The following is a 72,089-nucleotide window of genomic DNA, read 5'->3' on the forward strand; positions in this document are numbered from 1 at the left end:
CGCGTACACAATCAGGAGATGATTGTACATGGAGAGTATGACAACAGGGACCCACCAGGGTCACTTGATCGGGTTCAGTTAACAGCCAGATCGATCGATCGCTCGGGTTCACTAACGCGTAGCCTGCAGTACAATTGCTTAGGTTCAGTAGGCGAACGCCTCGCTCGGGTCAGTTAGAGCCCAATGCCTCGTTTCCACGCACGTACATGTACGAGAGAAATACGCATCGCTCGGCCCCCGACCACCCACCGTAACCGGGAACTCCCCGATATTTTCCTCGCCCTCGCTTCTACCATGGGGTTTTCCGTCATGGACGGCCCAAAGAATGTCATGCAGCTGCGTCTCCGGCCCGCCCATGACGAAAAGCCCATTTTTTGTCATAGAAGTAGGAGCCCACCACATCTATGATGATACCAGGTTTTGTCACAATTATCGTCATAGAAGTGTCATAAGCATGACAGAAATTCTTTTCGTCCGGCCCAAAATGTCACGGATGTGTCCTTTTTTGTAGTGCCAGATTCAAACATGGTGGCAAGAAACCAATCTAGCACATGAGCAAACTAAGAGCGAATGAAAAGACGAACGGAAGAAGGGCGGATAAAAAGGCAAATATTTTTGTGATTTTCTGAAAACATTTTAGAAGTGGGGGAGAGGAAAACGAGAGGCAAATGGCAAATAATGTAATGCAAGAGATGGGTACTTGGTAGGCTTGATGTAGAACCTTCCTGACAACAGCGCCAGAAATTCTTCCTCCTACTTCTTGAGCTGTCGTTGATTTTTCCCTTGAAGAGGAAAGGGTGATGCAGCAAAGCAGAGATAAGTATTTCCCTCACTTAAGAACCAAGGTATCAATCCGGTAGGAGGCACAATCAAGTCTCCAATCTATGCACCTGCACAAACTAACAAACAATTAAACTCAACGTGAAAAAGGGGTTGTCAATCCCTTCACGGTCTCGAACAAGAGTGAGATCTAATAGAGATAGGTATAAAGATAAATAAAAAGCCAAACTAAAGTAAATATAAATAAATTGTTGCAAGGTATTTTGGGGTTTTTTGGTTTATAGATCTGAAAATATATGATGGAAAATAGACCCGGGGGCCATAGGTTTCACTAGAGGCTTCTCTCTTGGAAGAAAACATACGAGGGTAAACAAATTACTGTCGAGCAATTGATAGAAAAGCGCAAAGTTATGATGATATCCAAGGCAATGATTATGAATATAGGCATCACGTCCGTGTCAAGTAGACCGACACCTTCCTGCATCTAGTGCTATTACTCCACACATCGACCGCTATCCAGCATGCATCTAGAGTATTAAGTTCATAAGAACGAAGTAACGCCTTAAGTAAGATGACATGATGTAGAGGGATAAACTCAAGCAACATGATGAAAACCCCATCTTTTTACCCTTGATGGCAACAATGCAACATGTGCCTCGCTACCCCTACTATGTCAGTGGGTGAGGACATCGCAAGATTGAACCCAAAAATAAGCACCTCTCCCATTGCAAGAAATTACAATCTAGTTGGCCAAACCAAACCGATAATTCAAAGAGAAATACAAAGACATTTAATCATGCATAAAAGAGTTCAGAAAAGACTCAAATAATATTCATAGATAATCTGATCATAAATCCACAATTCATCGGATTTCGACAAACACACCGCAAAATAATATTACATCGGATAGAACTCCAAGAACATCGAGGATAACATTGTATTGAAGATCAAAGAGAGAGAGAAGAAGCCATCTAGCTAGCTACTAGCTATGGACCCGTAGGTTTATGGTAAACTACTCACGCTTCATCAAAAGGGCAATAGAGTTGATGTATATGCCCTCTGTGATCGAATCCCCCTCCGGCAGGATGCCGAGAAAAGGCCCCAAGATGGGATCTCACGGGAACAGAGGCTTGTGGCGGTAGAAAAGTATTTTGGTGGATGCTTCTGGTGGTTTGGGAATATTTGGGAATTTACAGTGGAAGAATTAGGGTTGGAGGAGTCCCGAGTGGCCCACAAGCCCTCAGGGCGCCCCCTAGGGCGCTCCTGGCAGGCTTGTGGCCTCCTCAGCCATATCTTCTGACCCCCTATTCAAGCTCCATGGATGTCTTCTGGCCCAAGAAAAATCATTGTAAATTTTTATTCTTTTTGGACTTCGTTTGATATTCCTTTTCTATAAAACTCAAAAACAAGGAAAAACAGAAACTGGCACTGGGCTATAGGTTAATAGGTTAGTCCCAAAAATAATATAAAATAGCATATTAATGCATATAAAACATCCAAAACAGATAATATAATAGCCTGGAACAATAAAATATATAGATACGTTGGAGACGTATCAAGTACCTGCTCGCTGAACACCTAATTGACAAGTGACAACCTGATAAATGAGGAGGAGCAGTGGGAAGGTAGTGTGAATTTTGCCGGGATTGGAGCTTGTTGGGCTTGGATCTTGGTGAGTTCTCCCCAGCAAGGATCTTGCCAGGTCCTTGAGCCGTATCTTCAGTATTTCTGATCTCTAGCTTCAGAGATCTTCTTTGTATTCTTATAATCTGGTCTTGAGATTTGAATTTAGTTATCCTCCGGCCAGCCTTGCCGCCAGGAAGGCTGCCAGTGCCTGTGCATAAGTCTGGGGTATTAAAGATCCAGTTCTTAATATACCGACAACCCCCGGGCCTGGGACACACATGCATGCGAGACGTCATTGGGCTAGGCCCAAACAATGCACATGCACGCCTGGCACAGAATAACTTCCATAATCTGTCATAATCTTCTCCTTTACTGCGTCTCCCACCATACGTACTACATGCAAGGTGTGGGATTGGTGAAACTGTGCAGTCGCTGAAGTAGTGCGCCTGTCCGCCCAGTGGGAACCAGGGTACCACGGCCCATCCGCCTCCGGCCCAGGAGGCGACACTAGGGCCGACCCACGAGGGATGGCCCTGCCTTGGTCGCTCCAGAGGGAGCCGCCTCATGAGGGGCTAGCCTCGCGAGGTGTTGGGGATATTACTACTGGGTGTAAACCGGCCAAGAGAGGCCGAGTTATCCCCATAATGAGTTATTATATTGGAAGCCCATGAAGACAAGAAAGTGTGGCGCTTTACGAAGGCCCAGGGCCCAAAGGCGGTTTAGGGCTTGTAGACATAAACCGCAATACGACATGTAAACTTGTGTTGTAAGATAGGAAAGAGTAGAAACCGAGCCGGACACATTTACGAGCCGGCCTCGGGATTCTGTAAACCAACGGGCGTCAACCTATGTATATAAAGGGACGACCCGGTGGCGGTTTAGGAAAAAAACAACAACTCGAGAGCCAGGCATAGCAGATTCGCTCCCTGGTCATCGAAACCCTAGCAATTCCACAGCAACTGGATTAGGCCTTTACCTTCACCGCAAGGGGCCGAACCAGTATAAACTTCTTGCATCCTTTGTCTGCTTTAACCCCTTTAAGCTAACCCATCGCGATGGCTCCACGACTAAGTCCTTTCACTAGGACATCTGCTGTGACAAAATCACGACAGTTGGCGCCCATCGTGGGGCCATTGCACGATGGTTTCGAGTTTTTAGAGGGCAGCTTTGAAGGGCTCAAGGGATACGCTGTGGGCCGGATGACTAAGAGTCATCGCGGCAAGCTCTACATCGACGACGCAGGCTGGGGCCCCGAGGCCGGCTCAATTGAGTACGGGTACCGGGTCCCCTTAGGCGGCATTCACGTTTTCATTGGCAAGATCGATAAACCGGGCCCTGAGCCGGACATCTGCACCGACATCGTCGAAACGGCTCAGCGTGCGAGACCCGCCCGGGTTCAGCATGCCATGAATCGTGCCTACGTGGGAGTCATCCACGAAGCAGAATCTGAGGTTAGATCGGCATCTGGTGGTGAGACCGTCGTTTACTCTGATGACGAGTCATCGACCGAAGAGACCGAGTCATTGTACCAGTTTCAAGATGGCCGAATTGGGGGCTATTCTGATGGTGACAGTATTCCGGACCCCTTCGGTCCGCCAAGCCGGGTTGCGATATTCATGGCCGGTACACAGCCAGTGCACCACTCTTCGACCACAGCGGCGATGGTTTTCGGATCAGTAGCGGCGACAGCAGCTGGGGCAGGAGGCCCTATGCGACCGCCGGCTCAGGTTTTATTTGACGCTTTGGCAAAAGCTACTGGCGGAAGTTAACCCGGCGAACCAGGATGAGTATAACACGGAGATCACGAGGGTGAAGGATCAGATAACTAAGGCCAAAGCGGACCTGGCAGCTGAGGATACCAGGATGGCTGCAGAACGGGTCGAGTTGGAGGCACAGGCTTACCGGCTTATGTTGGATCGGAGCGCGTCAAACGATGTCATGAGGAGAAGGTACCGGTCTCACCTGCTTCCGATTTATGAGGCTAGGAATCTCTTTGACACCCTAGGAGCAGGAACCAGTAATCCGCCAGTGGTAAACCGGGGGGAGGCACCTGGAACGGGGGCGCCGGTTCAGCCACGTCCAATAGATCCGCCTCGTCAGAACAACGTCCTGTCACAGCACGTCCCAACTCCACCGGGTCATTACTCTAACCCGTTGGATAACATTGTTGCTGCCGCTTCGCGATTGGCAGCTCTCCCGATCGAAGGCGAGCCCCCAGTAGCGGTCGAGACACGACGGGCTAGTGAGCTCCTTCAGACAGCCTTGACTCAGCAACAGGCTTATTCATACAGCCGTGAAAGGATTCATTCTACTCCCCGCCCGAGCCGGAGTTACAGCAGGCATATGGATGAACCGGCCGTGTCCAGCCGCGCGTGGAATCGTAATCCGCCTCGTGGCCATAACCCGGCAGGTGGCGGTGGTGATGCTCAGGACGTGGTGGATCGTGCTAGGCACGTCGAGAGGCCGAGTTAGCAACGCAGCATGCGGCCCGCCAGCTTACTCCGGTTCGTCCAACAACTTTGGTGGAACCAAGGGTTACCTCCAGTTCTTTGCGGGTGTCGTGTCTCGTCCCGGCGCTATGCAATGTACGGCTGCCCAAGGATTTCAAGGGCCCATGGAAAGTGCCGAAGTACACTGCCGATTTATCCCCCGAGTCATGGGTCGAAATTTATGAGATGCCAATGGAGATGCTAGACGTGGATGATGCGGCGTGTGCTAAATACTTCACCATGATGTTGGAAGGGACAGCTCGCACCTGGTTGAAAAACTTACCATCTAACTCCATTGGGTCATGGGCCGAGTTAAGGGCCCGGTTCATTCAGAATTTCAAAGACACGTGCAAATAGCCCATGTCAATTGTGGACTTAGCTGCCTGTGTCCAAGAGAAAGGGGAGTCAACAACCCATTGGGTGCGCCGGGTTTCGGAGATTTTGCATTCATCAGACCGCATCAACGCTGATACAGCAGTTTTAATGTTGGAAGGCAATTGCCGGTTTGCACCTCTGAAGTTGAAGTTGGGACGGCTCAAACGTCATTGCAATGACATGGGAACGCTTATGGCAGCTCTGGTGAAGTATGCCGACTCTGATAGTACCAAGGACCCCGAGTCTGATGATGACAAGACAGGGAAGGGAAAGAAGAGCGGCAGCACCAAAGGGCAGCAGCATAACCCGACGGGTCATGGAAACAGCGGTAAGCGTAAAGCGGATAACAGTTTAGATTTTGTGGCTAATACCAACACGGAGGATAATGGCCAGCGTCATAAGGGTAAGCCGCCCCCTCGTGGTGGAGGATTAGGTCCCAATCCTAAGCGCCTGTCTCACCTGTTAAACCAGCCTTGCCCAAAGCACGGGTCGTGGGATAAGCCGGGCACGCACCTCTTGAAGGACTGTTATATTATGCGGGAGTTCAAAAATTCAGATTTTTTCGGTATGATCATGGACCGGGCGGCGGTTCAGGCCCCGGATCTCATGGGCCAGGTTACGGTGGAGGCAGTTCCGGTTCAGGATTTCACGGTAATCAAAGCGGACATGGCAATCTAGGCAATCAGGGCGACCAAGGTGGTTATAATCATCAGGGGAGTCAGCAGCAACAGCAGCAGTTGGGTTACCAGAGCAACCCGAAGCAGTTGAATAGTGGGCAGTACCATGTCTTCACCACAAGCCTGTGCAAGCGTGATCAGAAGCTTCATAAAAGGGCAGTGAACTCCATTGAACCGGCGGTGCCCCGTTACTTGCGCTGGTCTGAACAGCCCATTGTGTGGAGTCGAGAGGATCATCCACCTCAGGTTGATAATCCGGGTCATCTAGCATTGGTGGTGGCACCTCAGGTTGGAGGATATAAGTTCACCAAGGTACTCATGGATGGAGGGAGTAGTATCAATATCCTTTATTATGAAACCTTCCGTCGCATGGGGTTAACAAATAAAAATCTTAAACTGTCAAACACCGTTTTTCATGGTGTGGTGCCTGGTAAATAGGCGTATCCAGTTGGTAAGATAGCTCTGGAGGTTTCTTTTGGAGATGAGCATGACTCGAGATCAGAAACACTGACTTTCGAAGTGGTGAAGATCAAGAGCCCATATCATGCCCTGTTTGGACGGCCGGCTTATGCCAAGTTCATGCCAAGACCCTGTTATGTTTATCTGCAGCTCAAGATGCCGAGCCATAAGGGGGTCATCATAGTACATGGGAGCCGCAAGATCGCTTTAGAATGTGAAGAAGGTGATGCGGCATATGCTGAGTCGGTTTGTGCGACAGAGGAGTTAAAGTTCTACAAAGACAATGTTGATCCGGTGGATATGACTTCTTTGAAGAAACCAACTACAGAGCATGATCCGGCCTTGAAATTTAAATCGGCTGATGAGACTAAGCTGGTTGATTTTGTTCCTGGCGATTCATCCCAGTAGTTTAGCATCAGCGCTAACTTGGATCCAAAATAGGAAAGCGCGCTCATCGAGTTCATCCATGAGAACCGGGACATCTTTGCATGGAAACCCTCCGACATGCCAGGTGTACCAAGGGAACTCGCTGAGCACACTCTTAATGTTGATCCCAAGTTTAAACCGGTCAAGCAGTTTCTCCGCCGCTTCAATGAAGAAAGGCGCAAGCCTATTAGTGAGGAGGTAGCCAGGCTCTTAGCGGCTGGGTTTATCGTCAAAGTATTTCATCCTGAGTGGTTGGCTAATCGGTGCTGGTACTTAAGAAGAACGGCACTTGGCGTATGTGTGTGGATTACACAGATTTGAACAAGGCTTGTCCAGCAGATCCTTTTGCTCTCCCTCGTATTGATCAGATCATTGATGCTACGGCGGGTTGTGAGCGTTTGAGCTTTCTGGATGCATACTCTGGTTACCATCAGATCAAAATGGCAGTTAAGGACCAGGAGAAGACAACTTTTATAACTCCATTTGGAGCCTTCTGCTATGTGTCTATGCCTTTTGGGCTGAAGAGTGCCCAGGCGACTTATCAGCGATGTGTGCAGAATTGTCTTCATAATCAGATCGGCCGCAATGTTCATGCTTATGTGGATGATATTGTGGTGAAATCCGGAAAGGAGGAGACATTGATAGATGACTTGAAGGAGACCTTTGATAACCCCCGGGTTTATAAAATGATGCTTAATCCGGCCAAGTGTGTTTTTGTTGTACCGACAGGCAAACTCTTGGGCTTTCTGGTGTCTAACAGGGGCATTGAAGCTAACCCGGAGAAAATCAAGGCTATAACTTCTTTGGCTAAACCGAAGTGTATCAATGATGTTCAATGCCTCGCAAGCCGGATTGCAGCCTTGAGCCGGTTTATCAGTCACCTTTGGGAGAAGGCCATCCTTTTATATCAGATGCTGAAGAAGACGGATGACTTCGTCTCGAGTGACGCCGCCAATGAAGTGTTTGAAGACTTGAAGCGGCAGCTGGCCGAGCCGTTGGTCCTTGCTGCTCCAGTTGATAAAGAGCCCTTGTTGTTATATGTGGTTGCTAATGCCCAGGCTATTAGCGTGGCTATTGTGGTGGAGCGCAAGGAGGCCAGAAAGGAGTATCCGGTTCAACGGCCGGTTTATTATATCAGTGAGGTACTTATTGAGTCCAAGCAGAGGTACCTGCATTGGCAGAAGCTGGTGTATGGAGTTTTCATGGCGAGCCGGAAGCTTAAGCAATATTTCCAGGGTCATCCCATCACTGTGGTCAGTTCTGCTCCTTTGGGGGATATAATCCAGAACAGGGAAGCAACTGGCCGGGTTGCCAAGTGGGCCATTGAGCTTGGACCTCATGGGTTAAAATATATGCCTCGGACGGCAATCAAGTCCCAAGCGTTGGTGGATTTCATCAATGAATGGACAGAGTTGCAGGCGCTAGAAGAGAAGCTGGATCATACTTATTGGACTATCCATTTTGATGGGTCCAGGCAATTGGAGGGCTCGGGGGCTGGAGTCGTGTTAACTTCCCCACGAGGTGATAAGTTTTGTTATGTTCTCCGTTTAATGTTCCCTTGCACTAACAATGCAGCTGAATATGAGGCTTTACTCCCCGTTCTTTGAATGGCTAAGGAGATGAATTTAAGCCAGGTTAAGTGCTTCGGTGACTCGGACCTGGTGGCTCAACAAGTGTCAGGTACTTGTGATTCCAAGGTCCCGCTCATGGTGGCATATCATCGAGAGGTGGATATCGTTGCTGGTCAGTTCAAAGGTTATCAGGTTGATCATGTGGACTGGGGGAAGAACGAAGCGGCGGACGCTTTAAGTCATTTAGCTTCCCAACGTAAACCGATTCCACCCAACGTCTTTCTGGATGTATTACATAATCCGTCGGTCAAGCTCCCCACAGAAGAGGATTTGGCTGTTCCTGATCCGGAGGCTCAGTTGGTGGCGGCTCTTCATGTCATCCCAGATTGGACGGTCCCATATTTGGCGTATATGAACCGGGGCGAGTTACCGGAAGATGAAACTTTGGCCAGGCAGATAATCCGGCGGTCCAAATCCATGACTATTGTCAATGGGGAGTTACATCATTGCAGTGTGACAGGGGCGTTTCAGCGTTGCGTATCTCCTGAAGAAGGCCGTGAGATTCTGCGTGAGATCCACGAAGGAGATTGCGGTCACCACGCCGGTTCAAAGTCTCTGGTAGCCAAGGCTTTTCGTCAAGGTTTCTATTGGCTAACAGCTCAGGAAATGAAAGAAAAGGTCGAGCTTAAGCCGATTCCATTGCGGAAAGAAAAGAGGCTCTCCCATTCCCACCTGATACGTCAAAAGTAATTGACTAATAAGGGGAACCAACCAGTCGAATTCGATGCTGAGGACTTGGTAAAAAAGTGTGACGGCTGTCAAAAATTCTCACGGCGTGCTCATGTACCGGCACAAGAATTGAGGATGATTCCAATCACTTGGCCGTTTGCGACTTGGGGGCTGGATATGGTTGGGCCCTTTAAGAGATCTAAGGATAAGAAGACCCACCTTCTGGTGGCAGTTGATAAGTTCACTAAATGGGTAGAGGCAGAGCCAGTTAGTAAGTGTAACGCAGCTACGGCGGTTCAATTCATCAAGAAGGTGATTTTCCGGTTTGGCTTTCCACACAGCATTATAACTGATAATGGCACTAATTTGTCCAAGGGTGCTATGAAAGAATTTTGTCACGAGAGCACATTCGGCTTGACGTGTCATCAGTGGCCCACCCCCAATCTAATGGTTAAGCAGAGAGAGCCAATCAAGAGATTTTGAGAGGCATCAAGCCCCGGCTTATGGTCCCCCCTGCAGAGGACGCCGGGTTGTTGGGTGGAAGAGTTGCCTTCCGTGTTATGGAGCATTAATACCACCCCAACAGATCTACGGGTTACACGCCTTTTTTCATGGTTTACGGAGCAGAGGCGGTTCTCCCTAGTGACATCCGTCATGACTCGCCTCGTGTGGCGGCCTATGTCGAAACTGACAGTGAGAAGGCACGACAGGAAGCGCTTGACCTGTTAGATGAGGAGCGTGACATTGCAGCAGTTCGTTCGATGATTTACCAGCAAGATCTGCATCACTATCATAGCCGCAGGGTTAGAACCAGAACTTTTCAAGAAGGCGATCTGGTGCTCCGACTCATCCAGGATCAGACTGATATGCACATGTTATCCCCGCCTTGGGAAGGACCCTTTGTGGTCAGCAAGAATCTGCATAACGGGTCATACTACCTTATAGATGTTCGAGAGCATAAAGACTCACGTAAATCGGAGGAGGAGACCCACCGGCCGTGGGATATCGCTCATCTTCGGCCTTACTATACTTGAGCCATAGGCTCTGCTTATGTACATAGTTATGACAATGTATATATTATGATCAATATAATAAACCGGAGCCTCAGCTAAAGCGGGGTATCTGTTGTTTTTCTTACATCATGTGTGGTTGCATGGGGGCTTCTGTTTATAAAGCGGCGTCCGGTTTACCCCTTGATTCAGCTTATAAAGCCATATACAAAAATCACTTGGGGGCTTGGTCGTACTCGAACCACAACTACACCTCTTGATCGACTCAAGGCCAAAAGAAAATCACTTGGGGGCTTGGTCGTATTCGAACCATAGCTACACCTCTTAATCGGCTCAAGGCCAAAAGAAAATTACTTAGGGGCCAAAGAGAGTGTTGCGAAAGCACAACTCAAACATAGGCACCCACTGAGCACATTTCAAAATATTGCTTGGGGACTCTTTGCTTCACAAAGAACAAAGAGTCTACACTTATAATAGGCTATCAAGCCACGGCTTGGAAGCCAGGTGTATTCACCTTAAACCCCGGGTTATCCTGCCTCTTTAAGTAAGCCACTCCGTCCAGGTAAACCTGGTATGACCTGCCGAACGTTTGATAAGTCAATCTCATAGACCCTGAACTTGTCAAAGTTAAAACGACGATTGGTTAATGATTGAGGTCCATCTTAAAAGGCTTTGTGAAATGGTTTAACTCAGTGGCCTGGCAGCCCATGAAAAGCCTCGATTTGGGGCCTGGCAGCCCGTGAAAAGCCTCGCATATTCTTTTTTGCTTTATTTGTCAAGTTTTTTCTTTTTTGATGAGGTTTATAATATTTTATGATAGACCGACGTTTATTGACCCGGCTTGGCTTTCAACTAAAAGTTGTCAGTACATGATCAGTTATAATCCGGCGTTTATTAACCCGGTCTGTTTTTGACTATAAGTCGCCAGTGTTATATATGGATAATCCGGTGTTTATTACAACCCGGTACGGTTTTATCATAAACCGGTATAATATGGAAGGAGTTATCAGTACTCAAGATTGGGGTTATCACCCTTACTGCAAAAGTTGGTCAACCAACGATGTGATTCAATGTCACAGGTATCATTTATTTTCATATTTGATTATCTTTTTACAGCCTTGGTTATAAACCCTGGCTATATATTTGGTCATCATGACCCGTCCTATGGTAAACCGCCAGGACACTTTCAACTTCTTGTGTGCAGGAACAGCTTGAATAAATCGCTATGGATTATGAACATCATCTATCTTAAACATGGCGGATTAACAAGTGCCAGACAAAATAAATATGCACGATGGCATAGCAGACAGTGTTTGAACTAGCCTATTACAAGGCACTTTGATGCCCAAAAGGATAATTGTTCTCAGCAAGTATTGCAGTATGCAGAAGGCTAAACCGGCCTCCAAATCATGACTCGTCACCAGGCTGACTTGACGGCTGCGGATCATCTTGCGCCGGTTCATCCTCCTCATCTCTACCCAGTGGCTGGAAATCAATGGTTGCCCAATCAATCCTAGTTAGGGCTTGGAATATAGCTTTGTCGCTTATAAGGGTGGACGGTTCAATATCAGGGGCATAGGTGTGCTTACGGATTGGCGGGATGAGATTTTGAGCCTCAGGAGTTGGTGCAGCAACTCGTTTGTTGTTAACGTCATAACTCGCCTGATAGTATGAAAGGTTAGCTTCTTCAGCCAATTGGCAAGCCAGTGGACGCATCTCCCTGGTTATGACTCGGAGGCATCATTGTCAAACTCTGATCCGTCCTCCCTTAAGCTCGGATAGCCTTTACCCACATCCACCGGATCAAGATCAGGCACCCATGCTTTAGCCCGGGTTAGCGCGGTCAGAGCACCTGCCCTGGCAGCCGATCTTTGTAATTCTTCAACCCGGGCAGGTAGCATTGACAACCTTTCTAAAGTTTCTTTGATTAAGGTTGGGGGCGGCTTGTTTTGAGAAGCAGTGCATATGACCCATTGCGTGCCGGTATATAACTGCTCTATAGGAGTATAGGCAGCCTTCAGCTTCTTCTGTATGTCAGAGCCCAGATGACTAATTCGAGTTCCTGCATCATTGCGAACATCAGTAAACCGGCAATGTATGGGATGATATGTTGAAAACTTAAAGCAAGGATATTTACCAAATACAGCAGCAGTCATGGCATGTATTTGCCGCTTCACACCAGTCAACTCGTTTACCACCGGTTTAAGAGCTGCTTCTGCATCCTCGGCTCTTTTTTGCAATGCGTATTTTTCTATGTCCCAATCTGCCCGCTCCTTGTTGAAGCCCTCCTTCAGTTTTTCCATGGCGGCTAAGGCACTGGTCAGCTCATCTTTGGCTTTGGAGGTTTCTGCTTGCTGGGACTTGATGTTTTCTTGCAGATCAGTGGTTTGAGTTTCCTTTTTGCTCAGCTCAGCCTATAAGAGGCAGACATATCATGAGTTGACAGTACATATTTGAAGTACCAGGCACATAACAAGTTATGCACCTGATACTTGGGGGCTAATGCCTATTTGCTCGAAATTTCTACAAGTCCCAAGCGCAATACAAGTATTACTCTTGGCACTTGGGGGCTAATGTATGTTTGCTCAAAGTAACATTATGGGTATTCTTCTAAAGTCCCGGTGCATCTTCATAAGTTAAACCGGCCCTTGGGGACTACACCGGCGAAAGTTACAATATTACAATTCTAAAGTACCGGTTCATCTTAAAAAGATAACCCGGTCCTTGGAGGCTAAGCATGCAAAGTTGAGATATTACAAAGTCCTGGTTTAGATGGATATCATAAACCGGCACTTGGGGGCTACTGGAGTTGATATTTGGAATTGGACATAAGAGAGAAGTGGTTATGCAGTTACCTCATATCGCTCCTTCATCAGATTCACTAAACCGGCTTCGAAGTTGCGGCTTGTGTACAGACGGTTTAAAAAACCAGAATGGATGTCTTGGGCGTTGAGGTGGGCATAGCTTGACAAATCTGTGTTCCATTTGCCTTTGCCTATAGCAGAAAGCTCGTCCTTGGCACTATGTTTCGATAAAGCAACAGGATTGCCAGGAGCGGTGTGGCCGAAGCCAGTAATCATAATGTCATCTTCTTTGTCATCAGCAACCTTCACTAGAGTTGACGGTTTGTCAGCAGCCTTAGCTGGACTTGCCAGTTTATTATCAGTTCGGGTCGGGCTTGTCGGAGTATCAGCATGGCCTGTGGCGTCAACTTCTACTTGTTCAGCTAAAAAGTCATGGTCTTGAGGTGGCGGATCATCAAGCATAGCGTCAGCATTTGTCTCTACCAGATCTGGAGTCTTTTCCGGTTCAATAGTGACATTGTCATCAGACGGTTTATTTAGCCGAGCCTTCTTGCTGGGTCTAGGCTTGGCACTGAGAAGAACAAACATAAAGGTCAATACACCAGGTGAACATAAGGTATTAAGGGTAAATTTAAAGTATAACTCACCCAGGAATAGTCTTGAGGGTTGGAAATTGCGTGGCCATTGACTCGCCAGAAGATGAGTGAGGTGTGCCCTGATAATTTGAATCAGACGGATTAAGAGGCTGTCGAAAACAACCCGCCTTGGGGCATGAAGTATCAGGAATATAAGAGACCTCTGATCGGTGTTTCCGGACTAGAGTATTCGGTAAACCGGCGGAGGTAACTACCTGGCCGCTGTGCTAGGTTGTGCGGCGAGCTTCGTGTTGCTGCGTCTTCAAATGAAAGTTTGGGTCCAAGTGAGATAGGGGGTGAGAAAATTTTACTTTCCGGTTTGCTCGACGGATTTTCTGTGTTGGCTGAGGATCTGAACCGGAGGAAAGAATAATTACCTCTACATCATCAGCTTGGCTGCCTTCAGCGTCGTCCTGATAATAGTCATTATCAATGAGGTGTATGAAAAAAGAACCAAGGGAGTCAAGTTCTACCTCTGAGTCCGAAATGTCCAGGTCATCATCAGCATTTGGTTCAGAAGACTCAGTGGTACGCTTCTTGGCAGGTTTTTTAGTAACCTTGGTCATGGGGCGAGGTGTCTTGGCCGGTTTATCTTGTGGCTTCTTCTTCGAGAATGGATCATCACCCTGTCAAAGATGGACAAAATTTTGAGAGTACTTAAAAGGATTAAACTAAAAACAAAAGTTATATGATCCTTACAGCTGGCGGTTTGTTGGAAGTGTAGAAAGGACTTAATGCGGTCTGGCTACAAATAGCCTCCGATTCATTCAGTATTTTCTTGACAGACTCGGTAACTTCAGCTTCTGTTAACTGTATGTCAACATGTCGTTGAGGATCTTTCAAACTCCCTGTGTATTCACACATTAAACCAGGGCGCCGGCTTAAAGGCAGAATGCTCCAGGATATCCAGCAGCGAACAAAGTCAACACCTGTTAAACCGTTCGCCGTAAAGGCTCTGAGTTTTGAGAGTTGTGGTGCATAGTTGGACCATTCCTTTGCAGTCAGCCTCTGAGGAAACGGGTGAGTGTTGCTAAGCCGGTGAGGACGACAACCCGGCAGAGGATTTTCATCAGTTGGAGATGTATCCCGGCAATAAAACCAAGTCTGATTCCAATCCTTGGGGTGACTATGAAGCTTGGCGTGAGGGAAGTTGACATCTTTCCTCTTTTGAATAGCCATTCCACCAAGTTCAGTGTTGGGTCCGTTTGTAAACTCTGTACGACGGTTCAAATAGAAGAAATCCCTAAACAGTTCAACTGTAGGTTCCTCTTGAAGATAAGCCTCGCAAAATACTTGGAAATTGCAAATATTGGACACAGAGTTTGGTCCAATGTCCTGAGGATGGAGTTGGAAACTAGCAAGTACATCTCGGAAATTTTTTGATCCGGGAGGACTAAACCCTCGACACAGGTGGTCAACAAATACAACTACTTCTCCATCTTTGGGCTCAGGAGGATTTTCTGCTCCGGGGACCCTCCAGTGGATGAATTCTTTCTTTGCTAAAGCGCCAGTTGCGACACATCCCTATAATTGTGCTTCCGTAACCCGGAAGGGACCCAGTTAGAAGCATAAAATTGTTTGGCCATTTTAATGGGAAGCTGGAAAAAGATCAATGCCGGTTTAAGATTTATGACGGACAAGCATAAAGCGACACAAGATCAGAAGCAGAAACAGAGGTATACACACTTTGTTAAACCGGAGTTTGACATTGGAGGAGTTACAAAGATAACTAATTGGCGGTTTAAGAGGGGACTAATGGTACCTACCGGATTATCATTTTCTAAAAAGTTAAACCGCCTACACTGGTATGGAAGATACAGATCTAAAATGTATAAGTGAGGGAAAAACAAGTTTCACAGATTGATATGGTGATTTCAGATCTGCAGCGTATCAGTAAATCAAAATGTATTCAGACCTAAAATACAGGTGCTTAAGCAGTTTATCAGATCCAGATGAGTTTTTCTACAGAAAGCAGATGATCTAAGGATGAAAAAGGGGATTATAACTACAACTGTGTAAGAAAGTGGCAGATCTGAGGTCGTCATTTACGCTATGAAGAAGAACAAGGAAGAACAACTTCAAGCTTTGATGAACACCGAAACCCTAATGGTGGATCTAGGACAAATAAAAGGGAAACTTACCGATGTTGATGGAACAACAGAGGAGCGCCGCCTTTTTCTGGTACGTTCAGGTTGATGCAGCGGCCAGAGTTGAGGACGAAGGCGGAGCTTGACAACGACGACCGTGCGTGAAGGTCAGGTTGGCGCAAGGAGGAAGAAGAAGCGAAGAGGCACGGGAGGAAAATGAGAAAGACCCCCTGGTCTTATTTATAAGGCGAAGGGATAAGTGACAGGCGCGAAAATCGAGGAGCCCAAAAGATGGATATGTGACAAAGCTGTCGCCTTGATTGTCGGAGGCTCATTAATGAAAGTGAGATATGTGCAATTTTTAATAACAAGTGATGTCATGGTGGTTTATTATGATCCTGAAAGATGACATCATGGCGGTTTACAAGATTTACGCGAAGGTGCTGAAGGAGGAATTTTCCTAAGTGCTGAAGATTGACATGAACAGGTTCAAATCAATCTGGGGCCTAATGTTGGGGATATTACTACTGGGTGTAAACCGGCCAGGAGAGGCCGGGTTATCCCCATAATGAGTTATTATATTGGAAGCCCATGAAGACAAGGAGTGTGGCGCTTTACGAAGGCCCAGGGCCCAAAGGCGGTTTAGGGCCTATAGACATAAACCGCTATACGACATGTAAACTTGTGTTGTAAGATAGGAAAGAGTAGAAACCGAGCCGGACACGCTTATGAGCCGGCCTCGGGATTCTGTAAACCGACGGGCGTCAAACTATGTATATAAAGGGACGACCCGGTGGCGGTTTAGGGAAAAAACAACAACTCGAGAGCCAGGCATAGCTGATTCGCTCCCTGGTCATCGAAACCCTAGTAATTCCACAGCAACTGGATTAGGCCTTTACCTTCACCGCAAGGGGCCGAACCAGTATAAACTTCTTGCGTCCTTTGTCTGTTTTAACCCCTTTAAGCTAACCCGTCGCGATGTCTCCACGACTAAGTCCTTTCACTAGGACATCTGCCGTGACAAAACCACGACACGAGGCCCCTTGCCGCCAAGCCAAGCTCCGCCAACACCGACAAGTACCAAGTAGCCTTATGAGGCCCCCCATGCAAGGCTGCCTCATGAAGGAGGTCGTACGACGCCAGCTGCAGGCTCCAACTCCATCACGTGGATGATGTCCCGCTGTTAGGATAAGGGCGTGACCAAGAACAATTTCCATTCTGGTGATGAGGGAGAAGGAGCGTCTGCCTCCCCCCAAAGCAAGTCCCAAATCCTTCCGCTTTGGTGTAAGAAGATCAGGACGGATCGGCGCACCAGGGCAGAGGTCATCTCTGAGCCCACCAGCGCATCGGGGTGGCAACTTTAGCAGGCGAAGACCGCCCTTAGTAAGGATAAGCCTGGGCGCATGTTCCCCTTTGAATTGCCGCCCTGTGGCCGCCCTTTCCCGCTCATATTTTCAGGGAAGAGGACCAAGGCACTGCAAAATGGGCAGTGCCACCTCCATATAAGGGGATCAAGCCATTCTCTTCCCCACGCTTCATTTATCTTGAGCTCCAAGCGCTCCATTACACAGCAAACCCACACAGACAGGAGTAGGGTATTACATCCCACGATGGCCCAAACCTGGGTAACTCGCGTGCCCCCGTCTTGTCCAGTGTGAGTGAGCGTGGTCATCGTGATCTCGTTATAGCCCCCCCGGGGCCGTAGGTTTGATGAGGACATCAATACCATCGTTACACCCACAGCCCCTGCCGCTATACATATTGGACCAATTACTAAAGCTCGCGCACGCTGATTAAATTACCGGGTACTTTCGTTTCTTGGTACCGATTCTATTGTTCATGAGAATATGATGCTGCCTAAATTGGGTACATTTGTCTTGCTTACAAATGAAGGGCCTAGCTTGGACAAGAAGGATGAACATTGGAGCAAGGAACAAGAACGAAGTTTCTAGTGATGATTTCAGGACTTTGAAGCCACCATAATGAGTGCATGAAGGCTTGGACAAAATATATAAGATGCCACTTCATAAATTTCATTCAGAGACTATTACAGGTGTTGTGTCACCTTATTATTGGGCCAGGCCCATGTAATTTCAAGATACTTCGGTATAAGACTGTTTTTAGACTCCGTATGTGTTGGGAAACATGGTTAGGGTTGGTTTCACACCCCTCCTCCATGGTCACGAAATTCCCCCTAATCCTCCATATATACAACCCTTGGGGCATCGTTTATACTTTGGGTTTTGTTTAGATTAAAAGTTCGCCATAGCTGCAACTTCGTGTACTTCGTTTGTGTTCAACGACTAGACCAACACATCACAGAACCCCACCTTCATTAATAAAGCTTTCCTCTTATATTCGCAATATCCAGATTGCAATTTCTGTTTCTTGCTTGTTTTTCGTTTGCATGCAGGAAACAGATCCTCGTGGTCAGGTTGATTGTGCTCCGGCGTGGTCAATAACCTCTCGGAGTTGGTTTAGCGATTGCTAAGGCGCGACGTCTTTGCACGTTCGTAGTCGGATCGTCAAAGTCTTCACGCTTGATAATCCTCGCATGAATATCAAGTCTTCATGGTCACACCAATTTCTTCACTTTCAAAGTCTTCAGTTGAAGACATTCATTTTTAGGGGTCGACTTTCATCGTAAATATCAAACTCCTCATAGACTTATAGACCTGTGTACACTTACAAACTCATTAGTCCCTTAACCTATAAGTCTTCAATACACCAAAATCAATAAGGGGCACTAGATGCCCTTACAATCTCCCCCTTTTTGGTGATTGATGACGGTATAGGTTAAGTTTTCAACGGGGATAAACATATGAAGTGTAAATACTGATATTGAGGAATTTGATTGCAAGATATAGAAGAACTCCCCTGCACACGTGCATATTTGAGGAATTTTGCTTTGAATAGCAAATGCACATTATAGAGTAGAATCATGGAGATCTCCCCCTATATCGTGTAATTCATACACGCATTTAACATATGATATGAAGAATTTGTAATGCATAATGAAATATGGTGTCTGATGAAATTCAGCATGCGTGCATTAACATACTTGAGGAAATAGCATGCAGAAAGGAGAGCAAAAGTATCACTGGTACGCGCCGGTCCTGTACAAACGGTTTTTAACCCCTTTCCGCGACGGCATTTGGAGCCGTCGCCTAGTGAGTGTGGGCGATAGGGGGGTCCTTCCCACACGACCCAGAAACCGCCGGGGATATGCCCTCCTGGCACACACGCTCGGCAAAATGAGGTCGTGTGCGACCGGCGAGCGCTCAAATACGGAAATACATACAGTAGAGCTAAAAAAATACAATTATACGGCGAAATTGTTTCCGGTCGCAAGTACAACCCACACAGTCAGTCCTCGCTAAACGTTTCCGTTCGTATGTACATCCCCCACAGTCGCTCCAAGGAAAATGTTTCCGTTCACAGGTACATCACACACCATTTTTCCCGTTAAATCGTTTGCGTTATTGAATGTATCACACACGGTCCGTAGGAGAAACTGTGTGGCAAAGGCTGTCCATCACACACAGTTTTTATGTGGTAAACTGATACGTCTCTGTCGTATCTACTTTTCCAAACACTTTTGCCCTTGTTTTGGACTCTAACTTGCATGATTTGAATGGAACTAACCCGGACTGATGTTGTTTTCAGCAGACTTTCTATGTGTTATTTATGTGGAGAAACAAAAGTTCTCGGAATGACCTGAAACTCCAACGTATTTTTGGAAAATATTAAAAATACTGGAAGAAGAATCCATGTCAGGGGGCCCATACCCTGTCCACGAGGGTGGGGGCACGCCCCCCTGCCTCGTGGGCCCCCTGACGCTCCACCGACCTCAACTCCAACTCCATATATTCGTGTTCGTGGAGAAAAAATTAGAGAGAAGGATTCATCGCATTTTATGATACGGAGCCGCCGCCAAGCCCTAAAACCTCTCGGGAGGGCTGATCTGGAGTCCGCTCGGGGCTCCGGAGAGAGGAATCCGTCGCCGTCATCATCATCAACCATCCTCCATCACCAATTTCATGATGCTCACCGCCGTGCATGAGTAATTCCATCATAGGCTTGCTGGACGGTGATGGGTTGGATGAGATTTATCATGTAATCGAGTTAGATTTGTTAGGGTTTGATCCCTAGTATCCACTATGTTCTGAGATTGATGTTGTTATGACTTTGCTATGCTTAATGCTTGTCACTAGGGCCCGAGTGCCATGATTTCAGATCTGAACCTATTATGTTTTCATGAATATATGTGAGTTCTTGATCCTATCTTGCAAGTCTATAGTCACCTACTATGTGTTATGATCCGGCAACCCCGAAGTGACAATAATCGGGACCACTCCCGGTGATGACCATAGTTTGAGGAGTTCATGTATTCACTATGTGTTAATGCTTTGGTCCGGTACTCTATTAAAAGGAGGCCTTAATATCCCTTAGTTTCCGTTAGGACCCCGCTACCACGGGAGGGTAGGACAAAAGATGTCATGCAAGTTCTTTTCCATAAGCACGTATGACTATATTCGGAATACATGCCTACATTACATTGATGAATTGGAGCTAGTTCTGTGTCACCCTATGTTATGATTGTTACATGATGAACCGCATCCGGCATAATTCTCCATCACCGATCGAATGCCTACGAGCTTTTCACATATTGTTCTTCGCGTATTTACTTTTCCGTTGCTACTGTTACAATCACTACAAAACCCAAAAATATTACTTTTGCTACCGTTACCGTTACTTCCATACTACTTTGCTACTAAGTACTTTGCTGCAGATATTAAGTTATCCAGGTGTGGTTGAATTGACAACTCAACTGCTAATACTTGAGAATATTCTTTAGCTCCCCTTGTGTCGAATCAATAAATTTGGGTTGAATACTCTACCCTCGAAAACTGTTGCGATCCCCTATACTTGTGGGTTACTAAGACTATTTTCTGGCGCCGTTGCCGGGGAGCATAGCTCTATTCTTTGAGTCACTTGGGATTTATATCTGCTGGTCCCTATGAAGAACTTGAAGGACGCAAAAACAACAATTTATCCCTCAACTACGAGGGGAGGTAAGGAACTGCCATCTAGCTCTGCACTTGATTCACCTTCTGTTTTGAGTAAGCTTGTGACACCTAAACCTGCTTCTGCTATTCATTCTGATATGTCGCATGTTATTGGTGATGCCACTTCTGTTATGCATGATACTTATGATGAAACTACTTCTATGCTTGATACTACTGTGCCACTTGGTGAATTTCTTGATGAACAACTTGCTAGGGCTAGAGAGAATGAAATTATTGAAACTGATAATATTGAAGATAGTGATGATGAAGACTCTCCCCCTAATAACTATGAATTGCCTGTTGTTCCTGAGGGTTATGTTCTGGAAGAAGGAGCTGCTAGAGCTATTTTAGCTTGCAATGATAGATATGATCTAAAGAGGTTATTAGCTAAATGGAAGCAGCGATCTCTTAATGCTAGAATGAAACCTGACCCTGCTTTTGCTACTTCACCTATCTGTGTTACTGATAAGGATTATGAATTCTCTGTTGATCCTGATATAATTACTTTGGTTGGATCTGATCCTTTTCATGGCTATGAATCTGAAACTGTTGTGGCACATCTTACTAAATTAAATGATATAGCCACCCTGTTCACTAACAATGAGAGAACCCGCTACTTTTATATCCTCAAAATATTTCCGTTCTCATTAAAGGGTGATGCTAAGATATGGTTTAATTCTCTTGATCCTGGTTGTGTGCGTAGTCCCCAGGATATGATTTATTACTTCTCTGCTAAATATTTTCCTGCTCATAAGAAACAAGCTGCTTTAAGGGATATATATAATTTTGTGCAAATTGAAGAAAAATGAAATACTTGATATCTTTTACAATGGACTAACCGATGCTTCCAGAGATTACCTGGATAGTTGTGCTGGTTCTGTTTTCAGGGAAAGAACACCGGATGAAGCTGAAATTCTATTGAATAATATGTTGACAAACGAAAATAATTGGACACTTCCAGAGCCAATTCTAGAGCCTATTCCTAAACCAACTCCGAAGAAAAGAGGTGTTCTATTTCTCAGTCTTGAAGATATGCAAGAGGCAAAGAAATCTATGAAAGAAAAGGGTATAAAAGCTGAAGATGTTAAGAATTTACCTCCTATTGAAGAAATACATGGTCTTAATTTACCGCCTGTTGAAGAAACATATGATCTTAATCCATTACCTATTGAAGAAACTCATGGTCTTGATAACCCGACACAGCTATTAAAGGTAAATTCTCTCTATAGATATGATAAAGCTGAAATCCCTCCTACTAAGTTTGCTAGCCAATGTTTGGATGAGTTTGATAACTTTATGGTTAAGCAAAAAGATTTCAATGCTTATTTTGGTAGACAGCTAAAACAAAATGCTTATATGATCGAACACTTGGGTGATTATATGTCTAATGTTAAAGGTGAACTTAAACTCATTAGTAAACATGCTTCTATGGTTACCACTCAAGTAGAACAAGTAATTAAAGCTCAAAATGATTTGCTCAATGAATTGAATAGTAAGAAAAATGATTATGTTGTTAGAGTGGCTACTAGAACCGGTAAAATGAATCAGGAACCTCTGTATCCTGAAGGCCACCCTAAAAGAATTGAACAAGATTCTGAGAGAAATAATATTGAGGCACCTAGTCCTTCTAAAAGGAAGAAAAAGAAAAATGATAAGACTTTGCAAGCTTCTAGTGAACCTATTGCTGAACCACCTGAGAATCCAAATGATATCTCTATTTCTAATGCTGAAACACAATCTGGTAATGAACATGAACCTAATGAAAATGTTAATGATGATGTTCATGATGATGCTCAACCTAGCAACGATAATGATGTGGAAATTGAACCTGTTGTTGATCTTGATAACCCACAATCAAAGAATCAATGTTATGATAAGAGAGATTTTGCTGCTAGGAAACACGATAAAGAAAGAGAACCATGGGTTCAGAAACCCATGCCTTTTCCTCCCAAACCATCCAAGAAAAAGGATGATGAGGATTTTGAGCGCTTTGCTGAAATGATTAGACCTATCTTTTTGCGTATGCGATTAACTGATATGCTCAAAATGAATCCTTATGCTAAGTACATGAAAGATATTGTTACTACTAAAAGAAAGATACCGAAAGCTGAAATTTCCACCATGCTTGCTAATTATACTTTTAAGGGTGGAATACCAAAGAAACTTGGAGATCCAGGAGTACCTACTATACCATGCTCCATTAAAAGAAATTATGTTAGAACTGCTTTATGTGATCTTGGAGCCGGTGTTAGTGTTATGCCTCTCTCTTTATATCGTAGACTTGATTTGAATAAGTTGACACCTACTGAAATATCTTTGCAAGTGGCTGATAAATCAACTGCTATACCTGTCGGTATTTGTGAGGATGTGCCTATTGTGGTTGCAAACGTTACTATTTTAACGGACTTTGTTATTCTTGATATTCCCGAGGACGATAGTATGTATATTATTCTTGGAAGACCCTTTTTGAATACTGTAGGGGCTGTTATTGATTGCAACAAAGGCAAGGTCACTTTTCATGTTAATGGTAATGAGCATACGGTACACTTTCCGAGGAAACAACCTCAAGTTCATAGTATCAACTCTATTAGAAAAATTCCATCCATTATTTTTGGAGGTTTTGAATTTCCTCTTCCTACTGTCAAGAAGAAATACGATATTCTTATTATTGGGAATGTGCATATCCCCGTTGAGGTAACATAGTGTTATTCAAAATTTCTCCGGTTCCATGTTATTCGGAAAGAGTTTATTAACAAGACTTGATCAACCTTGTTAGTGGATTCCTTTTGATGAGCATGAGATGGATGAAACTAGAAAGCACAACCTTTTGTACCCTCTCTCTACTTTCTGTTATTTAGTTGAAATAAAGTAATAATAGTATTTTTCTGTCTGTTTTCTAATTTATCCGTGCAATATAAAAATACCCCGAAAATAAAAGTTCTCCAAATGCCCTGAAAATGGAATATGATTTTTTCTGGAATATTTGAGAATATCTGGAACTGAGAACACAACAGGGGGAGCAAGCACCTGGCCACGAGGGTCCAGGGCGCGCCCCCTGCCTCGTGGGCCCATGGTGGCCCCCCTCCACTTATTCCTGCACCCACACACTCCTTCTTCCTCCCAAAAAATCACCATCCAGCTCAAGCACGAGTTCTAGCTCATTTTGCTGCGATTTTCGATCTCCTTGCTCAAATCACCTCTCACAAAACTGCTTGGGGGGATTGTTCCTCGGTATGTGACTCCTCCATTGATCCAATTAGTTTTTGTTCTAGTGCTTTATTCATTGCAAATTTGTGCTGCCTAGGTGACCATGTTCTTGAGCTTGCATGTCAAATTTATATGGTTCCAAGTAGTTCTAATGCATGATATAGTCTCTAGGCACTTTTAGGAGTAGTTGCTACCAATTTTGTTGAGCTTGGTTCACTTCTGTTTGTAGTTACTAAAAATTTCAGAAATTTTTCAGAGGAAGAAACATGCTTAGGAAAATGTACCAAGGTGGTTCTTCAAGGAAGCAAGGACCCAGGCTTGCAATGCGTGATGCTGACGATGAGCCACCAAGGGACGCTCCAGTGTGGCCTTGTGAATGGCCTTCAAAAAAATTTATGGATCGAGCGGGAATCAAGGAAGGATTTAACGCATATTTGCGTAACGCTGATCTTGTGAGCTTCGAGGAAGAAAAGTGCCGCCAGTACCACTATCTCACTAGTTTCTTTGTGAGGAGGTTTGAATTTTCATCTTCACGTAATTCCCCAACTGTCCTGTTTGATCTTTATGAAAAATCTTATACGATGGACTTAGAGGATTTTACCACTGCTTGCAAACTTCCACAATGGGGTAGTGCTAGTGAACCTCACAAATCTGAATTTAGAAATTTTCTTCCTGGTATAACTGTGGGGGAATATAGAGATATAGCACAAGCTACCATAGGGAGCATTCATTTTCCTGCTATACATTATTTTGCTCTCTTCATAGGTAGGTGCATAAATGGTAAAGATGAAGCATGTCATATGTGTGTCCCGACCTCAGTATTCTTAGGAGTGTTGTGTTAGGGGACAAATCTTATAATTTGGGAGCCATTGTTGCACATAGGTTGCATCATAATAGATTTAACGGAGATTTCTTTGGTGGAATTTATGCAACCCGCTTAGCTGATTTTCTTGGTGTAACCATACGTAATGATGATATTGAATTGCCTCCTGCTTACCTAGACTTTAATGCTATGGTTCACCACCAGTTTGTCGAGAGGAATGAATCACCTCTCCTGTATCGCTTAATCTTTGACAGACGTCGTGCTGTCCGTATTACTCTCCCTGCTCCTGCCTTCTTTGATTATCAGGCAAAAGGAAGACATTTTATTACCAGAGAGGAGGCAGATGAGTATGAGAGGAGGGCGGAGGCAGCTCGCCGCCACGCTGCAGCTCAGGAGGCAATAACTGCCGCAGCGCAGTACGACCCCAGCTACAATTATGGATAACCGCCAGGCCATCCGTGGCAATAAACCAACTTAGGCCAAAAGCCTAAGCTTGGGGGAGTACGTATTTCCCACCGACATTACATTCATGTTCACACACTCATTGCTAGACGTCGGTGCTCATACTTTTTCATTGTATTATACATGCTAGTTTATTTTCTTTTTCTTGCTTTCTTCTTGTGTGTTTGTTAAATCTTAAGAAAAACCAAAAAAAGTAGTAGTAGCTTTTAGTTAGTTTACCTTTCTTGCTGTAGTAGTAATAATTAAAAAGAAAATCCAAAAATATTTCCCGTTCTTCTATTGCTTGTTGGGAGCTTTCCCGTGTAAATAGTTTTATTTCTTTTCTTTTCTTTGGGGGTCGATAGGAGAAGACCATAATTAAATTGTTGAAGTGGCTCTTATATGCATTATTGTTGATTTAACCAAGAGCCCATATTGCCTTGTCTTCTCCTGTTTATTGAATGCTCGCAGATTCCAGCTTAGTCCAATGCACGTGCACTCTTATTATTATTCACATCGTTCGGTCGTGCAAGTGAAAGGCAATTATGACGATATATGATGAATTGATTGAGATGAGAGAAGCTGGTATGAACTCGACCTCTCTTGTTTTTGTAAATATGATCAGTTCATCGTTCCTGATTCAGCTTATTATGAATAAACATGTTTGCAATGACAATTAGAGATTATAGTTGCTTGTGCCATGCTTGATTAGCTATGAGTTATAATGGTTTACCTTGCGTGCCAACATGCTATTAAAATGGTTGTGATGTGGTATAGTAGGGTGGTATCCTCCTTTGAATGATTTAAGTGACTCAACTTGGCACATGTTCACACATGTAGGTGAAACAAATCAACATAGCCTTCACGATATTTATGTTCATGGTGGATTATATCCTACTCATGCTTGTACTCAATGTTTATTAATTTTAATGCATGTTCATGACTGTTGTCGCTGTCTAGTTGGTCGCTTCCCAGTCTTTTGCTAGCCTTCACTTGTACTAAGCGGGAATACTGCTTGTGCATCCAATCCCTTAAACCTCAAAGTTATTCCATATGAGTCCACTATACCTTCCTATATGCGGTATCTACCTGCCGTTCCAAGTAAATTTGTATGTGCCAAACTCTAAACCTTCAAATGAAATTCTGTTTTGTATGCTCGAATAGCTCATGTATCAACTAGGGTTGTCTGTATCTTCCATGCTAGGCGAGTTATTCTCAATAGGAGTGGACTCCGCTCCTCATTCACGAGAAAATGGCTGGTCAACGGGATGCCCAGTCCCATGCTTTATGCAAACTAAATCAAAATAATTGCAAAAAAAACTCCCCCTGGGACTGTTGCTAGTTGGAGGCACTCGTTGTTTCGAGCAAGCCATGGATTGATGCTTGTTGGTGGAGGGGGAGTATAAACTTTACCATTCTGTTTGGGAACCGCCTATAATGTGTGTAGCATGGAAGATATCGCCATCTCTTGGTTGTTATGTTGACAATGAAAGTATGCCGCTCAAAATATTATTTATCTCTATTTCAAAACCGAGCTCTGGTACCTCTACAAATCCTTGCTTCCCTCTGCGAAAGGCCTATCTATTTACTTTTATGTTGAGTCATCACCCTCTTATTAAAAAGCACTAGCTGGAGAGCACTGCTGTCATTTGCATCCATTACTATTAATTTATATTGGGTATGACTATGACTGGATCTCTTTTACCATGAATTACAATGTCTAGTCAGTCCTTGATCCTTAAAGGTGCTCTGCATTTATGTTTTGCGGTCTCAGAAAGGGCTAGCGAGATACCATCCTGTTATATCATATCATGATTGTTTTGAGAAAGTGTTGTCATCCGAGATTTATTATTATTGCTCGCTACTTGATTATGCCATTAATATGAGTAAACATGAGACCTAAGAGTTATTGTGAATGTGGTTAGTCATAATCTTTGCTGAAAACTTGAATGCTGGCTTTACATATTTACAACAACAAGAGCAAACAGAGTTTGCAAAAGTTTTTCTTTATCACTTTCAGTTTATCAACTGAATTGCTTGAGGACAAGCAAAGGTTTAAGCTTGGGGGAGTTGATACGTTCCGTTCGTATGTACATCCCGCACAGTCGCTCCAAGAAAAATGTTTCCGTTCACAGGTACATCACACACCATTTTTCCCGTTAAATCGTTTGCGTTATTGAATGTATCACACACGGTCCGTAGAAGAAACTGTGTGGCAAAGGCTGTCCATCACACACAGTTTTTATGTGGTAAACTGATACGTCTCCGTCGTATCTACTTTTGCAAACACTTCTGCCCTTGTTTTGGACTCTAACTTTCATGATTTGAATGGAACTAACCCGGACTGACGCTGTTTTCAGAAGACTTTCCATGGTGTTATTTATGTGCAGAAACAAAAGTTCTCGGAATGACCTGAAACTCCACGGAACGTATTTTTGGAAAATATTAAAAATACTGGAAGAAGAATCCACGTCAGGGGGCCCACACCCTGTCCACGAGGGTGGGGGCACGCCTGCCCCCCCCCCCCCGGGCGCGCCCCCTGCCTCGTGGGCCCCCTGACGCTCCACCGACCTCAACTCCAACTCCATATATTCGTGTTCGGGGAGAAAAAAATCAGAGAGAAGGATTCATCGCGTTTTATGATACGGAGCCGCCGCCAAGCCCTAAAACCTCTCGGGAGGGCTGATGTGGAGTCCGTTCGGGGCTCCGAAGAGGGGAATCCGTCGCCGTCGTCATCATCAACCATCCTCCATCACCAATTTCATGATGCTCACCGCCGTGCGTGAGTAATTCCATCGTAGGCTTGCTGGACGGTGATGGGTTGGATGGGATTTATCATGTAATCGAGTTAGATTTGTTAGGGTTTGATCCCTAGTATCCACTATGTTCTAAGATTGATGTTGCTATGACTTTGCTATGCTTAATGCTTGTCACTAGGGCCCGAGTGCCATGATTTCAGATCTGAACCTATTATGTTTTCATGAATATATGTGAGTTCTTGATCCTATCTTGCAAGTCTATAGTCACCTACTATGTGTTATGATCCGGCAACCCCGAAGTGACAATAATCAGGACCACTCCCGGTGATGACCATAGTTTGAGGAGTTCATGTATTCACTATGTGTCAATGCTTTGGTCCGGTACTCTATTAAAAGCAGGCCTTAATATCCCTTAGTTTTCGTTAGGACCCCGCTACCACGGGAGGGTAGGACAAAAGATGTCATGCAAGTTCTTTTCCATAAGCACGTATGACTATATTCGGAATACATGCCTACATTACATTGATGAATTGGAGCTAGTTCTGTGTCACCCTACGTTATGATTGTTACATGATGAACCGCATCCGGCATAATTCTCCATCACCGATCCAATGCCTATGAGCTTTTCACATATTGTTCTTCGCGTATTTACTTTTCCGTTGCTACTGTTACAATCACTACAAAACCCAAAAATATTACTTTTGCTACCGCCACCGTTACTTCCATACTACTTTGCTACTAAGTACTTTGCTGCAGATATTAAGTTATCTAGGTGTGGTTGAATTGACAACTCAACTGCTAATACTTGAGAATATTCTTTGTCTCCCCTTGTGTCGAATTAATAAATTTGGGTTGAATACTCTACCCTCGAAAACTGTTGCGATCCCCTATACTTGTGGGTTATCATAAACGTTTCCGCAAGGTGGCCTAACGCAAACAGTTTTCAAGAGAAAGTCGTGTGTGATTGTTCATTGATCCAACACGGTTTATTCGTAGAAACTGTGTGCGTTGCCTGAGGTCGTCGCCCACGGTATTTTTTCAACAACCGTTTGCAATAGCAAAACCCAATTAGGAGGCTAATTCGCCATTAGCAGGCTAATTGCCCTATTATTATTAATCCATTTATTAATCTAATTGACATTCATATTAAGCACATAATATATTTCATTTCCATATGAAGGAAGCAAAATTTCATAAGTGAAATACATCAAAGTACAACAGGATATAGCTGCAGCACTCAGCTACCCCATTACACAACTGCACCAACACCAAGTTTCACATGCAACATATAGAACCTTTCGAAATTAGCATCATAGACGGTATATAGACAGATGCTTCTCATCTGGAAAACTGCTGAAGCAGAAGGCGAATATTTAGCCTTCATTCATGTTGAAGGTCTTTGCAACTTTAGGCCAGTGCCTGTGGAGGATTGACCGTCCGTCCCTCGTCCTATTCAGGAACACTTCAATATTGAACCGTGGGTGTGGTATGAAAACCTTCATCGCCTCATGGCCATAGAGGTGGTTTGAGAGGTAATCATTAGTGAACTGCTTTGGAAAGGCCTGAAAACAAGGATTTGCATAAATATCTTCTCTATATTGGAAATGGGGCCAAGGAATAAAAAAAGGCAAGGTATAATAGTTAGTACCATCTTGTAGTGAACCGATGCCTTCTTCATTGTGCAGACAAAGATCTTGTTGTTTTTTGTAGCTAATTTCTTTATCCTAACAATCTTTCTGAGTTTCTTGATTTGATTGATATTCATGGACAACTCATTTCCCCATATGCAAAAAGGGTCGAACAGTGGGCCAAAACCTCTGACAGCAGGACCTACATGTGCAAGACCAAATTGTTAAAAACCAAAATATTAGAATGGTTCCTGCAATTGCACAATAATGTGCTATTAGACAATGGACCATGCTCATGCTAACCTCGATTGTAAACCTCAATGCCTCCCATTGTTTCACTGCAACACATAGAAGGTAGTTAGTCATCAGGTTAAGTAAGGGTTCACATGCTATCAGTAAAATATGTTGATGAAAAATAAGCACATTGCAGATTCATCAGATTAATTCAAGCCACATGGAAAACCCATTTATCCAAACCAAGCATGATTACTAACTAGGAAATATAGCACTTGTATATGTTTCTCATGTATTAAGTGCAGCCAAATTTGATTTATTCCTCACATGGTAAACAATAACAGAATGCAGCCACAACAATTGAACATCGCATTGCAGAATTGAACCAAGCAGTTAACTAAACACCACAACAAATGACCAAACGTTAACTGAGCACCACATTGCACAATATAACATACTCCTAATAGAAGACCAGACAGTTAACCAAACCAAGTAAGCTTAACAACTTGGAAATATAGCAATTGTATTTGTTTCTCGTGTATTTAGTACAGCCAAATTCGATTTATTCCTCACATGGTATACAATAACAGAATGCAGCCACAACAATTGAACATCGCATTGCAGAATTGAACCAAGCAGTTAACTAAACACCACAACAAATGAACCAAACGTTAACTGAGCACCACATTGCACAATATAATATACTCATAATAGAAGATCAGACAGTTAACCAAACCAAGCATGCTTAACAACTTGGAAATATTGCACCTTGAAGAATTGAACATCACATTTGCAGAATTGAACCAAGCAGTTAACTGAACAACACATTGCACGTCATATAGAACATATACACTATAGCAGAAGATTGGATGGTAAAAGTAGATAGCACAATTCACTAGAATTTGCTAACGAAAGGCAGTAGCTAGCAAACTAAACATGGGTCCTTATAGTGAGCTAATAAGACAAGGTACTCCTCATTGTCGGAGATATCAATGACGATTGGTTCCTTGGACATGGAAGAGGGCGAGGCCTCCGCATCGTGGGTGCCCTCGTTGTAGTGGTGAGTTGCCTGAGCCGCTCCGGGCACCAACCCGTGGGCTCTCGAGATGAGGTAAGCACGTGCAAGTTGAGAAAACACCTCGTAGTCTTCGTCGAAGGCACCGACGGTGGCCTCGAGAAAACACCACGAACTGTCGTTTAAAGCAGCCAACCACGTCGCAGCGTCAGTGCGCGAGGCGTCAACGGTGGCCTCGAAGGCGAGGTGCTCCTCCAAGATCTGGGGGTCCGCACGAATGACAGCCATCGCGACCTCATCCGCGCATGCGGCCGCGATTTGCTTCTCCGCTGCCAAATGCTCCTTGAGATCCTGGCTGTACTGCGTGCACCATGGCTTAGGGCGGCGCTTATTTGGTGGTGGGGTCAGTGATTTGGGTGGAAGGTGTCGCGCTCGCGCCGGTGGTCGGGGCATGTGGGATGTGGAAGGAGGAGGAGGATGGGGTCGGGTGTGGATTACCTGCCTGGATAGGCGAGGCCGAGCAGCGTGAAGGAGGGTCGCCGGTGAGGAGGCGGCGCTGCAAGCAAGGAGTGAAGGTTTCAACTTGGAAAGGAATGCGACAACAGGGGAAATGTGGCTTTTGGTAAGGGGGAGGGGCGGGGAGGTAGATATTTCCGCGGAAGCCGAAAATTTGGAATCGCTTCTGTGAAAAAACTAGTGCGCAAAGTATCATCAGAACTGTGTACGATATGTGAACATCACAAACGATTCAGATAGCTTAACCCGTGTGTGATGAGTTTGAATTTCAAAAAATTTGGTTCGAATTTCCATGGTTACAGTGGTCATCCACGTCACTGCATAATTTGGGTACACAAAGGAGACTACAGCACACCCACACTTCTTAATCGACCAAGTTCAGCAATTAAACAGAGCTAGCTGACCTAAACATTACTCTAACATATTAAAGACCGGCACTCTTAACTAAACAAAATAAAGAGTACTACTACGGCTGGTGCTCATTGATCTCCGCCGCCGCCTCCATGTCCAGCTCGCGCCCGACGGTCTCCTGGGGAAGGGGCTCCATGGCATCCATTGCACCATACTCGGCAAGCATCTCGCCATCCGCTTCCGCCATCTCTTTGGAAAAGGCCGCCACAAGCTGGGCGTGGGCGGAGGCAATCTGGGCTTGGACGGGCTCTGTCGTCGCAAGGTATGCGGCGGCGGAATGGACGGTTGCTCGAACGCTCTCAGATATTGCCAGCTCTTCGGCCATGGGTTGCTGACCGTTGTCCGAGAAGCTTCGTTCGATTTTTGCGGTGACCGCCAGGAGCTGGGCGTGGGCGGCCTCGACATGGTCGGGGGCGTCCTCCATCAGGGCTAAGGCCGCCGCTGCGGAACAGAGAACTGTTGTGCCGCTCTCGCCAGTTGTTATCCCCGAGAAAAATGTCGCTGCCGCCACCTGAGAAGCAATAGCGGCCGTTTGGGCTGCCATGGCCGCCCGGTCGCAGAATACGGCCGCGCTCATGCACCTTGTTAGCACGCGCATGGCGGCTGCGGCCACGCTCTCGCCGGAGTGGGCCACCGAAGTTGTCCTCACTACGCGGGTCCACATGCTCATCTTTCACCGTCGACGATTGAACTGTGAAATGATATTTGGGGAGCGAGCTAGTGTGCTTGAGATGCCGGCTGTGGATTGTAGCTGACGCACCTTCTCACCTAAGCCATAGGCGTACTATACACCGACGGTGCTCTTGGATATATTGTGCTGCATCTCACACGGTTGGTGATAATAAACTGTGTGCGATCTACTTGATTTTTCATCTTGATTTGAATTACATAATGGGGTCACAACGGCAATGGACGGTGTTTGAATTGCTAGACCTTTTATCTGGAGTGAACATGCAACTATATGTGTGTCATAAAAGAATTGGAATTATTCAGGGTTCGTTTGAACATTTTATACATTAAATTGGTTTTCTAGCCATTTCAGGTGCACAACAAAATTAAACTACATGCACATGCTCTGGTGCACCAACATGGGTTGTAAAATCATATATGTGTCCATGGATTTATGCTTATCTCCCATGCAAGAAATGGGGATGAAATTCGAACAACACGGCACCGTGGCTCTCCGGCAAACGTCGACGTACTTGCTTCTGTAATTCTAGTAAATCCAAAATTCGTCCGAAATTCATGAAACTTGGCACGCTATCATGGAGCGGCATCAACATGTCGTGGTAAAAATTTTGTCCCATTTGGGGCAGGTTTGGGTATAAGCTTCTCATAAACCAGAGCTTCTCACAACAAGTGTGATGGTTTCGCTAGGGAACTTTGACCTTTCTGGACGAAACGATATCCGTTGCCTCAAATTTTTCCTTGTGTCAACATAGAACAACAGGAGTGTTGTGTCAAATTTTGGGATTTTTCGGGGTTCGCTAGGACATTTTTATACATTAACTGAGTTCTCTGTGCAGTCATGTGCATAGTTCAAATTTGAACTACAGGCACATGCTCTAATGCATATAAATTAATTAAAAATTCAAATATATGTCCTTGGTTGCCTGCTTAGGTCCCATGCAAGAAATGGGAATGAATGTCAAACACCCTGCCACCGTCACTCGGCCGCAAACATTGAGATACCTGGTTTTTAAATTGTAGTAAATCCAAAACTCGTCTGAAATTCATGAAACTCGGCATGCTATCATGGAGCGGCATCAACATGACGTGGTAAATTTTTGTCCTGTTGTGGGCAGGTTTGGGTATATGCTTCTCACAAACCAGAGCTTCTCACAACAAGCATTATGGTTTAGGTAGGGAACGTCCCACCTTTGGGGATGAAGCGATATCCATTGCCTCTTATTGCTTCAAAAAAATTTCTCGTGTCAACATAGAACAACAAGAGTGTTGTGTCAATTTTTGTGATTTTTTGGGGTTCGTTTGGACATTTTATGCATTAACTGAGTTTTCAATGCATTTATGTGCATAATTCAAATTTGAACTACATGCACATGCTCCAGTGCATATAAATTGGTTGAAAAATCAAATCTGTGTCCTTGGGTGCTTGCTTAGGTCCCATGAAAGAAATTTGAATTAATTTCAAACACCAGGGCATCGTTGATTGCCGGCAAAATATTGAGATGCCTGGGTTTTAAATTCTAATAAATCCAAAACTCGTCTGAAATTCATGAAACTTAGTATGCTATCATGGAGCGGCATCAACATGCCGTGGTTAAATTTTTGTCCCATTTGGGGCAGTTTTGGGTATATGCTTCTCACAAACCAGAGCTTCTCACAACAAGCATGATGGTTTCGGTAGGAAACGTACCACCATTGGGGAGGAAACGATATCCATTGCCTCTTATTGCTTTCAATTTTTTCCCGTGTCAACATAGAACAACAGGAGTGTTGTGTAAATTTTTGTGATTTTTCGGGGTTCGTTTGGACATTTTTATGCATTTACTGAGTTTTCAATGCATTTATGTGCATAATTCAAATTCGAACTACATGCACATGCTCTAGTGCATATAAATTGCTTGAAAAATCAAATCTGTGTCCTTTTGTGCATGCTTAGGTCCCATGCAAGAAATGGGAATGAATTTCAAACACCAGGGCACCGTTGATTGCCGGCAAAACCTTGAGATGCCTGGTTTTTAAATTCTAGTAAATCCAAAACTCGTGTGAAATTCATGAAACTTGGCATGCTATCATGGAGCGGCATCAACATGCCATGGTAAAAATTTTTCCCGTTTGGGGCATGTTTGGGTGTATGCTTCTCACAAACCAGAGCTTCTCACAACAAGCATGATGGTTTTGGTAGGGAATGTCCCACCTTTGGGGACGAAACGATATCCATTGCCTCTTGTTGCTTCCAAAAAATTTCTCGTGTCAACATAGAACAAGAGGAGTGTTGTGTCAATTTTTGTGATTTTTTGGGGTTCGTTTAGACATTTTTATGCATTTGCTGAGTTTTCATTGCAGTTATGTGCATAATTCAAATTTGAACTACATGCACATGCTCCAAAGCATATAAATTGGTTGAAAAATCAAATCTGTGTCCTTGGGTGCATGCTTAGGTCCCATGCAAGAAATGGGAATGAATTTCAAACACCAGGGCACCGTTGATTGCCAGCAAAACATTGAGATGCCTGGTTTTTTAATTCTAGTAAATCCAAAACTCGTCTAAAATTCAAGAAACTTGCCATGCTATCATGGAGCAGCATCAACATGCCGTGGTAAAAATATTGTCCTATTTGGGGCAGGTTTTGGTATATGCTTCTCACAAACCAGAGCTTCTCACAACAAGCATGATGGTTTCGGTAGGGAACGTCCCACCTTTGGGGAGGAAATGATATCCACTGTCTCTTATTGCTTTCAAATTTTTTCTCGTGTCAACATAGAACAATAGGAGTGTTGTGTCAATTTTTGTGATTTTTTTGGGTTCGTTTGGACATTTTTATGCATTAACTGAGTTTTCAATGCATTTATGTGCATAATTCAAATTTGAACTACATGCACATGTTCAAGTGCATATAAATTGGTTGAAAAATCAAATTTGTGTCCTTGGGTGCTTGCTTAGGTCCCATGCAAGAAATGGGAATTAATTTCAAACACAAGGGCACCGTTGATTGCCGGCAAAACATTGAGATGCCTAGTTTTTAAATTCTAGTAAGTCCAAAGCTCGTCTGAAATTCATGAAACTTGGTATGCTATCATGGAGCGGCATCAACATGCCGTGGTTAATTTTTTGTCCCATTTGGGGCAGGTTTGGGTATATGCTTCTCACAAACCAGAGCTTCTCACAACAAGCATGATGGTTTCGGTAGGGAACGTCCCACCTTTGGGGAGGAAACGATATCCATTGCCTCTTATTGCTTTCAAAAAATTTCCCGTGTCAACATAGAACAACAGGAGTGTTGTGTCAATTTTTGTGATTTTTCGGGGTTCGTTTGGACATTTTTATGCATTAAATGAGTTTTCAATGCATTTATGTGCATAATTCAAATTCGAACTACATGCACATGCTCTAGTGCATATAATTTGGTTGAAAAATCAAATCTGTGTCCTTGGGTGCATGCTTAGGTAACATCCAAGAAATGGGAATGAATTTCAAACACCAGGGCACTGTTGATTGCCCGCAAAACTGAGATGCCTGGTTTTTAAGTTATAGTAAATCCAAAACTCGTCTGAAATTCATGAAACTTGGCATGCTATCATGGAGCGGCATCAACATGCCACGGTAAATTTTTGTCCCGTTTCGGGCATGTTTGGGTGTATGCTTCTCACAAACCAGAGATTCTCACAACAAGTTTTGGCAGGGAACGTCCCACCTTTGGGGACGAAACGATATCCATTGCCTCTTGTTGCTTCCAAAAAATTTCTCGTGTCAACATAGAACAACAGGAGTGTTGTGTCAATTTTTGTGATTTCTTGGGGTTCGTTTGGACATTTTTATGCATTTGCTGAGTTTTCAATGCATTTATGTGCATAATTCAAATTTGAACTACATGCACATGCTCCGGAGCATATAAATTGGTTGAAAAATCAAATCTGTGTCCTTGGGTGCATGCTTAGGTCCCATGCAAGAAATGGGAATGAATTTCAAACACGAGGGCACCGTCTATTGCCGGCAAAACATTGAGATGCCTGGTTTTTAAATTCTAGTAAATCTAAAACTCGTCTAAAATTCAAGAAACTTGGCATGCTATCATGGAGCCGCATCAACATGTCGTGGTAAAATTTTTGTCCTATTTGGGGCAGGTTTGGGTATATGCTTCTCACAAACCAGAGCTTCTCACAACAAGCATGCTGGTTTCGGTAGGGAACGTCCCACCTTTGGGGAGGAAACAATATCCATTGTCTCTTATTGCTTTCAAATTTTTTCTCGTGTCTACATAGAACAATAGGAGTGTTGTGTCAATTTTTGTGATTTTTTGGGGTTCGTTTGGACATTTTTATGCATTAACTGAGTTTTCAATGCATTTATGTGCATAATTCAAATTTGAACTACATGCACATGCTCCAGTGCATATAAATTGGTTGAAAAATCAAATCTGTGTCCTTGGGTGCTTGCTTAGGTCCCATGCAAGAAATGGGAATTAATTTCAAACACAAGGGCATCGTTGATTGCCGGCAAAACATTGAGATGCCTAGTTTTTAAATTCTAGTAAGTCCAAAGCTCGTCTGAAATTCATGAAACTTGGTATGCTACCATGGAGCGGCATCAACATGCCGTGGTTAATTTTTTGTCCCATTTGGGGCAGGTTTGGGTATATGCTTCTCACAAACCAGAGCTTCTCGCAACAAGCATGATGGTTTCGGTAGGGAACGTCCCACCTTTGGGGAGGAAACGATATCCATTGTCTCTTATTGCTTTCAAATTTCTTCTCATGTCAACATAGAACAATTGGAGTGTTGTGTCAATTTTTGTGATTTTTTGGGGTTCGTTTGGACATTTTTATGCATTAACTGAGTTTTCAATGCATTTATGTGCATAATTCAAATTCGACCTACATGCACATGCTCCAGTGCATATAAATTGGTTGAAAAATCAAATCTGTGTCCTTGGGTGCATGCTTAGGTCCCATGCAAGAAATGGGAATGAATTTCAAACACCAGGGCACCGTTGATTGCTGGCAAAACCTTGAGATGTTATGTTTTTAAATTCTAGTAAATCCAAAACTCGTCTGAAATTCATGAAACTTGGCATGCTATCATGGAGCGGCATCAACATGCCATGGTAAATTTTTGTCCCGTTTGGGGCATGTTTGGGTGTATGCTTCTCACAAACCAGAGCTTCTCACAACAAGCATGATGGTTTTGGTAGGGAACGCCCCACGTTTGGGGACGAAACGATATCCATTGCCTCTTGTTGCTTCCAAAAAATTTCTCATGTCAACATAGAACAACATGAGTGTTGTGTCAATTTTTTTGATTTTTTGGGGTTCGTTTGGACATTTTTGTGCATTTGCTGAGTTTTCAATGGATTTATGTGCATAATTCAAATTTGAACTACATGCACATGCTCCAGAGCATATAAATTGGTTGAAAAATCAAATCTGTGTCCTTGGGTGCATGCTTAGGTCCCATGCAAGAAATGGGAATGAATCTCAAACACCAGGGCACCGTTGATTGCTGGCAAAACATTGAGATGCCTGGTTTTTAAATTCTAGTAAGTCCAAAACTCGTCTGAAATTCATGAAACTTGGCATGCTATCATGGAGCGGCATCAACATGCCGTGGTAAATTTTTTGTCCCATTTGGGGCAGGTTTGGGTATATGCTTCTCACAAATCAGAGCTTCTCACAACAACCATGATGGATTCGGTAGGGAACGTCCCACCTTTTGGGACGAGACGATATCCATTGTCTCTTATTGCTTCCAAATTTTTTCTCGTGCCAACATAGAACAACAGGAGTGTTGTGTCAATTTTTGTGATTTTTTGGGGTTCGTTTGGACATTTTTATGCATTAACTGAGTTTTCAATGCATTTATGTGCATAATTCAAATTTGAACTACATGCACATGCTCCAGTGCATATCAATTGGTTGAAAAATCAAATCTGTGTCCTTGGGTACGTGCTTAGGTCCCATGCAAGAAATGGCAATGAATTTCAAACACCAGGGCACCGTTGATTGCCGGCAAAACCTTGAGATGCCTGGTTTTTAAATTCTAGTAAATCCAAAACTCTTCTGAAATTCATGAAACTTGGCATGCTATTATGGAGCGGCATCAACATGCCGTGGTAAATTTTTTGTCCCATTTGGGGAAGGTTGGGGTTTATGCTTCTCGCAAACCAGAGCTTCTCACAACAAGCGATGGTTTCGGTAGGGAATGTCCCACCTTTGGGGACGAAACGATATCCTTTACCTCTTATTGCTTCCAAAAAATTTCTCGTGTCAACATAGAACAACAGGAGTGTTGTGTCAATTTTTGTGAATTTTTGGGGTTCGTTTGGACATTTTTATGCATTTACTGAGTTTTCAATGCATTTATGTGCATAATTCAATTTTGAACTACATGCACATGCTCCAGCGCATATAAATTGGTTGAAAAATCAAATATGTGTCCTTGGGTGCATGCTTAGGTCCCATGCAAGAAATGGGAATGAATTTCGAACACCAGGGCACCGTTGATTGCCGGCAAAATATTGAGATGCTTGGTTTTTGTATTCTAGTAAATCCAAAACTCGTCTGAAATTCATGAAACTTGGCATGCTATCATGGAGCGGCATCAACATGCCATGGTAAATTTTTTGTCCCGTTTGAGGCAGGTTTGGGTGTATGCTTCTCATAAACCAGAGCTTCTCACAACAAGCATGATGGTTCCGGTAGGGAACGTCCCACCTTTGGGGACGAAACAATATCCATTGCCTCTTATTGCTTCCATAAATTTTCTCGTGTCAACATAGAAGAACAGGAGTGTCGTGTCAAATTTTGTGATTTTTCAGGGTTCGTTCGAACATTTTTATGCATTTACTGAGTTTTCAATGCATTTATGTGCATAATTCAAATTTGAACTACATGCACATGCTCCAGTGCATATAAATTGGTTAAAAAATCAAATCTGTGTCCTTGGGTGCATGCTTAGGTCCCATGAAAGAAATGGGAATGAATTTCAAACACCAGGGCACCGTTGATTGCCAACAAAACATTGAGATGCCTGGTTTTTAAATTCTAGTAAATCCAAAACTCATCCGAAATTCATGAAACTTGGCATGCTATCATGGAGCGGCATCAACATGCCATGGTAAATTTTTTGTCCCATTTGGGGAAGGTTGGGGTTTATGCTTCTCGCAACCAGAGCTTCTCACAACAAGCATGATGGTTTCGGTAGGGAACGTCCCACCTTTGGGGACGAAACTATATCCATTGCCTCTTGTTGCTTTCAAATTTTTCTCATGTCAACACAGAACAACAAGAGTGTTGTGTCAATTTTTTTGATTTTCGGGGTTCATTTGGACATTTTTATGCATTAACTGAGTTTTCAATGCATTTATGTGCATAATTCAATTTTGAACTACATGCACATGCTCAGTGCAGATAAATTGGTTGAGAAATCAAATCTTTGTCCTTGGGTGCATGCTTAGGTCCCATGCAAGAAATGGGAACGACTTTCAAACACCAGGGCACCGTTGATTGCCGGCAAAACGTTGAGATGCCTGGTATTTAAATTCTATTAAATGCAAAACTCATCCGGTGCACAGGTTCACCGGGAAGCGTGCGAGATGTTCGACGCAGGATTTGTCTATCTCTTCAACGCAAACAGTTCAGTAAAGCAGTAAAGCTTCAGAAAATAAACCAAAAAATATACGTGCTGCCACACGCCCTGTGTGCCATGCGAGCAGGCGTGAGTTGACGGGACGCATGCGAGCAGTCCGCCGCGTAGGCAGACGGGGAGGCGTGCGTGCATGTGTTTGAATTGACGGGGAGGCGTGCGAGTAGCTGTGTGAAATGATGGTAGGAATGGCAGATATCCGCCGCGCAGGCTCACCGGGAGGCGAGATAACTTTTGACCGCAGCCTGCCTCGCTCCCACTGGTCCGTATTAATTGCGCGCCCGAGCTGCCGGCCATAATAGGCGGTCGCACCCCTGGTCCATAGTGGTCACCAATGTCTGGACTCTGGAGTGTATGACGATGCCGCCGAAGCGCACCATTGGAGGGAGTGGCGACGCCGGGGCTGGTGAAGCACCCGCACAACGCGTGAAGCTAGCCACAGAGGTTTCTGTCGCTGCCGACGAGATCTCGTGCGGGCAGCAGCACAACCTTGACTTCGTCGGCGTCGTCGTGCCCCCCAGCCGGAGCCGGAGGTCAACAACAACTCCAGCAACAACTGCGACTCTGACGGAAAACCGGTTAGTCATCTATATACCCATTTGTGCGGCAAACCACTACAAGAAATATGTCAACTTGTGACCTTCTGTCAGTGACCCTGGAAGGATTGGTCATAAATCTACGACCATTTGAGACCAATTGGTCAAAAGCTGTTCGGGGGGCTCCAAACCCTAAACTACAATGACTATTTTGGTCAGAAAGGTCGTAATTTCCTTACACGAAATGGTCATGAAGCAGACAGTACTTTTCCGCTGCCTTATTTCTAGCTGATCACGACCAATATAGATGGTCATAACCTTGTAAATTGTGGTGGATTGCTATGACTAGGCGCCACCTCATTAGTTTTGCCTATGTGTCATGTCCATGTGTCATTTTTTTCCCTAGGTTGTGGAGCAACCTCTATTTCTATCATTCCCAAAATTCCCAAAAAAATGGGCATTCTTTACTATCCAAATCATTGCCTCATGACAATATTCAACTCCATTGCCTGGTAAATCTTCCTCGGCAAATTTCCAAAGTTTTGTTCAGCTCGAACTGTTGTGAAGGAAGTACTAGCTAGGCATATCCTAATGAGCTGAATTTTTTCCACATCTTCTATATTCCCAAATCATAACTCTCCACGAAATTTGAGCCCCATCTAACAATACATGTGAGCTCGGCATCCAATCTTTGTTTCTAGTGATATTTTCAGTTTGTGAAGCAACTATATTTTATGTTAATTTATAATTGCTGAAAATTTACCACGACATGACCCTGCCCATAGAACCTCCCTCCCCAAATTTTAGCTCATTTATTCTAGCCAATTTCCCTCAGCATTTTTCCCAATTTTCTGTTCAGTGGAGAGCACTGTGAAGGAAGTACCATTTTTATGTATCCAAATGGTATGAAAATTCTAAAGTGACTTCATATGCCCAAATTACCATCCTCCTCCAAATTTCAGATCAATCCATTCACTCATTTGAGTCTAGCTTCAACATTCATATTTCTGTCCAGTGTGGTACGTTGCAAAGCAAGTGACACCTAGGCTCCTCCATTTGAGCTACAAAATTTTCAAGATAGTGTCCTTAGTAGATGATCATCCTCGGCAAAAACTAAGGCCCATTGGCCATGTGCATTTCCCGTACCACTAATCAAACACTTGGGTGCTAATTCATGTATGAGTTCAGTCTCCTCCTGAGATTCTTCTATTGCCTTCTTCTTCCTGACACCTATCAGGGGAGTGCCCAACCCACTAGAAATTCCTAGGCTGCTCGGAACGCGTGACAACACCACGGTCATGCGGTGACCATGCGGCGGGCACGCGAGTTTACGCGCTCTGGAGTTGCGGCCCTCGGCCACCATCCAAATCTCAACGTATCGCCACCAAACCATGTATTTCTGATTAAATAGATACTTATGTACCTATAAATTTGAATAAAATAAAGAGCAAACTATGAGGCAGCTGCAGTTCAAATTTGACCTGCTTCCTACTGAATCGGCGGAAATTTGTCTTTTTCACCAGAGGTGTATATATACTTTTGACGACCAACCATTTTGTCAATTGTACATCAAATATTGCCTAATATATTACAAAAATGACCTGGTTCCATTTTGCAACAAATATATGGTAGGTCCTTCACAAAAAAAAACTCATTTTGGGCACTCAAGAAATGGAAAATTGACTTTTCGTCCAAATAAAATGGAAACTCCCTTAGGAAACATTGTTTGCCATTCCAATATGCACCCTTGTGCACAATGTGAGATCATTTGAACAAACCATGCAATGAATGTGGCCATAAGATTGATCATTTGGCTTGAAAGCCATGAATCTTCACACATGATAGCTCATTTCTGAGAACAGTTTTAAAAAAGAATTGCCATATTACAAGTTAATTATTATTCCTGGTAACTTGGTCACATATAATGACACAATGCGAAGGTTTTCCAATTTTTAATTTTTTTTAATTTTTTATGCCCGTTTCAAAATGCGGTCAAAACGACGAGAATGACTGTTCCTAACTAGTGGTTGAATCTTTGAATTTTTTGGTGTTTCTCTGATTAGATAGATACTTTTGTAGCTAGAAAATATTTATGGAAAAAATAAATAGCAAACTATGAGGCAACCGCAGTTCAAATTTGACCCGCTTCGTCCTGAAACGGCGGAAATTTGTCTTTTTCACCAGAGGTGTATCAAAACTTTTGACACATAACCATTTGGTCAATTGTGCATTAAATATGGCCTAGTATTTTAGAAAATTGATTTCGTCCAATTTTGCAACAATTATTTGGTAGGTTCTTCACAAAACACCTCGTTTTGGGCACTCGAAAAATGGAAAATGAATTTTTCGTCCAAAGAAAATGAAAACTTCCTTTGGCAACATTGTTTGCCATTCCAATATGCACCCTTGTGCATAATATGAGATCATTTAAACAAACTATGCCATGAATGTGGCCACAAGATTGATAATTTGGCTTGAAAACCATTGATCTCCACACATGATAGCTCGTTTCTGAGAACACTTTTTTAAAATAATTGCCATATTACAAGTTTATTATTTTTTCTGGTACCTTGGTCACATGTAATGACACAATGCGAAGGTTTTCCAAATTTTTGATTTTTTTTTGATTTTTTATGCCCGTTTCAAAATGCGGTCAAAACAGCGGGCATGACCGTTCCTAGCTAGTGGTTGAATGTTGGAATTTTTTTTGTGTGTTTCTCTTATTAAATAGATATTTGTGTACCTAGAAATGATTTTTGGAAAAAATAAAGAGCAAACTATAAGGTAGCTGCAGTTCAAACTTGACCCGCTTCCAACTGGATCAGCTGAAATTTGTCTTTTTCACCAGAGGTGAGTCGAAACTTGATTTGGTCCAATTTTGCAACAAATATATGGTAGGTCCTTCCCAAAAAAAACTCATTTTGGGCACTCAAAAAATGGAAAATTGATTTTTCGTCCAAAGAAAATAAAAACTTCCTTAGGCAACAATGTCTGCCATTCCAAAATGCACCCTTGTGCACAATATGAGATCATTTGTACAAACTATGCCATGAATGTGGCCATAAGATTGATCATTTGGCTTGAAAGTCATGAATCTTCACGCATGATAGCTTATTTATGAGAACACTTTTTTATAATAATTCCCGTATTACAAGTTTATTATTTTTCCTGGCAACTTGGTCATATATAATGACACAATGTGAAGGTTTTCCAAATTGTTGAATTTTTTTTTAAAAAATATCCCCGTTTCAAAATGCGGTCAAAACAGTGGGCATGACCATTCCTAGCTCGTGGTTGAATCTTGGAGAACTTTTGGTGTTTCTCTGATTAAATAGATACTTTTGTACCTAAAAATGATTTTTGGAAAAAATAAATAGCAAACTATGAGGCAGCTACATTTCGAATTTGACTCGCTTTGTGCTGAATTGTCGGAAAATTGTCTTTTCACGCGAGGTGGATCAAAGTTTTTTGACACCCAACCATTTGGTTAATTGTATATTAAATATGGACTAGTATTTAAGAAAATTTATGGAGTCCAATTCTACAACAAATATTTGGTAGGTTCTTCATAAAAAACCCATTTTTGCCACTCGGAAAATGATTAAAAATAGCTAGAAAGATCAGAAATACGTAAAAATTGGTCCTTATCTATAAAATATGGTGTAACTCTAGTGAAAATTTATGTGGTACCCTTTTGCAAAATATTTTTGGTAGCTACTTCACAAAATTCCTCTAGTTTTAGTACTTGAAAACTCTTTTAAATCACTGGTTTTCCAAACCAATCAGAACCATTCCCACGGATTGATGACATAGCGTCCATCCATCCATCCATTCATCTCTCCATCCCACATCCATCCATCCATCTTTCTACAAGAAAAAAAAGAAAAAAAGAAAAGAAAAGAGATACCCCCACCCGCAGCCCAAACCCTAGCTCAGATCGACCCCCCCGTCGCACCCTTCCCCCTCCCGATCCACTCGTCTCCTCGCCGCCGCCGCCCCCCTCCCGATCCACTCCTCTCCCCGCGCGGCAACCCTTCCTCCCCGACCTCGCCGCCCCCACCCGCTCCGCAGCTCAAGCTGGGCGCCCCCACATCGCCGGATCCGCACCTCCTCACCCACCACATGGTTTCATGGGAAGGTGTCCACGAGCTCCGCAGCTCCCCTCTGCATCGACTACGGCCACCAGTTCAAGCTGGGCGCCCCCACATCGCCGGATCTGAGCTTCTTCCCCGTCGGCCGCCGCGTGCCTTCCGCCGTCGATCCGCGTCATCATCGCTGCTCCGACATCTCTGGCCTCCCCGAGCTCGTCATCCGCACCGCGGTGAGCTTCTCAGTCGGTCCCCCTGTTTGGCCCCCTCGATCCGTCGCCGTATGTTGCCTGCGCTCGCCGAGGCCACCATGGCCGAAGCTTCGTGTCCGCGCGCGCCCGCATGCCCCTGTCGCCTACAGCCGTGACCTTGCGCCTGTGCCCGCCGTCTTGCGCCTGCTGCCGCCTGCTCGTCGGCCGTGCCCCGCTCGTGCCGGCGCGCCCCCTCGCTCACGTACTGTTACCGCTGCTCCTGCTATCTTCTACTGCCTGCTGCTGCATACTGCTGCGGCTCGCCAGATGCCGCAGCTGCTCACTGCTTCTGCTACTCTTGTGCTGCTGATGCTCCCCTGCCGCTGCTTGGTAGCGCCGTTGCCGCTACTGGTTTTTGCTGCTGTTGCATCCTGTCCATGGCAACCCAGCTTCAGGTAGAAATTCTGTAGTGGAAACCATTCTTCTTTGCTGCACTGTATATACAAGTAACAGACCAACAACCTGACTGCCGGCTTCGCTTAGTAGGATATGTTGGTAACCGCGGCACACACACACATACACTGATGCTGTATTGCTGTTGCATAATGTGCTTTTGCAACTGTGCGCAATGAGTTTACGGGTCTCCTTTGACTGCGGAAGCTGAATATCACTCCCTCCGTTCATAAATAAGTGATGTGCAAAGAGGTGTTGTGCATGGTGATCGCCTTCAATTTACTTTCTGCCTGTAGAGTTATTGTGTTAAATCTTGAATGAAGCATTCGGGTAGTTGCATCTCTTGGGTCAAGTGTTTCTCAGATGCTTTTATGTATCTCGGCTCAGTAAATTGATATAATACTTACTTAGCTATGAAGGGACTTTCATGAATCATAGCACTGGTGTGTGGCTGCCATGCATCTCTGGATTATTGGTTTAGTGTTACATTTTCAGTTATGTTCTTGTGAGACTGATGCGCCTTGTTGCAACAGCCAATCTGTTGTTCCTGACTAAGAAATGTTCAGCCAATTTACCTCTTTATAACTAATTACACTGAAGTATGCAAAAAAGAAGATAGTACGCCTCCCATCCCATGATACTCATTTTAGGTGCACACTTTTTTTTGGGGCACTGTATATACAAGTAACAGACCAACAACCTGACTGCCGGCTTCGCTTAGTAGGATATGTTGGTAACCGCGGCACACACACACATACACTGATGCTGTATTGCTGTTGCATAATGTGCTTTTGCAACTGTGCGCAATGAGTTTACGGGTCTCCTTTGACTGCGGAAGCTGAATATCACTCCCTCCGTTCATAAATAAGTGATGTGCAAAGAGGTGTTGTGCATGGTGATCGCCTTCAATTTACTTTCTGCCTGTAGAGTTATTGTGTTAAATCTTGAATGAAGCATTCGGGTAGTTGCATCTCTTGGGTCAAGTGTTTCTCAGATGCTTTTATGTATCTCGGCTCAGTAAATTGATATAATACTTACTTAGCTATGAAGGGACTTTCATGAATCATAGCACTGGTGTGTGGCTGCCATGCATCTCTGGATTATTGGTTTAGTGTTACATTTTCAGTTATGTTCTTGTGAGACTGATGCGCCTTGTTGCAACAGCCAATCTGTTGTTCCTGACTAAGAAATGTTCAGCCAATTTACCTCTTTATAACTAATTACACTGAAGTATGCAAAAAAGAAGATAGTACGCCTCCCATCCCAAGATACTCATTTTAGGTGCACACTTTTTTTTGGGGTGATGTGGCACAACATGATGCATTTTCTATGGCATGCAGTCGTCAACCTGAGGTGCTCTGGGCTCAATGCTCGAAAAAGGTTTACCTGACTATCTCAGTCCCAGATTCAGAAGATGTTGTGATCAAGACTGAACCTCAGGGCATCTTTAGCTTCTCAGCTGTTGCTCATGGGGAATCTTTTAGCTTGGCTTTGGAGCTATTCGATTCCGTACTGCCTGAGGTAAGTATCTGTGGTCGTCAGTTCTACATTCTAATACAGGGCTGGTTTCAGTTGATGTTAATTTCGGTTCAGTTTTTACCTCTGGGTTCTTGCTTGGATACATGTTAGAAAGCTACTGAATGCACATATATAATACTTAGAATGTTGTAGCTTGTTTTTCAGTCGTTGGTAACAGAGCGACTTAATCATAGGAGATTGAATGTACATATAGATGATCTACTTCGTAATATTTATATGCACGCCACTATGTTTGAAGGTACTGTAGATATGTGATCCTTTTATCTAACTAGCTTGTATGTGCTTGTTCTTGAACTGCAGGTCGCGGAGGTTTTGCTAGTTGGTTGTAGCCGCAATACATACTATCTTGGTTTAGTTTAGTGGCAAATAGAGACGTTTCTCTAGGACTGTGTTATGTGATTGATAGGTCACTTCACTGTCCCATGACAAGCATCGCAGAAAAGGTTGTGGATTTCTAGGAAGAGCGAGCTGCTGTATATGTAATGCATGATAATCATAATAACCATTGGACCTCCTGGACTCACATGATAGCAAGATGCTAGACTAATGCTGATTTCTGAGCGGTAAGCTATGCGAAAAGGCTGATGTGGGCAACAGGGTGTGAACATACTTCTATTATTGTTTTGTTTGCTTGTTTCTGTATGAGATATGCTACTTGTGAAGGGCTGTACCTAGATTAGACTCGTGTGGAGAAACAAGTAGCTCTTGTAGTGGACAACTAGATGTTCTGCAAATCTTCTTGTTCCAGTAATGTTTGAGTATCTGTTAACAGAATGACATTAGTAGTGCTCTGATTTAGTTCTCATCAAAAGCAACAGCCCTCTCTTGTGTTCCCGTTATGAGAATTGTCCCTTCAAGGATATGCCAAAATGACATACGTGTTCAATCTTCAATGTGAACAATTGGTGTTTTCCTCTTAGTTTTGGCCCCTAAATATTTTTCTTGAAGCTCCACTGCCGCATCCTGTTCCTGGTACAGCAAGTACCAGTTCTTGAGCGTTTGCACAGTTTTCCTCCAAAGTATTCTGCATAGAGCTCTAACTAACATTTTGAGACCTTATAGGTTTCACAAACAAAATATGCACCAGTTCTTGAGCGTTCACACAGTTTTCCTCCAAAGTATTCTGCATAGAGCTCTAACTAACATTTTGAGACCTTATAGGTTTCACAAACAAAATATGCACTATCGAGACACTTGGGTATATAAACAAGTAGTAGTAGCAGTTACTGGACAACTGGTTATTTTGTATCTTTTCTTGTTCTAGTAATTCTTGAGTATCTGTTAACAAAACAAACATAGTAGTCCTCTAATTCAACTCAGTTCAATACATACTATTTTGTATCTTTTCCTTGGTATGTTTAATATGAGACAATATTCTAATACCTTTGCATTGAATTCTTTAGGCTACAGAAAGGTTGGAAGCAGCCTACCCAACAATAAATGAGCTGGCTCTTGTTGGTGCTCTAAGGCTGTGAAGCAAGCATCGCAGCAGCTTTTGCCGTTGGCTGTGAAGGCAAATCAAGAAAGTGAGTATTATATTCAGATAATGCAGAGCTTACGTGTGTATTATATTCAGATAATGCAGAGCTTGACAAGGAGGCAACTGATGTGTTCATTTGGTGCTTGACTCAGAGTCCAGAGTCCTCAAGCTGTGGGTGAGTGATGTTTTTGTTTTCTTTGCCTTTGTACAGCTCTGTCCCATACAAGAAAGTGGCTTAGACTGATGTTTAATTTCGGTTTCCAGGACAAGGACAAGCTTCATGCAGAGAATACCCAAGCTAAAATTTACTGCAATTCACATGTTTTGAATTAGTCAATCTTGAATTGTTTAATGATGATAGCTATCTTGCACCGTACTATAAAATCATGGAAGCACTCTTGTTCCTCTCACACTTCATGGGCGACATCCACAAGGTAGTACTCCTGCCAAACACCCAAGTGACCGATTTTTGCAAGTGTTTCTCTTGCGGGTTGCAACTTAAGCTGATGCTTCTTGTTTATGTAGCCACTGCATGTGTGGTCCTCCTGTGACAAAGGAGATAACACCATCAACGTCCACTGGTACAGAAGGAAATCTGTACTCCACCATGTAAGGCTAGTTAAGACTTGAGGTTGAACCCTTCTCTGTGTAGTATGATTCCGAGGAAACATATGGCAATAATGCGGAAACTTTTCACGTTGGCGTTGCTATGTTATATGTGGTGGTGCCAAACAAAACTCATATGCTTATGATGCGCTTACTTTTAATCTTGTGAACATGACAATTTAGAGGATGTACTGTAGTTCCACTCATTTATTTTGTGTGATGAGCTTACTTTTGTACTGTAGCGACCTTCTTATTTACTTTGCTGAATCTTGTCTTATGTACTAATCATGAGTTACTAGCATTTGGCTTCTCTGTGCTAATTAAACCTGATAAGTATGTATACTTCTTTGAGATACAAATTCCACATTGCATGTTTATGTGCTAATTAAACCTGATAAGTATTTATACTTCTTTGAGATACAAATTCCACGTTGCATGTTTATGAGGCTCAATTTCTACAGATGTTGCCAAATGAATGTGTCAATGTGTCTCTCCTTAGGGGTTGATTTAAACCGCAAATGATCTACTGTATCAATTTTTTGCTGTTCAAAGATTGAAATCCTGGTTCATTTTTCAAACAACGAAATGTTGTTGACCCTGTTCTTCTATGCTTAAATGATAAAAATGTCGCATTTTGCTTGTTCTAACCATTTTGCTTGATAACTTGCAGATGCTGGCCTTCATTCATGTTTTGTCGTGAGGTCCAGGATGAACAAGTTGGGAGAAGCATTGGAGCTAGTTATACTGTGATAGCTGTGTTACCTGATGTGAACATTCTTTTATTGTAAACCTGATGTGAACCATGTTTGATTGTAATAATGTGCCAAGTTTGGCTCTTTCTGATTGTATTCATGATGTGAACCATATTTTTCTGGATTAGTCGTGCTCTGTTTGAAGCATTTTATTTTCTCTCTATTCGAATTTAAATATTGTTATTTATTTACTGGAAAATTGAGATATGAAGAATATAACAGTGACAACTGGGACCCACTTATTAGAACCTGACATAACTGGGACCCACTTATTAGAACCTGACAACTGGGTCCCATTCACTAGTGGGCTCATCTTTTGAAAAAAAAACCAAAAACTTCGGAGCCAGAAAGGCCATGGCCTAGATATAAAATGCCTGAAATTTTGGGACAGGCCCATGTACCGAGCGAAAATTAACAGGAAATATATATATTAAAAAGGCTGAATTGTTGGGCTCGGCCCACATAGACACCGAATCGGACCGAGCTGAATCTTGTCAATGACCTTTTCAATTGGTCGCAATTTTTCCACGTCAGTTTGCCATGTCGGACCTGTCGTGGCTTGGGCAGAGAGCTAGCGACGAAAACAGAAGGTCATAGGATCAACGACCTTTTGTTTTGGTCGTGGAATTCCATGACCTCACAGAGAAGGTCGTTAATTTCAGTTTACGACTGCCAGCTTTTGACCTTCTGTTTTTGGTCACAAAAAGGTCGCAAATGAAAAACAATGACCTTTCAGCGACCAATAGTGATGGTCGCAAGTTGACATATTTCGCTTAGTGAACATATCAAGTGTTTTCTCTGGTTAATCCTCCTCCACCCTGCCCCTCTATAATTTTTCTGGAATACAAATCCTATGGTTATGTTCTCTTAGTCCATGAAATCAGAGTAATTAAGATCCGTTCGGTGCACGTATTGTATTGATTGTTTGAATGTTATCCGTATAGAGTTAGTGATTAATTGTTTGTTCTATATAAATGATTTTTGCTAATAATCCGACTAGGGTTAGCTTGCGTGCTAATGTTTCGTGGCCAGATCATGAGAATTGATTTTGAATGTCCTACATATATGTTTGTGCCTTTTTTCCTGATCTTGAGAATTGATTTCGAATGTCCTACATGTTATGCCATTTTTTCTTTCAGATTGGTATGTACACAGATGAGGCTCCAACCAGCGCCGCCGCCGGTTGTATATCTTGGACCCGGCTGTGCGGCCAGAAACGCCCCCTGGACATGAGGAACTACTAGAATCTCCAGCAGACTGCATCAGCGAACTCCCGGACGGAATCCTTGGGAAGATCATCTCCCTTCTCCCCACCAAGAATGGCTGCCGCACACAAGTCCTCGCATCTCGGTGGCGCACTCTGTGGCGCACCGCGCCTCTTAATCTCGACTGTCGTCAGCTATCTGTCGATGATGATTCTAAATTCCCCGGAGCCATCTCCTCCCACGAGGGCTCCGTTCAACGCATCTACATCCTGGCGTGCTACCTGCTGGACATACCCTGCATGGTGGCCGCATGGCTGACATCCCGTCAGTTCGATAAACTCCAACAGCTTGAGTTCTACCATGACTATGTATGTAACGTACCACGAACCAATGTACATGTGCCCTCACCACCGATGTCCATCACGTGGTTTTCCTCCTCTCACCACACCGCCACCTTTTCCCGGTGCCATCTAGCAGACAATCTGGTACAAATGCTTCGACTCCCACTGCTAAAAAAACTTGCGCTTGTGGTGGTTGATCTGTCGGAGGCCGCACACAACATCATCCACTCCAGCTGCCCTGCCCTGGAGCGCTTGCTGCTTGTTTTTACAATGGAAATTCGTATCCGTTGTCTCAAAATAAAGTCGCCCCACCTTGTAAGCATGGGAATTTGTTTTTTTGGACATGATCACATCATCGAAGATGCCCCTTCACTTCAAAGGTTGCTCCTTGATTTTGGTATTGTACCTTCGCAAATAACTATAGTCTTTGCGCCTAAACTGGAGACCTTGGGTGCAATTCGTGATCATTTTAGATGGTTCAAGATGGTGTTTGGCTCCACACCTATTGATGTACTGTATATTATTTACGTAAACTTTTGTAATCTGCCCTTTTCATTTGTGCGCATAAGTTAAGTATCATCTTGGAGTACACTTTTGGTACTAATATTATGTTCTATGCTCAATGAAGAGCTTGTCCGTCCTATCTGTGGTGGTGGATTCTGTCAAGACCTTACATATCAGTATGCGGTGTTTTGATCTGAACACGATTATTGGCTTGTTGCAATGCTTTCCATGTCTGGAGAATTTGTATATAAAGGTGATGATTTCACGCACATTGAAAGCCCATATATAATGTATACAATTAATCTTGAGCTATCACTCTTTCAACATAATCTTTTTAGACATTAACTGTTTTCAATCTTCATCTCTATTTAGGCATGCAGAGGCCGGGGAGATCCCCCTTTTCGAAAAAAAAATCTCTATTTGGGCACTAACACATGGACAAAAAGGTATAACACATTGAGATACCTGGTTTTTAAATTCTAGTAAATCCAAAACTCGTCTGAAATTCATGAACCTTGGCGTGCTATCATGGAGCGGCATCAACATGCTGTGGTAAATTTTTTGTCTCATTTGGGGCAGGTTTGGGTATATAAGCTTCTCACAAACCAGAGCTTCTCACAACAAGCGTGATGGTTTCAGTAGGGAACATGCCACCTTTGGGGACGAAAGAATATTCGTTTCCTCTTATTGCTTTCAAAATTTTACGAGTGTCAACATAGAACAACATGGGTGTTGTGTTTAATTTTGGAATTTTTCAGGGTTTGTTTCGACATTTTTATACATTAACTGGGTTTCCCAGGCATTTTATGCACATAATTCAAATTTGAACTACATGCACAATCTCCAGTGTAAATAAACTGGTTGAAAAATCAAATATGTGTCCTTCGTTGCATGCTTAAGTCCCATGGAAGAAATGGGAATGAATTTCAAACACCCTGCCACCGTCACTCGGCCGCAAACATTGAGATACCTGGTTTTTAAATTCTAGTAAATCCAAAACTCGTCTAAAATTCATGAAACTTGGCCTGCTATCATGGAGCGGCATCAACATGCCGTGGTAAATCTTTTGTCCCATTTGGGGCAGGTTTGGTTATAAGCTTCTCACAAACCAGAGCTTCTCACAACAAGCGTGCTAGTTTCAGTAGGGAACGTGCTACCTTTGGGGATGAAACGATATCCGTTGCCTCTTATTGCTTTCAAAAAATTTCGAGTGTCAACATAGAACAACAGGAGAGTTGTGTTCAATTTTGGAATTTTTGGGGTTCGTTTGGACATTTTTGTACATTAACTGGGTTTTCGAGGCATTTATTGTGCATAATTCAAATTTGAACTACATGTACATTCTCAAGTGCATATAAACTGGTTGAAAAATCAAATACGTGTCCTAGGTTGCATGCTTAGGTCCCATGCAAGTAATGGGAATGAATTTCAAACACCCTGCCACCGTCACTCGGTCCCAAACATTCAGATACCTGGTTTTTAAATTCTAGTAAATCCAAAACTCGTCTGAAATTCATGAAACTTGGCATGCTATCATAGAGCGGCATCAACATGCCGTGGTAAAAATTTTGTCCCATTTGGGGCAGGTTTGGGTATAAGCTTCTCACAAACCTTAGCTTCTCGCAACAAGCGTGATGGTTTCGGTAGGGAACGTGCCACCTTTGGGGATGAAACAATATCCGTCGCATCTTATTGCTTTAATTTTTTTTCTAGTGTCAACGTAGAACAACAGGAGTGTTGTGTTCAATTTTGGAATTTTTCGGGGTTCGTTTGGACATTTTTATACATTAATTGGGTTTTCTGGGCATTTAATGTGCATAATTCAAATTTGAACTACACACACATTCTCCATTGCATATAAACTAGTTGAAAAATCAAATATGTGTCCTTGGTTGCATTCTGAGGTCCCATGCAAGAAATGGGAATGAATTTCAAACACCCTGCCACCGTCACTTAGCCGCAAACATTGAGATATCTGGTTTTTAAATTCTAGTAAATCCAAAACTCGTCTGAAATTCATGAAACTTGGCATGCTATCGTGGAGCGGCATCAACATGCCGTTGTAAAATTTTGTCTAATTTGGGGCAGGTTTGGGTATAAACTTCTCACAAACCTTAGCTTCTCACAACAAGCGTGATGGTTTCGGTAGGGCACGTGCCACCTTTGGGGACGAAAGGATATCCGTCGCCTCTTGTTGCTTTCAAAATTTTTCTACTGTCAACATAGAACAACAGGAGTGTTGTGTTCACTTTTTGAATTTTTCGGGGTTCGTTTGGACATTTTTATACATTAACTAGGTTTTCTAGGCATTTCATGTGCATAATACAAATTTGAACTACATGCACATTCTCCAGTGCATATAAATTGGTTGAAAAATCAAATATGTGTCCTTCGGGGCATGCTTAGGTCCCATGCAAGAAATGGGAATGAATTTCAAACACAAGGCCACAGTTGATTGTCGGCAAAACATTGAGATACTTTTCTTAAAATTCTAGTAAATCCAAAACATGTCTGAAATTCATGAAACTTGGCATGCTGTAATGGAATGGCACCCATGTTGTGGTATTTTTTGTGTCCATTTTGAGAGAAGGCGCACTCGAATAACAGCCAACAAAGGCATTTTGAAACAAATAGCTGCCACTGTAACATCTCAAACATTTTGTATAATTTAAATGGTGTGCGTTTTGTTAACCATTCACATGACGCCACACCTCACTCTTTTAATGGCTAGGAGGTGCTTGAGTGCTTGACTAAACGGAAGGCGTGCGAGCTGTACTCCAATGCGGAGGCTCACCGGGAAGCGTGCGAGCTGTACGCCATGCAGGCTCACCGGGAAGAGAGCCCTTTGACTTACATGGCCGCCTGCCTTGTTCGCATCCTCTACATTAATGGCACCCAAGCCACAGTTTAATACGGTTTTTAAATATAAAACACTCATCGCAAACGACAGCTTCCCCAGGAAGCCAAGAGAAAATGTGCCGAACAGGATTTCTGCAGCTCTTGATCGCAAACATTTTAGATAGAACACCCGTATGCAAAGTGAGAGCTATGGTCTTCCCCCTTAAGTCGAGGGAAAATCCGCAGCGTAGGATTTGTGCATCCCTTCAACACAAACGGTTGTTTTGGATGACTCGTGTGCAGCCACGTACAAACAATTTGGTAAGATTATAATCTGTCATATTGGGTATGTTGCCATTTGTCAAACTAGAAAGATTTACATTTGTTGATCTAGTAACGTTGCCATTTGTCAATCCTTGTAACACTGTGATTTGTCAAAATATGCAGCTAGATATCACTAGCACTATCTAATTTTTGCAACTAAAATTCAGTAATTAAGCATAGATTTCATTCATAGATTAAGCAGTCATTATTAATTTATACAAACAGTTCAACTCGACAGCTGAACCGACCAAACTTTTCCCTAACTGTTGCCAACCACGTACTGAAATAGCTAGTTCAACTATATATACTAGCTAATTTAAGTACGTTGTACAGTTCGACCACACATCTATAGTCAGATGAACTGAACAAAATAGCCCCTAAATACTACTAGCACGGAGGGGCTTTGTGCTACTTCCAGCAGCCTCTCCTCTGTCAAGCGCGCTCAGTAAGAGGCAGAGAAGGAGGAGGAGCCTATCGACAAGCTAGAGAAATGCAATGCAGTGCCTGCCGCTGCTGCACGTTCAGTGACGCTCGCCAGCTCGAACACGCACTGCCGCTCCAAACGATCCCTCTCGAAGCGGCCGGATTGCTCGTAGATCTCCTGATTCCTTGCCTCTGCGTCAGCGTGTGCTGCGGCCAGGGCTGCGGTAAGGCTCTTTGCGTGCTCAACGAGGCGCTCCTCCTCCCGTAGGAACTCGATGTAGCGCACAAGGTTGCTGACGCATGTGTGGGCCTCCACCTCCGCCTCCCTCCTTCGGGCGGTGGTGGCGGAGCGGGTGATGATCCCGGCGGTCGACGGTGGGCTGGCGGCCACGACCGCCGCCTCCCGCCTTCGGGCCACGGTGGCGGAGCGGGTGATGGCCAAGGTGGCCGACAGTGGGGTGGCAGCCACGACGGCCACGTCCCGCCTTCGGGCCGCGGCGGCGTAGCGGGAGATGGCCTTGGCTTTCGACGGTGGTGTGGTGACAACAGCGGCCGGCGGAGCGTGCGATGCGTGTTCCGCGCACACCCAATAGGGATGCCACACGCACTACACTACGCCGGGGACTGCGCCACCGCCGCAGTGTAGCCTCCCAGCTGGAGTTGTCCTCTGATGACGACGGCGGAGTGGCTGAGCGACGATGACAGACCAGTGCCATTGGCGATTGTGGGAGAAGCACACGAGATAAGCTACAGGGAGGGAGGGGCAAATGCGACGCAGGGGACTCGCCGGCCGTGAGGGTTTTTATAGCAGGCCAGTAAGCATTGGGATTTTGGGGGATTTTACCGAGTCGGGCGGGAAGCTTGTGTGGGAACCTGCGAGGTTGCGCGGGAACAGGCTCACCGACGATTCATTGGCGCCACATCGAGCCACCGTTTGGCCAAAAGAACGCCCCCGCGCGCTACGCAAGCTTGCGCTGTAAGCCGTTTGCGGTAGCGGGGTGACAAGACGTGTGAGAGGAGGACAAAAGGACACGTACACATACGGTTAATACAAAAAAACATTTGTGATTTAATTACCTACTATACCCCCGTCCTGGTTTATAAGTAGGATTTAACTAATAAAATACGAATGCATGTCGCCAAAGATTATATAGTTGGAGTCGTATTTGAACATAGTTTCCAGCTATACAATTTTTGTAACATGCATTAACGCTTTTTTGGTTAAATATAAGGTTATATACCAGCAAGCATTTTCCCGCAACACACACGGCTTATTCCATCACAAACAGCTCGGATGGATCAACTGTATGCCACATATCGCACATGCGACTCTAATCTGATTCGTGCTTGATGTCTCCGACATCGCTCGCATAGTTCGTCTTATTTGCCACGTATCATTGTGCTGGCCTCTGCTCGCGTCCCTCGGCAAGCTCTGCTCGACGTTAGGCGTCGCAGCACGCTATGCTCGCCGTTAGGCACCGCGGCACGCTCTACTCGCGTCCGTCGGTGCGCTCGGCTTGGACAGCTTTTCCTTGCGTGTTCAACTGCTATATGCGTATATATATGGTTGCTCGCCGTTGAGGCGACCACGGAGCGCTTTGCTCGCGTCCCTCCGCGCGCGCTCTGCCAGTGGTTGGGCGTGCGCACGATCACGTCGGGGGCCCCATATGCATGCGGTTGCGCCGCGCCCGTTGCCACGCGATGCTGTTATGTGCGGCAAGATGGAGTTACACGCTGCAAATTAGAACTGCCATCAGGGCCTGCCGATATTCCTGGCCGTCCGGCTTCCCCTTTAATTCCCGCGGCCATTGTAACCTTAGTCTCTTCAAACTTTCGATCGCGCCCCACAACACAACAAGCACACCCACGACGACACATAGAGAGGGGATGTCCAGCGGTGCTCCAATGGAGTTCGGCGAGCATAGAGTGGAGACCCACGTGAAGGAGACGGATCTCTCGGTGGTGTACACCATCGACCCGGCCGTGGTGGACGACTACATCAATAGCGTTGAGCAGTTGCTTGCTCGAGACAAGTACAAGGTGGTCGGCATCGACCTCTAGTACACCACCGGTCGTCCCGGCATAGATCAGAAGGTTGCCGTCGCCCAGTTGTGCGTGCGCCATCATGTCCTCATCTACCACTACTGCATGGCCACAGAGCCTTGCGACTGTTTCAACAGGTTTGTCAACAGCACTGACTACAAGTTCGCCATGGTGGAAACCACTGACGATGTAAACGCGCTCAGTGTTATGGGCTTGGCCTGCAAGAACGTTGTCGAAATTCGTGACCACTACAGGGTCTGGAGCAGCATGAAGAAGGACTCCCTGGTCGAACTCGCCTCGGCCATCATCGACCCCTACTACGTAAAGATGAAGCAGGATGCCCAAAGAACAAGTCCCCTATCCTTGCACAGGGCCTAGATGCGGCAACTGGATGAACCTCACCTCAGGTTCGCGGCCAAGAGCGTGTACACATGCTACGAGATGCATAGGCGGATCGTTGACATGAGGAAGTGCCTCGTTACCCAAATCGACGAGCCCGGATCGAGCCACAAGCAGAGCAAGCGTCACAAGAAGTAGATGATGACCAGATGATCGTTTATGCTAGTTAATCATGCATGTAATATATGGTTTACTTTATTGGTGTGTGGAAATGTCATGTGTATAGTAGCCACCTATGTAATTATGCATGTAATAGTTTACTTTGGTGTGTGCAAATGCCATGGTTGTAGTAGCCACCTATGTAAGTGGATGTTTAATTTGGTTATGCAAGCATGTCCTTATAAGTGTGTATATATATAAATATAAATATATATAAATATAAATATAAATATAAATATAAATATATATATATATATATGTTGTTGTTCTGTATGCAATCCCATCGCACAACACACACGTCTTGTTAGCAGCAACCGTCTGTGTTATTATCGGTCTTCACACACATTTCTGATTACAGACCTGTTTGCCGCATATCGCACCCATCTTGTTAAGTTGAGCCGTTTATGTTCTCATGTCTCAACGCAAACAGTTCATCCGAGTGAACCGCATGCCGTATATCGCACACACCTTCATCTGGCTGACCGTTTCTTTTGTGTTGCCTAATCAAAATAGTTCATCCGAGTGAACCGTATGCTGTATATCACACACACCTCCATCTGGCTGCCCGTTTCTTTTGTTCCTCCTCATCTCAAATAGTTAATTGAACTAAACTGTATGCCCTGCATCGCACACGCAACTAAAATCTGAACCGTGTTTGATGGCTCGGCCATCGCAAACGTTTTGCACCTTTTTTGACGGTTTTTTACACCACCGTTTACGATTATGGCATCGCACACAGTTTCATCGAAGGGTCTCTGATCGTAGTGTCGCGTTAGCAGCATCCTGCAGTAGTGGTTGGGTCAAGTGAACCGGGTTTGAAGCCTTTCTTCATGAGGAATTCCTTCAAAGTGGCATACCACGCCCGAGGGGCCTGCTTGAGGCCATAGAGGGCCTTATTGAGTCTGAAGACTCTGTCAGGATGCTTAGGATCTTCAAAACCTGAGGGTTGAGAAACATATACTTCTTCCTCAAGCTTACCATTGAGGAATGCACTTTTCACATCCATTTGATATAAGATGATATTATGATGGTTAGCATAAGCAAGCAATATGTGAATAGCATCAAGTCTAGCAACAGGTGCAAAAGTTTCATTGAAATCAATCCTTCAACCTGTGTATAGCCCTGAGCTACAAGACGAGCCTTATTCCTCACCACAAGGCCATTTTCATCTTGCTTTTTGTGGTAGATCCATTTGGTACCGACGATATTGTGCTTGCGTGGGTCTGGTCGCTTGACAAGTTCCCAGACATTGTTGAGCTCGAATTGATGTAATTCCTCTTGCATCGCTTGAATCCACTCAAGCTGCAGAAATGCCTCATCAACTTTGGTGGGCGCTATGATAGAGACAAAAGCAAAGTGCCCACAGAAGTTAGACAAATGAGAAGCCCTTGAGCGTGTGAGAGGACCTGGTGTGTTGATGTCATCGATGATTTTCTCAATCTGCACTTCATTTGCGATGCGAGGATGAGCGGGTTGATGACGTTGAGTAGGCTCAACATTTTCTTCAGAGCCATTTTCTTCAGGTGCACCGGCATGAGGTTCCTCACGATCTGGAATGACTTCTTCAGCAGATTCTTCGGTAGGAATGACATCCTTAGTAGCCTTGAACTTGATGGATTCCTCAGGTGACATTTCATCTAGCACAGGAGGTAAGTGCTCTCTTTGCGAGCCATTAGTTTCATCAAACCGCACATCTACAGTTTCAACAACCTTGTGATGTACAGTGTTGATGACTTTGTAGGTGTGCGAGTCCTTTCTGTAACCAAGCATAAAACCTTCATGTGCTTTCGGTGCAAATTTAGAATTGTGATGAGGATATCTAATCCAACATTTAGCACCAAAGACTTTGAAATAACATACATTGGGTTTCTTGTCAGTGAGGAGGTCATATGAGGTATTTTTGAAGAATTTGTGAAGATATACCATATTGATGATGTGGCACGTAGTATCAATAGCCTCAAGCCAGAAGTGACGAGGCGTCTTGTATTCATCAAGCATAGTGCGAGCCATCTCAACAAGAGTCATGTTCTTGCGCTCCACGACGCCATTCTGCTGAGGAGTATAAGGAGCAGATAACTCGTGAGTAATACCAAGTTCATCAAGATAGTCAGCAAGACCAGTATTCTTGAACTCGGTCCCATTGTCACTCCTAATGTGCTTGATCTTCACACCGAAGTTGTTTGAAGCCCTCGAGGAAAATCGTTTGAAGTCTTCCTGCACTTCAGTTTTGTAAGTGATGATATGCACCCATGTGTAACGAGAATAGTCATCAACAATAAAAAAGCCATATAAAGATGCTGCATTTGTGAATGTGGCATAATGAGTTGGGCCAAAGAGGTCCATGTGAATCAATTGAAATGGACGAGTGGTAGTCATGATGGTCTTTGAGGGATGCTTGGACTTGGTCATGTTTCCAGCTAGACAAGCTCCACACAGATGGTCCTTGAGGAATTTGACACCCTCGATGCCAATGAGGTGCTTCTTCTTCGCGAGTGTGTGCAAGTTCCTCATGCCAGCATGACCTATTCGTCGATGCCATAAACAGCCTTCTGAAGCTTTTGCAGGTAGACATGTGGCAGGTTGTTGTCCTATAGAGAAATCAACAATATACAAGTCTCCTCTCCTAAAGCCTTCAAAGACTTTGGAATGGTCAGATTCCATGATCACAACACTGATACTTGGCAAAGACGACAACCATATCAAGATCACAAAGCATTGAGACAGACATGAGGTTGTATCCTAAGGACTCGACAAGCACGACTTTGTGCATGTGTCGATCCTTTGAGATCGCAACCCTACCTAGACCAAATACCTTGCTTTTGCCTTTGTCAGCATAGGTGATATGCTTCAGATGTGATGGAGATAAAGAAGTGTCCATCAATAAGTTCCTGTCACTGGTCATGTGATTAGTACATCCACTTTCGAGGACCCACTCAGTGGTTTTGGGTTGATCATCCTGCAGATGAATTAGTGCAACTTATGAACTCATATACTTCATTAGTGAAGAATATGACATCAAATTCATTAGATTGAATTTCATCAAGCAATACAACAGATATAGCAGTATGAGGACGTGAGAAAAGAATATTCATTTCTTCTTGATTAGCTTGCGTCCTTTGAAGCATATTCAGGTCTCCAGCAAATTCATCAGACGTACAAGTTCGTCTGGAGACCTGACCCTACATAAGAGATTAGTTCTTTTTCTTCACCACCCACATTTGGAGGGGTGGCGAAGAGTTCATCATTTTGCGAGCTCCATGTGAAAAAGGTGGCATAGAAGCCAGTCCACTTCGTTTCACATAAGAGGGGTTAGAGTAAGCATATGAATAAGAAGAGAAATTCTTCGAGGACTTATGAACATAATGATTTGAAGAATAATGCACATATTCATAGCCCTTAGGCTTTCCCTGCGAAATAGAAGTGTTAGCACGATGATGTTCATATGAGGATTTGGATCCATATGAGGAATTTGATCCACGTGAAGAATTTGGTCCATTTGAAGAATTTGATCCGGGGTTCCTATTCTTCACAGGTGGTGTCATGATAACATTCACCTGAAGACTTTCAGGCACCTTTTGGGAACCCAGATTTTCTTCATATGGGGACCATTCCTGCAGTTAGTTCCAACATATCTAACAAATACTTCACCATTCTGATGTTTGAATAGTTTATATTTGGAGTCAAATGACTCCTCAGAAGAATATGAATATTCACATGTAAAGCCAGATAAAGTGGATGGATCTATGGGAGGTCCTTTCACAGCAACCCATGAGGTTTTCTGATACTGCACAGGTTTCCAGTAGGTCCCATCAACATTGAGTTTCCTCTCAAAGGCAATACCCTCTTTCCTAGGGTTCCTGTTGAGGATCTGCTTTTTAAGCACATCAGAAAGAGCCTGATGCCCTTTGAGGCTTTTGTACATGCCTGTCACATACAATTCCTTCAACCCTGCATTGTTAGTGATACTTGTGTTATCCTCAGATGAGGAATTTGCGACCACAGAGACAGTTGAAGAATTTGCAGCAATAGAAGCATTTGAACATTCAGGTGAAGAATTAGCAGATTCACGTTCAGTACATTTCAAACATGGTGGAATGAATTCACCCCGAGCGGAACTGATCTGTTGAGCAAGCAATGAATCACGTTTCTTCTGAATATCTTCATAGCTCACCCTTAGCTTCTCACGATCCCGCTTTCTTTGAAGAAATTCATAAGAAAGATTCTCATGATTGGCTAAGAGAGTGTTATGATGACTTTGAAGGTTATCAAACTTAGACTGAAGTCTCTGAAGATTATCAGTCAGAGTTTGAGTTCGATCCATTTCTTCACCCATATCATCACTTTCATCTAGCTTGTTTTTAACCTTTTCCAAAGCTTTTTGTTGTTTAGTGGCAATAGAAGCAAGCTTGGTATAGCTGGGTCCAAATTCATCACCAGATTCATCATCACTAGACTCAGATGAGAAACAAACGGTTACCTTGGCACCTTTTGCCATGAGGCATGGTGCAGAGGATGATGGTTCATGATCAAAAGTCATCATTTTGAGTGATTCCTTGAAATCCTCAAACCAGGGATCATGACGAGTTCGATGAACTTCATAGACGTCAGAGAGTCATTCCCAGATAAGCTTCTCATTGCAGAGATGCATAATGTTCCTGAACTGATTTCGGGATAAGCATGAGCAGATGATGTCCTTCGCCATGATGTCAAGTCGAGTGTACTTGCGAATATCATCAGCCTCTGCCATCTTGCAAAGATCAGTAACACCAATCTCAGTGACGGTCCACAACTCGTTGTTCATCGCCATGAGGCGCTTCCTCATCATGGCCTTCCACTTGGGATAATCACGACCATCAAAGATGGGGCATGTCAGTTTCTTCATTCCTGCGGTCGACATAACTAAAACTCCAGAGGGTTAAACCAAAATCACACAGAACAAGGGAGTACCTTGCTCTGATACCAATTGAAAGTGCGTTATATCGACTAGAGGGGGGTGAATAGGTGATTTTTACAAATTCGTCACTGAGGAAATTCAAGGTGAGGAATTTCCTAAGTCACAAACAACAGGCAGCATAATAAGTACTCAGATGCAAGCTTAACAGAGTAGAAACAGGATCATCATGATGAAATGAAAACAAGCACAGAGTACAAGTAGCGTGAAACAGGATAAGCAGGCTGAAGACAAAGTGACTGAAGAATTAGAATTGATGAAATTGAGAAAGTCTTCAGTCAAAGTCTTCAAACAGTAATGATCAAGTTCATCAACACATGAATGGGGAAATGAAAGGGTTGAGGAAATAGAACCAGTAGCTCGGTCAAGACTATGATTTCGTAGACCAGTTCCAACAGCTGTGACAGTTGTACGTCTGGTTGGAGCGGCTAGGTGTTTAAACCTGAGGACACACAGTCCTCACCATATTCTCCTTGAGCTAAGATCACACAGACCTCGCCCAATCACTCGAGGTAAGTCTTCAGGTGACTTCCAAACCTTCACAGACTCGGTACTCGGTGATCCACAATTTCCACTTGGATGCTCTAGACCATGACGCCTGACCGTCTGGAGGACGCACAGTCCTCAAAGTTAACAAGCATCGGTTCCACACAGGAACAATCTCTTCAGTGATGCTCAATCACTTTGGATTTGCAGGTGTTTTGGGTTTGGGTTTTCCTCACTTGATGATTTTCGCTCAAAGTCCTTGGAGGATGGGATGCTCTCAATGACAAGTGTCAGTTTCTCTCGGAGCAGCCAACCAGCTAGTTGTAGTGGCAGCTATTTATAGCCTAGGGAGCAGCCCGACATGATAAGACATAAATGCCCTTCAATGATATGACCGTTAGGTGGGTAGATATTTTGGGACAGCTGGCGCATAGCATAACAACGGTCGGATATTTGAGTATCAAATTCCTCAGGGCTATGATGTTCCTCACTTGTAGGCAATCCACACTGGCGAATTCCTAACTCCTCAGTCAGAACAAATTCCTCAGAGAACAAAAGATCTTCGTCTCTGTCACTGAAGAAATTGACTGAACTGTATGAGATTTCCAATGGCTTCACTTGAAAGGATTGGGTAGGTGTAGGATTTGAGATGAGCATCACTTGGAAACTTTTCCTTAGTTTTACCTCGACCCCCTTTAACAGTACGGTGTTTCCTATGACTCAAGAAATAGAAAATGAAACTACGAAAAAAAGTCTTCACGCTTCAAAATCCTTGCATGAATATCAAGTGTTCATGGTCACACCAATTTCTTCACTTTCAAAGTCTTCAAGTAAACCAAAGTCTTCAGTTGAAGACATTCATTTTTAGTGGTGGACTTTCATTGTAAATATCAAAATCCTCATAGACTTATAGATATGTGTACACTCACAAACTTATTATTCCCTTAACCTATAAGTATTCAATGCACCAAAATCACTAAGGGCTCTAGATGCACTTACACATCCACTATACTAGTTCATCCTCTACCTCCTCGTGAGGCCAATCCACCAAAAGCAGGAGTAGGGTTTTACACCGCAAGGTGGCCTGAACATAGGTAAATCTTTGTGTTCATTCCTTCCTCCCGATACAGTGCACTTGGTGAGCTCGGGCCATGGGTATAGCTAGCTAGCGTCATTGTGAAGCGGGATCCTTCGTTCACGCCCCAGAGTTCGAACCTTCTTGGGTATGTGGAGCCCTAAATCCGACATTTGGTGTGTCAGGTAGGGGCGTGTCGAAGCTCCGCCTCTTCATCAACTGTGCTCTGTTCTCGTTCCGCCGTGCCTATGTCTGAAGCTCGTCGAGTCTGCGCTGAGCGCCAGGCCGCTCACGTCGCTCAGACGTCACCGGGGGGCTGCAACATTCCCCGTCGCTTCGCTTCCCCAGTGGTCAACGATGCTAGTGACCCTACTGCTCATGAGCAGTAGGATTCCTCGCTGCCTTCTTCTATGCCGCGGGACGGCCACACGACCACGCCTTTCGTCACCCCATCACGGCATCGTCTTCCCACGCTCGCCGCGGGCCAGCAAATGCGCAGGCCACGCTCCTCATGGCGCGGGAGCTGCTATGCTACAACCCTGCCGACGAGGGCTATGACGCCTGGCTGGGCCACAATCACCGAGCTCGTCAACGCTGCTGGAGAAGCGCCGATGCCCTCCCACTCCCTCCGCCCTCCTCCGTCCCGTGCAGGCGAGGGGGCGCATGGTGCTCCTCCACCTCCGCCCCGGCGCAGCACCAACATTGACCTGGGATGCGATGCACGTCAGCACGACCCGCCGCGTGTGGCCCCGGCTCTAGCGCGTGATGAGGCCGGCTGCCAGGTTGTGCAATAGCCGCACCACGACGAGCGCGCTCCCTGTGCCACCGCCCCAACGTCAGGACAGGGCCGCACTGGAGGCCACCCCGCCTGGGCATCAACACCGTGCCCCTCCTGCACAAGTCGTACCTGTGAGCGTGTCGGGCTGCCGTGCCTTCTCTCGCGAGCTACGCCGTGTCGTCTAGCCGGTCAAGTTCAAGCCTGACCTGCCTGCGCGCTACGATGGCACCAACGACCCAGAGGAGTTCCTCCAGCTCTATGCGCTGAGCATCAAAGCGGCGAACGGCGATGTCAAGGTCATGGCTAACTGGTTCTCCATGGCCCTCAAGGATGGTGCGCATTCATGTATCATGCACCTCCCCAAGGGATACATCTCCTCATGGGACGAGCTCCGCAAGCGCTTCATCGCCAATTTCCATGGGACCCGCTACCGCGCTCTCACCGTCAATGACCTGCGGCGCGTGAAGCAACAGCCAGGCGAGACCTTCTGAAAGTACATGCAACGCTTCAACCAAGTCTGCCTTAAGGTCCCGAAGGCGTCCGACGAAACCATCATCTCCGCATTTATAGAGGGCATAACCGACGTCAAGATGAGCGAGGAGCTCGCCATCCATGATGACATTTGCTCAGCTCTAGAGCTATTCAACCCTGCTGACAAGTGCACCAGGGATAAAGAGGGCCGCCTCACCCTCCCAAAGCACCCTAAGGCCGACCCTGAAGACAAAAAGACTAAGGCCAAGGAGGCGAAGTGGAAGGGCCCCGCCGTGCTGGCAGCAGAGCCTGAGCAGAAGCGCGGCCGTGATCGCGATGAACTAGCCAAGGAGAATGCCCATACTGCATCTTCCACAACACTCACACCCACAACACCAACGACTGCCAGGAGGTCCAGGCGATCAGTGACGAGCGCCTGGGCCGCCGCCCCGAGCGCAGCGACCGAGGCTATGGTGGTGGAGGAGGCCGCGGCGGAGGCCGTTGGGACAGCCGCAAACCTCGTCAGGATTGGAGCGACAAGCTTTGCAAGGACCGCTAGAGTGATGAGCCTCGTGAGGGCCCCTGGCGTGACCAGCCTTGCAAGGCCCGTCCTCAGAGTAATGCTGGCCTCCCTCCGCCACTGCCGCCGCCAAGAAGGAACGATGACAACCATCAGGACGATGGGGCTGGGGTCCTCAGTGGCGCTCAGGCGCCCGCCTCGAACCGCATCTTGGAGTAGTTCTCTCACGAGGTGAACGCGGCCCTCCCGAAGCTCGAGGCCGCATGCCCTCTTAGGTGGTTGCAGTACGCCATCACTTTCGACTCCAAGGACCACCTCAAATGCGCGGCCACTACCGGCGTGCTCCCCATGCTTTGCATGTCCACCATCAGCAATGTCGCAGTCACCACGACCCTCATTGATGGTGGCGCTAGTCTCAACATCCTCTCTCTGTAAACGTTCGACACGCTCCAAGTGCCTTATGACCAGCTCCTACCCACCAAGCCATTCTCAGGAGTGACTGATGGCTCCACCACACCACCGGGGAGGTGCGCCTTCCGGTCACCTTCGGCAAGCGCGACAACTACCACACCAAACTCATGAGTTCGACATCGCCCACATCGGCCTCCCATATAACGCCATACTTGGGTACCCCGCCCTCGCCAAGTTCATGGCGGCGACCAACCATGGCTACAACGTCCTCAAAATGCTAGGGTGCAGCAGCGTTTTCACGGTCGCCTGCGACGAGAAAGACGCGGTATGTTTTCTTGAGCATGCCTACCGTGCCGCTGCAGCCGAGAACTCGATGACGAGGGCGGCGTCCTGCCTCCCGAGGCCACCCCCGCGAAGAAGAAGCAGCTCCTCCCCAATTGTCGTCCGGAGACCAAGAAGCCCTCTAGCGGCACCTCAGGCCCCGCGCGTACTATCGGGGGACCCTTTCCTCCTGCATAGGAAGGCGCACCCGATGCTTCCCTCGGGTTGGGCTCGGGGGCTTCCATCTGGAGAGCCTCCGACCTGACTAGTGTGATGAGGGAGGTGCTCAGGCACCACTCGGAGGCGTGCTTCAATGCGCGCCCCGACAGGCAAGGAGCAAGGCGCGAGGTGCCAGGGATGCAAGAATTCATCACCAAGGCGACCGAGGAGCTTCAGGAGGCGCAGGCCATGCGTGGCGAGCGTCGCCTCGCACCACCCAGTGCAGCTACCGCCCCCAACACGGGTGGCGAGCTACGCGTCTGCGTCAACATCCCGGGCTTCAACAGGACCTCTTCTGGCAGTCACGCGTTGGCCGAAGTGGGGGCTACCCATGCAAGTATGTCCGCATGCCGTTCGACCCACTGAAGTAGGCGCCTCGTACCAGCGCCTGATGCAGCGTGCTATGGCATCTCAGGAAGCCAGCCGCTCAGCGGTCGTTTCTCAGGAGGTCCCAGACACTCGCGAGCCAGCTGGGCCTTGCGGGCCTCCCAGGCCTCCGGAGCCACCCGCCTCATGAAGAGCAATCTCCACGGCATGCATCTTCAGCTACCTCGACGCTTTTACAACACTGGTGCCAGGTGACGTTTTTGTTTGTTCAGTTGAGTGCTCCCCTGGGCTGCATTATCCTCATGCTGTCACGGCCCGCCCCTGCAGGTGTATCGTTTTGTGCATGTATCGGAACTGGCACTGCCTTTTATGAATTACCTAAGTATTACAACCTGCATGGCCGGTGCTTCGTCACCATGAATGTTGCTATGCCCTCACAACCCCGCCCTCAGCCGCCTCATGATTAAGGGCTGGCACGGCGTCTATGCTCGGGTCCGTCCCTGCAGCGTTGATAAACCCAAGCGACCAAGCTATGTCTCGCGGGCCAGCTCCCGTGCACGTCACCTCCCGGGGTCCTTGGTGCCTTATCCTCACATGAGCTAATCGAGAGCGGGCGAGTCAGGGAGCGCGGCCCAATTCATCCAACTGCAGTTCGGTGCTGCATCATCACGGGAGCCGCGCCTGGTATCCTTCCTTGGGATTGTTACATGAGAAGATTGGGCGCGGCGTCTGTGCTCAGGTCCGTCCCTGCAACATCGATAAACACAAGCGACTGAGCTATGTTTGGCGGGCCCTCCTCGTTCACGTCACCTCCTGGGGTCCTTGGTGTTCGGCCTTCTCATGCGATGGCCTCCGGAGGTTCATTCGGTGCAGGTCGTCCCCATCACACAGGTTTTATAAGCATGCTCCGTGCCAGAAGATTCAGGCGCAACCCGCCTTGAGGTAGGGCCTTGTGAGTCCCGCGCTGGCTCCCGGGTGCCCAGATACACCTCCTCCAGTTCTGCCGTGCCAGTCACGCGTATGAACGAAATACGAGTGTACATGCCCGGAGACTAACACAGAGCTCCCATCCCACGCCAAGTGGAAGCCCCATGCTCCATGCTAGCGGACGACACGGTCGAACAATGACTATGCCGACCACCAAGTGGAAGCCCCATGCTCCACGCCGGTGGATAAAAAACTGAGGGTGCCCTAGGGGTTGCAACAACCTCAGGATGGCCTCGTGGCCCTTCACGCGGCCCTGTCATGCAGCATTCCCCTGGGATGAGCACGCGAGGGGGCTGGACACGGGGGCTACCCTCAGGCCAGGCCTGGCACACGCCACCTCACCAGGTCCCTTGTACCTGGTCTTCTCGCGCCCCTCTAAGACAAAAGCTGGCGTGAAAAGGTACGAAGGGCTCCAGATTAACCTTGCCACCGCCCATGTTTCCTTCATGAGGGCTGCTCACATGTCAAGGGGGACCCCTGAGCATCGTGACTTAGGGGCCTCACTAGTAACGTAGCCCCTCGCCCCTTGGTTTCGTCTTGGCGATCCGGACGCCCCAACAGCGGTCGAGGTATGCGCGGGGCTGGGCCCTACCGATGCAAAGCACAAAGGCAAACAAGAAGGAAACCAAGCATCTAAAGGAAATCACGGAGTCCACACAGTTATTACAGGCACCAAATATTCTGCAAATTCAAACAAAAGACTTACGCCTCCACGAGGCATGATAAATGTCGCAGGGTAAAATCTAGGTGGAGGGGTCATCGTCGCCATCGCCGCCGCTCGTCCCACTTGCGGCAAGCTCGTCATCAACATCGCTACCGCTATCGTCGTCGCCACTTGCCTCCACCGCAGGGGCTCGGCGTCAGAGATGCAGGCGAACTTCTTCAGCAGCGTGTCCACATGGCCCTCCATGGCCGCCGCAGTGGGGCCACGGGACTTAGGAGCAACCGGGCCAACCACCGCGTTGAAGTCGAAGCTGGGATCCAGGAGGTAGAGGTGGCTAAACACGCGCGTCACCGCCACGGAGAAGAGGGAGCGGCACTCGTCTTCCAGGAAGGAGTCCACCTTGGCGGCGGCACCTTCGAGCTCCATGACAAGCCTGGATGAGAGCCCTGTGTAGCCACCTTCGAGGGGCGTGAGAGGATCCTCTAAGCCTTCCCTGAAGGTCGACTGCTGCCCTTGGCGAGCCCTAAGCTCGAGAGAGGGGAAGGCGTCACGCTCCGCGGCCGCCTTTTTCTCGGCGGTGACAAGGGTCTTCTCCCTAGCATCCAGCTAGGCCGTCACCGCGGAGACGCGCTGGGCGTGGGGCGTCAGGGCTTCGACCACCTCCTCCTTCAGCTTGGTCAGATGCTCGCGCTTCGCGGCCTGATCAACAGTCACCTAGGACAGCACGGAATAGCGATCGGCGAGCTTCGCCTCGCGGGCCTTGAGGTCCTCCTCCCGCTGGTGGAGCCAGTATGCGTGCACGACCTGCTCCTCCTGAAGGGCCTTCAGCTTGGCCTCTGCCTTGCTGCAATGTTTCATGCATGGCAGACGCTGCCTCGATCAGCGTCGCGTCGCGAGCCGCCTTGGTTTCATAACCGGCAAGTCTTTTTACTCGTTCCATAATACAAGATCCCGTGGCTAACCCATTACTCACATTGCTTGCAAGCTCATTGTGATGTTGCATTACTGAGAGGGCCCAGAGATACCTCTCCGTCGTACTGAGTGACAAATGCCAGTTTTGATCCATGCCAACTCAACAGACACCCTCGAACATACATGTAGAGTACCTATATAGTCACCTAGTTACATTGCGACGTTTGGTACACACAAGGTATTCCTATGGTGTCAGTGAGTTGCATGATCTCATGGTCATAGGAACATATACATGACATGCAGAAAACAATAGCAATAAACTCTGAGACAATCATATGCTACGTTCATAGTTTGGGTCTTCACCATTGATGTGGCCTGAACTATGTCAGTATTTGCCCAAAGAGGAAGGGATGATGCAACACAACTACGGTAGGTATTTCCCTCACTGATGAGACCAAGGTTATCGAACCAGTAGGAGAACCACGCAACACTGTGTAAACGGTACCTGCACACAAAGAACAAATACTTGCAACCCGACTCGTAAGAGGGGTTGTCAATCCCTCCCGGGTAAAAAGATAGATTGGTTTGTAGTACATTGGATAAATAGATCTCGCGGAAACGCAAAATAAAATAAATAACAAAAATTTGCAGCAAGGTATTTTGGGTTTTTGGAATAATAGATCTGAAAATAAAAGCGAATAAAAATATATCTCAAAGGCAAATATGATAAAGAATAGACCCGGGGGCCATAGATTTCACTAGTGGCTTATCTCGAGAAAAATATCATACGGTGGTAAACAAATTACTGTTGGGCAATTGATCGAACTTCAAATAATCATGGTGATATCCAGGCAATGATCATTATATAGGAATCAAGTCAAAGATTAGTAGATCGACTTCTGCCTGCATCTACTACTATTACTCCACACATCGACAGCTATCCAGCATGCATCTAGTGTATTAAGTTCATGGAAAAACGAAGTAATGCAATAAGCACAATGACATGATGTAGACAAGATCTATTCATGTAGGAATAGACCCCATCTTGTTATCCTTAATAGCAACGATACATACGTGTCGTGTCCCCTTCTGTCACTGGGATTGAGCATCGTAAGATCGAACCCATCACAAAGCACCTCTTCCCATGGCAAGAAAAATCTATCTAGTTGGCCTAACTAAACCAAATATTCGAAGAAGAAATATGAGGCTATAAGCAATCATGCATATAGGAGATCCAAACTCAAATAACTTTCATGGATAAAATAGATCTGATCATAAACTCAAAGTTCATTGGATGCCAACAAACACACCGCAAAAAGAGTTACATCAAATAGATCTCCAAGAGACCATTGTATTGAGAATCAAAAGAGAGAGAGAGAGAGAGAGAGAGAGAGGAAGCCATCTAGCTACAAACTACGGACCCGAAGGTCTTCAATGAACTATTCATGCATCATCGGAGAGGCACCAACGAGGATGATGAACCCCTCCTTGATGGTGTCTAGATTGGATCTGGTGTTTCTGGAACTTGTGGCGGCTGGAATTGTGTTTCGTCGAATCCCCCAGGTTTTTTCGTTTTCGGGGTATTTATGGAGCAAAGATGCGGTGCGGGAGGCGGTCGAGGTGATCACAACCCACCAGGGCGCGCATGGGCCCCCAGGCGCGCCCAGCTGGGTTATGCTCCCCTGGAGCACCCCTTCGGTACTTCCTAGGCCCATCGTGTGTCTTCTGGTCCAGAAAAATCTCCAAAAAGTTTTGTTGTGTTTGGACTTCGTTTGGTATTGATTTTCTGCGAAGTAAAAAACAAGCAAAAAACTGCAACTGGGACTGGGCGCTATGTCAATAGGTTAGTCCCAAAAATGATATAAAGTTGCTATAAAATGATTGTAAAAATCCAAGAATGATAATATAATAGCATGGAACAATCAAAAATTATGGATACGTTGGAGACGTATTAGCATCCCCAAGCTTTATTCCTGCTCGTCCTCGAGTA

At 45.1% G+C, this 72,089-nt stretch overlaps 1 protein-coding gene and 1 long non-coding RNA gene across 2 annotated transcripts; both read left to right on the forward strand.

Annotated features, from left to right (window-relative positions):
• The first annotated feature begins 15,633 nt into the window (after positions 1-15,633).
• Positions 15,634-47,654, forward strand: LOC141021835 (uncharacterized). Its single transcript, XM_073497680.1, has 4 exons — positions 15,634-15,762; positions 44,564-45,366; positions 46,705-46,885; positions 47,204-47,654. Exons 1-4 carry the CDS (start codon positions 15,634-15,636, stop codon positions 47,261-47,263), a joined length of 1,173 nt encoding a protein of 390 aa, XP_073353781.1. The 3' UTR covers positions 47,264-47,654.
• A 605-nt stretch (positions 47,655-48,259) lies between these two features.
• Positions 48,260-49,893, forward strand: LOC109748405 (uncharacterized). Its single transcript, XR_012182035.1, has 5 exons — positions 48,260-48,429; positions 48,536-48,558; positions 48,648-48,817; positions 48,909-48,992; positions 49,660-49,893. It is a non-coding gene; the product is annotated as an uncharacterized lncRNA (long non-coding RNA).
• The last annotated feature ends 22,196 nt before the right edge of the window (positions 49,894-72,089 follow it).

The sequence above is a fragment of the Aegilops tauschii genome, chromosome 4 (assembly GCF_002575655.3).
Source record: "Aegilops tauschii subsp. strangulata cultivar AL8/78 chromosome 4, Aet v6.0, whole genome shotgun sequence".
NCBI classification, from domain to species: Eukaryota; Viridiplantae; Streptophyta; class Magnoliopsida; order Poales; family Poaceae; genus Aegilops; species Aegilops tauschii.

What these genes read in the sequence shown, in the direction of transcription:
- LOC141021835 (XM_073497680.1), top strand. Translation starts at nt 15,634, where the DNA reads ATGAAGAAGAACAAGGAAGAACAACTTCAAGCTTTGATGAACACCGAA. An exon ending in AGGAGCGCCGCCTTTTTCTG is followed by an intron (nt 15,763 to 44,563) that starts GTACGTTCAGGT and finishes CCCAAACCCTAG; the next exon opens with CTCAGATCGACCCCCCCGTC. An exon ending in CCATGGCAACCCAGCTTCAG is followed by an intron (nt 45,367 to 46,704) that starts GTAGAAATTCTG and finishes TATGGCATGCAG; the next exon opens with TCGTCAACCTGAGGTGCTCT.